This window comes from Nicotiana attenuata, unplaced genomic scaffold (genome assembly GCF_001879085.1).
Source record: "Nicotiana attenuata strain UT unplaced genomic scaffold, NIATTr2, whole genome shotgun sequence".
Taxonomy (NCBI): Eukaryota; Viridiplantae; Streptophyta; class Magnoliopsida; order Solanales; family Solanaceae; genus Nicotiana; species Nicotiana attenuata.
Window position 1 is genome coordinate 121,407 of NW_017670729.1, and position 72,089 is coordinate 193,495.

General features: G+C 41.8%; 1 protein-coding gene across 1 annotated transcript; it reads left to right on the forward strand.

Annotated features, from left to right (window-relative positions):
• Positions 1-10,301: 10,301 nt before the first annotated feature.
• Positions 10,302-17,345, forward strand: LOC109242731 (GATA transcription factor 24-like). Its single transcript, XM_019409581.1, has 7 exons — positions 10,302-10,719; positions 11,675-11,758; positions 11,844-11,977; positions 13,599-13,709; positions 13,923-14,028; positions 16,799-16,870; positions 16,978-17,345. Exons 1-7 carry the CDS (start codon positions 10,375-10,377, stop codon positions 17,065-17,067), a joined length of 942 nt encoding a protein of 313 aa, XP_019265126.1. The 5' UTR covers positions 10,302-10,374; the 3' UTR covers positions 17,068-17,345.
• Positions 17,346-72,089: the final 54,744 nt, after the last annotated feature.

The following is a 72,089-nucleotide window of genomic DNA, read 5'->3' on the forward strand; positions in this document are numbered from 1 at the left end:
CCTCATCTACATTGATTGATTTGCTTAAAAGTATTAAACTACTTTTGGGTCGAACAATTTGGCGCCGTCTGTGGGGATTTCGGTAGTTGAAATCATAGTTCACATCTAGGATATCAGAAACAACCATCGTTGTTCTTCAGATCTCATAGAAACTAACAAATGGCAGACAAAGAGTCAAGGTTGAAGATGATAGCAGACGTCTCAACCAACCTCATAGGCCCACTCAACGAAGCAGGCAGAGAAAATACCGCGAATATAACACCAAGTAACATACCGGAGGGGGAGATCTCACCCTCCTCACTTGAAGATCTAACGATTTTGCATGAAAGAGGGACTTCTACACCTGCAGCAAAGGAAATGCCCCCAGTAGTCAAAAAGCTACTGGAGGAATGGTTGACGAACACTCTAAGTAGCATGCTCGAGAAACCACCTCAGGGAAATATCACAGATCCATCGATGGCAGAAATCACCACCACCATCGGAGAGCCCAGCGTTGCACGAACAGGTAACGCCCACACTGACTCCAATACAAGCAACGATGCGCTCACAGCCATCCTTAAGAAAATGGAGGAGATGGAGAACGAGAATAAAGCACTTCGTGATCAAATGAAGGAGCACCAGGAGAGGGTAGACAAGATACCTGGCGCCCCTAAGCTACTGCCGAAACGCGATATGGGGAGATTCGTCGAGCAACCATATAATGAGGGAGCTGCTCCTCACCCAATCCCCAAAACCTTCAAGATGCCACCATACTTGAAAATATACGACGGGACCACAGATCCAGAAGATCACCTGATTCATTACGTGACCGCCGTAAAAGGCAATGACCTATCGAAAGAACATGTGCCATCTGTGTTGCTGAAAAAGTTTGGGGAGGCTCTGACGGGAGGAGCACTCACATGGTACTCTCAGTTGCCGGCCAGATCGATATCAACGTTCGAAGAGATGGCGGACAAGTTCGCCACCGCCCACGCAGGAGCAAAGAAAGCCGAAGCTAGGGTCAACGACATCTTCGCCATCAGGCAAACAGCGGGTGAGGGACTCAGAGACTTCCTGGCACGATCCAACAGGGTAAGAATGGGACTGCCGAACGTATCGGAGGGAATGGCGGTGGCAGCTTTCCAAAATGGGCTGAACAGAGACGGATCCAAAGCAACCAAAAAGCTGCTCAATCGGCTCATGAAATATCCCCCCACCACGTGGGAAGAGATCCACAATGCCTATTGCGCCGAAGTCAGAGCGGATGAAGACGACCTTAACGGCCCGACCCAACGACTAACGTCCGTACAATCAGAAGTAAGGAGGGACCGACGCAACGACGGGCGACGAGAACCACTTCCACCCAACACACCAGCCTTACGTCAGAACTCCTAACCCGCCTCCTCCAAGACACCCAGATGCCGTACAGCGACATGCCGCCCCGCTTCGAAATGAAAGAGGTATGCCCCCATTATTATCCGCTCATAACTTTTGTGTCTCCCCTTCAGAAATAGTGTACGCACTGGAAAAGCTGGGCACGAAGGTGCAGTGGCCACAAAAAATGAAGTCAGACCCCAGTGCAAGAAGGTCGAACGTCCTATGCGAATTCCATCAGGAAAGAGGACACAAAACCGAAGATTGCATAGGTCTACGGTAGGAGGTGGTCAGAATGCTGAACCAGGGATACCTGAAGGAGCTACTCAGCGATAAAGGAAGGACTAATTTCGCCAGAGGACACGATCAATCCCAAGGACCACCGAAACCACCTTCTCCAGCGCGCACCATACAGATGATCGTCGGCGGCGGCGACGACTCGGCAATCAACCATGTAAAGTTCACTACCACACACAAGTTGAAACGCACGATCGCTCACGAACGGTATGATGACTTCGAAGATGGTATCACCTTCGATAAGTCTGATGCCGACGGTTTGTCTTTCCCTCATTATGATGCTTTAGTTATAACTTTACGCATTGCTGATACCGATGTGAAAAGAATCATGGTAGACGACGGAAGCGGCGCGTGTATTATCCACCCAAGAGTCCTCATGCAAATGAGGCTCGAAGATAAGATAATACCGCGTTGCATAACGCTAACGGGTTTTAACAATGCAGTAGAGAGAACCTCCGGAGAGATATCACTGCCCGTCCTGGCGGGGGGAGTCACGCTGGAAACCACGTTCCACATCATGAACCAGGAAACGACCTACAACGTCATCATGGGACGTCCCTGGGTACACGCCATGCGGGCCATCCCTTCGAGCCTCTATCAAGTAATCAAATTTCCCACCCCATGGGGAATATTCAGCATTCGAGGTGAGCCACGTACCGCCCAGGAATGTTACCGAATTGCCCAAGATTGCGCACATACAAAACAGCTGAAAGGAGCAAGCGCGGAAGCATAGCAATCAGCCATGTCGGGAACCAAAATCAACCCGACGACAGAGGCTATCAGGGACCCGGATGTCGTAGAAGCCTGCAAGGCGACAGTCGAGAATCTCGACCCTGTCCAACTGGACGGTACCGACAGCTCGAAGAAAGCCTACATCGGACACAATCTCTCCGACCCAGGTAAGTACCACGAATTCTTAACTAACCATGCAGATTTATTTGCCTTCTCTCATTCAGATATGCCGGGGATCCCGAGAGACATCACCACTCACAAGCTGAACGTCGACCCACTTTACCCGCCCGTGAGGCAGGTAAGAAGGAAATTCAACGCCGCAATCAACGAGGCGGTCAGTGAAGAGGTAGATAAACTACTAGCCAACGGTTCCATCAGGGAATCAAAGTACCCCCAATGGGTCGCCAACGTGGTCATGGTTAAAAAGAAAAATGGGAAATGGAGAATGTGCGTAGACTTCACCGACCTAAACAAGGCGTGCCCAAAAGACTCCTTCCCGTTGCCCCATATCGACCAGCTGATCGATGCGACAGCAGGGCACGAGCTGTTAAGTTTCTTGGACGCCTACTCTGGCTATAACCAAATCTTAATGGCCGAAGAGGACCAAGAAAAGACAACTTTCATCACCCATCAAGGGACGTACTGCTACAAGGTGATGCCCTTCGGACTGAAAAATGCGGGTGCAACATATCAAAGGTTGGTCACCAAGATGTTCAAGGAACAACTCGGTAAAACAATGGAGGTCTATATCGACGACATGCTAGTGAAGTCGGTTAAGAAGGAAGACCATATCAACCATTTAAAGCAGGCCTTCGAGATACTGAGGCAGTATGGGATGAAGCTGAACCCAGAAAAATGCGCCTTCGGCGTAGCCTCGGGGAAATTTCTAGGTTTCCTCGTATCGCAACGAGGCATCGAAGTCAACCCAGACCAAATTAAGGCTATAGACACAATACCCGAGGTGCTGCGCAGCAAGAAACAGGTACAGAAATTAACGGGGCGAATAGCCGCCTTATCAAGGTTTATCTCGCGGTCCTTGGACAGATGCCATAAATTCTTCAGTGTACTGATGAAAGACCATGGACTACAATGGAACGAAGAATGCATCAAGGCCCTGAAGAAACTAAAAGCATATCTATCTTCGCCACCACTGCTCGTCAAAGCAGACCCAGGTGAGTGCCTGCTTGTGTATCTGGCAGTATCCGAAGTTGCTGTCAGCGCCGTCTTGGTCCGCGAAAACAAAGGTACGCAATCCCCTATTTATTATATCAGCAAAACACTCGTAGATGCCGAAACGAGGTACCCCCACCTCGAAAAATTGGCTCTGGCACTGGTCGTGGCTTCACGAAAGCTCAGACCTTATTTTCAGTGCCATCCCATAAAGGTAATAACAACCTTCCCCCTAAGAGGCATCCTACACAAACCCGAGCTCTCGGGTAGGCTCGCCAAATGGGCCATAGAGCTCAGCGAGCATGACATAACCTACCACCCAAGAACCGCCATCAAGTCGCAGGTACTTGCCGACTTTGTCGCCGATTTCAGTGCAGGGATACTGGCAGAGGTGGAACAAGAAGCCCTTCGTGCTTCTACCCGTACTGACCTCTGGTCCCTCTACACTGACGGTGCTGCGAATGCCTCAGGATCGGGACTGGGACTCGTCCTCGAGGTCCCCACGGGCGAAGTAATTCGCCACTCCATACGATGTCCCGAGATGACTAACAACGAGGCCGAGTATGAGGCTGTGATTGCAGGCATGAAATTAGCCGTCAAATACGGGGCCCGTCGGCTCATCCTCCACTGCGACTCCCAACTTGTCGTAAATCAAGTCACCGGAACTTACCAAATCAAAGAACAACGGCTACAAAAATACCAGTCAGAGATCCGCAAGCTGATACATGAGTTCGACGAATGTCGCTTCGAACAAATTCCCAGGGCACAAAACGTTGAGGCAGATAGCCTAGCTAAACTAGCCGCAGCCACCAAGAATATCAACAAAGAAAATGTGGTGACTCTCCTCCATTCGGCCATCGACCATGTCGAGGTATTCTCTTTAAACCTGACTTGGGACTGGCGCAACCAGTTTGTATCCTATCTGCAGGACGGAACGCTTCCACACGACAAAAAAGAAGCCAAGAAACTCCGGGTACAGGCCGCCCGATACAGCCTGATCAATCACGATCTCTACAAAAGAACATTCGGAGGTCCCCTTGCCAAATGCCTCGGGCCGCATCAAACAAGGCAAGTATTAGACGAGGTGCACGAAGGCCATTTTGGTGCCCATATAGGAAACTGCGCCCTTGTTCGATGCCTCATCCGCGCCGGATATTACTGGCCTACCATGAAGAAAGAAGCAGCAGTTTATGTTCGAAGATGCGAGCAGTGCCAAAAATACGCCCCCATGATACACCAGGCAGGGGAACTCCTCCATTTAGTCACCTCGCCATGGCCCTTCATAAAGTGGGGAATGGACATAATCGGCCCTCTACCGACAGGACGAGGAAAGGTATGCTTTCTTCTAGTTTTGACTGACTATGTTTCTAAATGGATAGAAGCAGGTGCGTACGCACAAATACGTGAGCAAGAGGTCATCGCCTTTATATGGAAAAATATCATTTGCCGCTTCGGCATCCCTAAAGAAATCAGCTGTGACAATGGACCCCAGTTCATCGGAAGAAAAACAACAGAATTCTTCGAGAAATGGCACATCAAACGGATACTCTCCACCCCGTATCATCCCGCCGCCAACGGCCAAGCCGAGTCTTCCAACAAAACAATATTGAACATATTGAAAAAGAAGCTCGAAGACGCTAAAGGGTCATGGCCCGAATTATTACCAGAAGTATTATGGGCCTACCGGACTACGCCCAAATCTAGCACGGGAGAAACACCATATTCACTGGTCTACGGGACCGACGCAGTCATACCCGTCGAGATCGGAGAGCCAAGCCTGAGGTATTCCCATATCAGTGGAGTGGATAACGATGAAGGCAGGTTACAAGACCTGGACGAGTCCAAAAAATGAAGAGACATGGCTCACATAAGGATGATAGCCCAGAAACAGCAAGCGGAAAGATACTACAACAAGAAAGCCAAAGTAAGGTCGCTCAAAGTTGGCGACTATGTCCTCAAAGCCAAAACACTAGCATCAAGAGATCCGAACGAAGGGAAATTGGGAACCAATTGGGACGGACCATACAAAATCATCGCAGCGGCGAAGAAAGGGGCATTCCAACTAGAAACGATGGAAGGAAAACCACTCCAAAACAATTGGAACGTCGCCCACCTCAAATACTTCCACTTCTGAAAGGCATCTCCTGAGTCGTACTCTTTTTCCCTGACCCGAGTTTTGTCCCAATTGGGTTTTCTCGGGAAGGTTTTTAACGAGGCGGCAAAGGGGATACTCGGTGGAACAGGAGCACAGATTCACTATATCGGCCAGTCGACACGAGCCATGGGCCAATATAGTGAAGGGACTACACTAATTATTCTCCATCATAGGGACGTTACTCTCCAGTATAGGCACAATATTCTCCATTGTATACATAGAAATCTCCACTGTATGTACAAAAATCTCCATTGAATGAACAATATTCTCCATTGTATACACAGAAATCTCCACTGTATGTACAAAAATCTCCATTGAATGAACAAAATTCTCCATTGTATGCACAGAAATCTCCACTGTATGAACAGAAATCTCCAATGAATGAACGGGAATTTCCATCTCATGACGGATACTGCTTCGACGACAGTCGAATTAACATAATGGCCAAGGCCATCGAATCCGGTTCGACCTCGTTCGAACTTCGACGAATAACGCTTCGACGACAGTCGAATTAACATAATGGCCAAGGCCATCGACATCGGTTCGACCTCGTTCGAACTTCGACGGATAACGCTTCGACGACAGTCGAATTAACATAATGGCCAAGGCCATCGACATCGGTTCGACCTCGTTCGAACTTCGACGGATAACGCTTCGACGATAGTCGAATTAACATAATGGCCAAGGCCATCGACATCGGTTCGACCTTGTTTCAACTTCGACGGATAACGCTTCGACTACAGTCGAAGCAACACCATAATGGCCAAGGCCATCGCGGTTCGACCTCGATTCAAACTTCGGCAGATACCGCTTCGACGATAGTCGAAGCAACACCATAATGTCCAAGGCCATCGACATCGGTTCGACCTCGATTCAAACTTCGGCAGATACCGCTTCGACGACAGTCGAAGCAACATCTTAATGGCCAAGGCCATCGACATTGGTTCGACCTTGTTTGAACTTTGACGGATACTGCTTCGACGACAGTCACGGCACGACCCTCCGACGAACGATAAGAACAATCTCTACGGAGGTTAAACATTATATTACAAAAGAAATAAAGGGGAAAACACCAAATGGACGAGGCAATAAAAATAAAATCTATATTGCAAAAAAAATATATTTACATCCGTCCCCATGGACAAGCTCCAACACACTATAAAATCAAAAAAATACACTATACAAGTTCACGACTGCCCGTCACCCCCGGGGAAGTAAACGTCATTATACCAGGAGCTGGAGTCGAGCCGGTTGACGTCTTCAGAAGCAGGCCCCTCCCCATCAGGAGAGTCAGGGTAATAACCGCAGGCCTCACGAGCAGCACGAGCCTCGTCTCCTCATGCCCGAACCTCCTCCTCCGTCGCGCGGCCCGCGGCATGAAGCTCCTTATATACATCGAGCCTAGCCTTCGCAAATACCCACATCTCATGCGCATTACGACGCATACCCCGACCAGGTGAAGGACGAGATGAGGAAGGCTGGGAAAGTCCATTATTCTCTGCCATCCTAGCATCGAGCTCGGCGGTTAAGTCCGCCACCCTCCGCTGCAGGTCGACGTTCTCCGCTGCCACCCCGCGGCTCAGCTCAAGCTCATCATCTTTCGTTCTAAGAAGCTCCTCCAACTCGCTGTTGCAGGCTACAGCCTTCATCAGCTCGCTATCCGCCTCCTCCAGCTCGGCCCCTCTACGTTCCAACTGGGACTGCCCTCGTTCAACTACCGCTCTGTGCTTAGAGCGATACCTTCGATACTTTTTCAGCATCTTCTTGTAAAGGGCCGTTCGTTTCTGCTCACGGCGCCCCCTCTCCACCTCCAAAATAAGGGTCTAAAAAGAAAAACAGAAATAAGCACACCTCGAATCAATCTTACAACACACGGAAGGACAAAAGGGAATAAAAAATTACCTGCAAAGCCATGCCAGAAATCTTCCGTGACAGCTCCGCATCCTCCACAGTACTGAGCGCCTTGCTCTCGGAGGCGGCACACAGTAGGGTAAGGGCCAAAGCAGCCTGTTCGCTGTTTAACAGCAAGTTATAAGCCTCCGAAATTGTAATGCGGCGTTCGGACCCATCCGACGTCATCTCCACGTGGGTAAGGCCACCCACAAACTCGTCGACATCCTCCTGAGCAACGTCGGAGTCCGATCTCTCCGTTTCCTCGCCTGGTCCCTCGACGTTGGTCGATGATCCCCCCTCAATGGCAGGTGCGAAACTAGCCCCGGGAGCAGCACCCCTCTGACGAGCCGACATCCCAGACCGAATAGCGTCGGCCATGAATGGTCTGCGCGTCGGCTGGGGCACGTTACTTCCCTCGGCCTCGGTGGCCACTCCCTTACCCTTCTCGAGCCTTCTCCCTTTTCTGTCTGACGATTCCCCGTCATCAGAGGGTCCGTTCACGGGTTGCAGAGTCAGCACCAGCGATGCCGACTCCCACATAACCATAGTCGTAGACGTGACCCCTGTAAAGGAGCTGGAGAAGGATCCTCTCGGACAGACTCAACCAGTATATCGGCCGAGGCAACGTCAAATCGATGCAGAGTGGGAATCAGCGCCCTCTTCCTAGAAGCGCCTCGACTTGTCGCCATAAAAATAAGTAAGCAAAGTTGCAGAATTTACAAAGCAAAAATCGATAATCTACCTGAAGAGACTTTGGGGCCGTAACGCTGCAGGAAGGCAGGCCAAGTGCGTGTCTCTTCCGCGTAAGGAAGCAAGCCCTTAACCCATCCTCTGAGGTTGGCAACAAGCCGGGGCGGGTGAGCTGCAATATAATGGTCAGAATGGTAACAGTCACGAGTAACACAGAAGCTGACAAACTATAAATACTTACGTCTCGAGTTCCACCTCTCTAGGAACCCTGCGGGATTGGAGACCATGTGCTCGATCCTAATAAAAAAATATTTGTGCCAAAACCCACGACTTGCTCGGTCGTCGATTTTGACCACCAACCCTTTCGTACCACGGCCTCTCAGATGCACCATGGTCCCCCTTAGATAGCAGGCATTGAATAAATGAAGGAGGTGATGAACCGTGACTTCGCATCCGGCCAACTCCGCGTACTTGGTCAGCAGCCGGAGCACCTTCATAGTATACGGCGTAAGTTGAGCTGGACACACATTGTAGAACCGACAAAACTCCTTCGCCAATAGGAAAAGAGGGAGGTTATAACCGATCGAGAAGGAGTATTCATAAAAGGAACAATATCCTGGCCGATGAACGTCCACATGATCCCTTCCCGCTGGAACCATCTTTACATAGGCAGGTATGCCGTACTTCGTGCGGAGGTCATCCAAGTGGTTCTGTAACGACTCCGAAAACTCTGGAGTCGGAATTGGGGAGTCTTTGCTAAAATCTCCGGGATAATATATGTTTTGGCAACAATGCCTCCACAGTGAGAGGACTGACGTCTTCTTCCCCCACTTCTCCACCATCAGAAGATGGCGGCACATTCGCAGGAGCAGCCGCCGGGACCCTCTCGTCAGATCGGCAAGGTTGATGCATGGTTTTCAAAGAAGGAAAGAGTTAAGCGCAACCCAACAAAAGAATTAAAAGAAAAGAGGGTTTCGATCAAAGGGGAAACACACTGGAATAGGAAAATATGTATTGGAGGTCAGGAATTCTCTTGCAAATGACCAAAGTTTGAATCAAGTTGAACCCTTCTCCTATTTATAGGGCTGATTGGCGCCAGATTCGAAGAAGCAGACGTCGAATCGGCACGGGAAACCAGGTGCCAAAAGCTTCTGATCCCCTTGCCTCGAGAACACGCACAATGATGACGCATATGAATGCTGACGTCACACGAGGAAAGGCGTTTCGCTTCAACGATCTGAAAATCATGATTACTGTCCCTTGCTTGTCACGTCACAAGTCATTGACAAAGTCAAACTCTCCCGGTACGGAGGAATCGATTCCGCTCATCGAGGACGCATTCGCTGCGACCCCGACGAGCGGAGGGACTAACTGTATGGGGTCGAATTTGACCAACTACGTTCTTCAAGACAGCACGACCGACCAAATATGCGTAAGCCCGGTTAGAAGAGCGACCTATGAGCAACAAGAGGGACGACTCCACGACCACGCCGGCTGCTCCACAATATGTACTTTATTCTTTGCCTTTTTGTATTCGAGTAAGGATCCTTTATTATATAAACAGGATCTAAGCCTTGTAAAAAGGGGATTCGGATTATTGAAAATACAATGTCTCTCTTCTCTCTCTAACATTGTCTCTCTTATCTAATAGAAGTTTATCATTTTCTCTCATCAACTTTGTTTATCTCATTGTTATCTGATTCTATATTCAAGATCATCCTAGAGTTTATTATCTTCCACTACGATTTATCCCTTCATCTACATTGATTGATTTGCTTAAAAAGTATTAAACCATTTTTGAGTCAAACAGTGGTCTTAAAAGCTTAAGGGATAAAGCTTTGTGGGGTCATGATTTTTGTGTAATTATAAAAGCTTCTCATTAAAGGTAAAATGGGTAAAATGAAGAGTTTAAAGTTAAATTATTTCCAAATTTAAAAATATATCATTTATTTTGAAACAGACTACAAAAGAAACTAGCTCAATAGAAAACTATAGAAAACGGAGGGAGTAATACAAATGAAGTACATAGAGCAAGGTTTTTTCAGTTTTCTGGAAGAAGTGACAGAGGCAAATCGTGGAGATCGATGTACAGGAGAGAGACAATGAACGGAACAGTACATCAAGAGAGACATCAACAGACTCATTTTGCTGAAGGGAAAGACGACGATGATGACGTTGACGTCGACGGCGGAGGAGGAGGAGGGGAGTCCATAGACGATCCTTCTCATCACATTCGCTACGACCACAACTACCACCATGCCCTCCACAACGGCGGCGCCGGCGCAACCATGGAGGAGGCTGCTGCGCTGAATGTTGTGGAAGGCGTTGCACATAATGCTCTCTATGTCCCTGGCGTAGGAAGTAGCAATCAGCTTACGCTCTCGTTTCGAGGCCAAGTGTTTGTGTATCCAGACGTTTCACCTGAAAAGGTGCTTCTTTTTATTAGCCCTTTTACTTGGGAATCTTGATCGTTTTTGTGCAATGTGCTATAAAAGTGCATATTTTGCTAATTGAATTATTTTGATATTTAAATTGAGGTTAAATGTGTGTTTCAGGATGAAATTTTTGGCTCACTAACTTATGCATTCTGCTTAGTATATTCATGGATAATATTACTAGTTTCCACATGGATTAAAAAATACTAGGTCGGCATCCAAGGGTGTGACCTGGTGGTCAACGAAGTGGGAGGAGAACCATGAGGTTTTAGGTTCAAATCCTAGCGGAGGCAAAAACCGCTAGGTGAGTTCTTCCCATTTGGCTAAGCCTGGGTGGGTAGGGTTACTCAATACTTGTGCTGATGGTTTGGACACCACCATCATTAAAAAGAAGGATAAAAAAAACTAGGTTTTGCAGGAATCTCTAGGGCATGTTAGTCCAGGCAAACATCTGCTTTTGTGGAATAAACGGGTCCTAATAGAGTGAAATGGATATAGAGGAACCATATAGCTGATTGTAACTAGTTTGGGATTTAGGTGTAGTTGTTGTTGCTTTTGTAACTTAGGTGATTCAGTACTCGGAAATTGGAAATTCATATGATTCAATGTGAAGGATGAGTTGGTATGGATATTGATTAGTCTTTGAAGCAAAGAGGTCGAAGATTTTTGTTATTTGTAAAATCCGAGTGACAGTTAACTTTCAAAACCTTATGGAGATGGATGGACTTTGATTTGTCTTAGTTTGTTGAATTACTTTTTGCTTATCTACATGCATCTTGATGAATCAATCAATTATATCTCAATCGCGAATTGTCTGAGGTCGGCTAAACTAATAATCTGTATTCCGCTGTAGGTAGGTCCTTCTCGTCTGAACACGGAATAATCTTGTCTCATAAGGCAAGCATTGTACGATGGAGTAAAAGTTTCTTTTGTCTTCATTAATTTTCAGGTTCAGGCAGTGATGCTGCTGTTGGATGGATATGAAGTCCCTACTGGCACCGCTGCTGTCAATGTGGCTTCCCAAAGTAATTGGGTATAAACTTTTCTCCCGACATGTAGGGGTTTTCTGTTATTCTGGTTTGCAATCAATTAACCTGCTTCTTCTGCAATTTCCTTAGGCTTCAAGTGAAGGTCCTGGAAGATTGAATCAACCACAACGGGCTGCTTCTTTGAGTCGCTTTAGGGAAAAAAGGAAAGAACGATGTTTTGATAAAAAGATTCGATACACTGTTCGGAAGGAAGTTGCTCTTAGGTAATACAGTTTCATTTATTTCCTTGGAGGACATCATGTTAGATGTGTTGGAGATAAATGAGTTTCTGCCATGATTGGTCTACCATGACTAGTCACTAGTCATCTCCACCAATTTTCATTATGTCGCAAGTTGAGCTTTCCTTCTAACTACTTGTAATTGGAGTAGTAAAGAAATTTATTTAGTGCTTTACATTCATCACTTCTTGTTGCTCTAAGCTCTAGATAGCAATGTAATGGACTGTGTGAGACCAAAGACCTGCTTGAAATGTTAGCAAACTGTTTCTATGGGCTACACACAACATGTTCATCTACTAATATCCACTTCATAGAAGAAAAGTGACACCTTGCCCCTTGTAAAGCGTATTGCTGTGATACTTTTCTGGTGTTTTTGCATTTTACCTAATATTAGAAGATTCCATTATTGCTCTGCTGCTAATTGTACGGCATAAATGAGTTCATGTCTCTGGCTTTTTAGTCGGACGGAATAAGAGATATAAAATAGTTTTATTTTATTTTTATTTTTTTTATCAGGATACATTAGGTACTAATTTATGATTCTCTTGTGTGAAATGGACTGTCCAGTAGCAGTCTTTTTAAAACTTTTTGGGTAATGTAGATATCACTGAGAATATAAACATAATCAGTTATATATAGACATAGCAAAAGGTTAGAGGGCCAAGGAGATATGCCATCTATCCCAAAAAAGGAAAACATTAGAATATGTCACATAGCTCCAGTTGAAAGGGATCAGTGCTGTAGATGGTGATGTTTTAGCCAAACTACTATCCCTAAAGTAAAGGGACAGAGAGTATCATGAGTGGCAGAGCATGGGCAAGGCTCCTATCAGACGAAAAAGAGGAGGTATTTAGCAGAAGCCCACGTGCACTGAAGATTTTAAAGTTGACTGTTACCATAAATAAGGCATTGCTTGACATGCGAATATGACGTTGTTTAATGCCCTGACCTCCTTATAACGGAGTCCCAATTCCATGGTTGGATATACACTTTCAGTGACATGATCATTGGAGGAACCTTGAAGGAGCCTAATGGCATCGCACACTAGTGTGACATAGACCTTGGTAACGTGTTGACTTGTTGGCCAGCCTTCGCTTAGAACCAAACATGACACTTTGGTAGGTTACTCTGAGCGTCAAAAGCTAGTCGTGGTAATATGTACATACAAATACAATATTGGTAGTGAATGCGATCTTCCATTGGCTTATCTCTCATGCAGGCTCTCATGCAGGCATGTTTCAATCTTCAATTTGGGTGCATGTCATTTGGAAACTCTCCTCCAATGGAAGTAAAATGTCTATTGCTAAAAGATGTTTATACTGATATATGGGCATCTAGTTGTGAGCTTGTGACATTGTAAATGACGGCGGCATCTTGAGCGTCAGGCTAGTTGTGGACCAATTATTGTTCCTTTTCTCTTTTTCTTTCCCCAAATTTTATGTAGGGGTTACTCGGTTCTTTTTCTTTTCCTATTTGAATCTCTAAAGTTCAGTCTTTGCCTATTCTTTAACATGCAGATTCTAGTTAGGGTGGTTTACAAAGTATTTTCAGTCAAAATTGATTTCCGTGGTCTATTGCATCTCACAGATCTCTGTTTTGCTGTCAGGATGCAGCGTAAAAAGGGTCAGTTTACATCTTCCAAGTCAATCTCTGATGAAGCGGGTTCTTCTTCTGCGGAGGGGAATGCAGGCTCTAGCCAAGAAGAACCAGAAACATCGTGAGTGTCAGACGTCTGTAGTTGTATGTGTTTCTGTTCTGTGAATAAGTCCCATGGTCATACCTCTCCTTATCCAAAAAGAAAAAGTTCTGATGCTACCTCTGATAAGTTATTGACCGTTATATAGCAGAAGATCAAACTTTATGTGGCGTCTGAGTTGAACTGATAAAATCAAACAAATGCAGCACCTGAGATCTTTTTTTTTTTCAACAGATGTAGACATTGTGGAATTAGTTCGAAATTCACACCTATGATGCGTCGTGGACCAGCTGGCCCAAGGTCGCTCTGCAATGCATGTGGACTTACGTGGGCCAATAAGGTTAGTATTGAATTTGACGACTTTACTCACTTAGGTTTTGTAACTTATCAGTTTAAACAATGATAATTCTGTCCACATTTTGCTCCATGTATATGAGCCTATTTATGTAGAATAGAATTGTGTGCTACGTTGTGTTACCATTCTCTTTTTCTTTGATTATGGGATAAGCAGGGGTCCCTTGATCAAATTTTGGAGGCATTCCTACCTACCTAATGTCAATTATTCCCATTCCCAGCGACAACTCTTATTTCAGTTAGCTCTTTTAGATGGCATTCCTACCTAACTAATGTCACTTATCCCCATTCCTATTAAAGTTTAAAAAAGGATTAATCTTTGAAGAAACAAGTTTATGTGAGAAGGAAATTCAGAAAAGAAGAGGGGGCACTTAGTGAAATGGCAAGAGGTAATGAAGCAGAAAAAGGGAGGTGGATGGGGAGTTAAAAAATTGAGACTCCACAATAAGAGGCTCCTATAAGTGGTTATGGAGACTTAATGATGATTGGGAGGAAACCTGAAGGATGTGATCATCATCACCAAATATGGTAAAGAAGACTGCTGGGAACCTTGTTCAGTTACTACACCGTTCAAAGCTGCAATCTGGAGTAACATAAGTAAATTATGGGGTGGATTGAGAATAAATTGAAGCTGGAAATTTGAAATGGAAGTTGCATGATGTCTGGCCGGGTGAAAGGAGATTAATGCATATGTTTCCTATTTTGTACAGAATAGCTGCAAACAGAAACTGTATGGTTGCTGATTGTTTTTTAGATAATGGTTGGAGATAAGATTTAGTAGAATTTTAATTATTGGGAAGTGGATTAAAATTAGTTAGTTATTAGATTTTTTGAAGCATGTTGTGTTGGATGATAACAAGGGGGTGTTATGAACCAGCACCAGCCCAATCTCACACAAGTAGCTAATGGGCCGAGTACAAGCAATAGGGCCAAGTTAATTTGGGATCCAGGTTGAGTAGTAGTTTGTAGACGTAGGACAGTTCGCTTAAAAAGGGTAGTGGCTGTGAGTTGGAGGTTATGCGAATTGTTGAGAACTCTGTTCCCCTCTCGTCTCCGTTCTTCTGGCTTCTTCCTCTGGACTATCTCTTTCTGTTCTCCCTCGGCTCTCTCTATCCTTCTTCTCTGAATCTCCTTCTTAGTTCTAGTTTCTGTTATTGTAATGATTGACTCTTTGAGTTTATGAATTAAACCTATCATTTCCCTCGTTTACTTTGTGCTGTGAATTCGGGTTCATAACAGAGGGATAAGCAGATCCGGTTGGCTAGTTGTAATGGGGTGTTTATCGTGAGTTGTAACGTGCTGCAAAAGCATCTGGGAAATGAGAAGTGGACTGGCCATGAAAGTTAATTTGGAAGACTAAAGCTCCTACAGTTGCTTGTTTCGGATGGATACCTTGTCAAAAAAAATAAAGCGTGTGTTGGATGGATTGCTGCTAAGAATGCTTGCTTAACACAAGTCACTCTTCAGTAGAGGAGGTTTTCACTATGCGGTGGGTGTTCTTTTCTGAAAAGGGACCTTCAGAAGGTTCTTTATTGACAGGGAGGTTGTTAGAGTGACTGAATTATTCAAATTGCTGGATAGCTTCAAAGAGATTGTAGAGGAAGATACTGTGAAGTCAGCTTATAGGTTTCTAATTGTTCTGGACAACCACACAGTGGGCCGGGAACTGGAAGCACATCTGGAAGGTCAAGATACCTTTTAAAGTGGCATGCTTTTGTTGGCTAGTGGTTAAAGAGGCTGTTCTAACCCATGATAGTTTGATAAAGAGAGGAATGCAACTATGCTCTAAATGTTTTTTGTGTGGCAATGAGATTGAAACAAATAACCACCTCTTTTTACATTGTAAAGTGACCAGCAAGTTGTGGTATTTCTTCATGAGTATGAAAGGATTAAACTGGACAGTACCCAGGACAACTGCAGAAATGATAGCATGCTGGAATGATCCAGGTATCCCACTGAGGCAGAAGAAATGGTGGAGCATTTTCCCAGCTTGTATTTGGTGGACAATATGGATGGAAAGGAACGGTAGATGCTTTGAAGATAGATTTAGTTCTGAACAAATATTCAAGACGAATTGTATATTTTTCTTTCACTTTTGGTGTAAAGAAGCTCGTAGAAGATGTGGAGTCTATAGTGGACATCATTGGGGCCTTGTAACTACCACAAGACTAGGTTTTTGCTCTTTTTGGGGTCTTGTAACTTTCTGTAATCTCTTAACACAATCTTTGTGATAAGGTTACTTTTATCTTATTTAAAAATATGTTACCTTCTTAAAAAAAATAAAAAACAAATGGCTTACTATTACACTCTGCGGGTTCGGACTTTGTTAAACATCTTTGGAGTGCAACGGATGATGCCTATGGATATGAATAGTTTGCTGCTGTGTTGGCTTGGACAGAGAGTTGGAAAAGAGCTAAAGCAGATCTGGAGGATTATTCCTGTCTACATCATGTGGGCTATTTGGCTTGAGAGGAATAAGAGATGTTTTGAGGATAAGCAACTACATCTGTCTATTATAAAGTATTTTTTTTTTTTTTGGTATCCTTTCTATGAAAAGTAACAACTCTTATCCAGTGAGTTCATGAAATGTCTACTTTTGTACTTTTTAACACTCTTTTTCTCTTGACTTCAATTATCAAGTTTTGAGGTAAGTTGGGAGTCAGAATTTAGAAGTTATTTCCATGATTCCAATCAGGAATCTGGTTTTACAATTGATGATATTGCTTTGCCCTCCTTGTGGTAAATTGTGATTGCAGGGGATTTTAAGAGATCTTTCTAAAGTTTCGACTGCAGGAGCTCCGGATCATACTGTGAAATCCAGTGAACAGGTGCAGCTCTCTCTCTCTCTCTCTCTGGTGGGGTTCTCAATATCCTTTGATTGTAGTTTGTCCGGGCCCTCAAATTAACTGTCTTTGTATGATATTCTCACTGCTAGAGCAATGATGAAGCGAATGGATCAGATGCTATGGCTGCTTCTGGTATCATTACTTCAGATGATGAAAATACAGTGCTACCGCGTGAATGATAAAGAGCTCTATTTTGCGGTCACCTCTGGTGGCACTTAATCTTTCTTTAAGGTGAAAGACCTGAAATTTATATGGTGTCTAATATCTGCCAAACTTTTGCATACTTTTGTACATTAGAAACTACAACTTAGGCAAAATACGTAGATAGAGGACCTTTGTTGCATAGATTTAGGTCATATCATCTAGAGTTTTATTCTGCTATTCAAATGTAATTTATTTTGAATCTGTATCCCAGATATATACAACTCACTAAGCACGTAAGTGTTTTAAAATAGTCCTCCTTCGATCCATGATATTCGTGTGTGCAGAGGTAAGAATTACAAATCTGAAGAATCAGAGTATGCACGCAAGAGGGACTAAAGTTATTGTGATACTACGGAAAATTGATCTCATGCATGTCATTTAAATTCCTAAAGTTTATGTACCAGAGAATTAATGTACTATTGGTCCAATTAATTCAGTTCCTGAAAATTATTATTTTTTCTCCGATTAAAATTGGCTGAAAATGATTACTTAGAGAAGAAACGTGTGAACCTCCCAAATGTTAGAAATTCTGTTTCTGTTCTTTGCGTAGGAAGAAGCCAAAGGTCAATCATCAAGTTGCAAGAAAAAAAGAGAAAAGGTTAATGGTACATTACATGTAAAATTAAATGGAGAATCGAGTGAAAAGTCTGATATATTCGACGGGCTTCACATCCAATCTATTATTTGCAGAGGTTTTTGTTTTGTACCTTTTGTCCCGGGGAAAAGACATAATTACCTATAAAAGTTAAAATATTTATCCTGTTCTATCCATTAAAAATTCTATCCATGAAATAATTTCAATTGCTACCAATTTAAGCTAAAAGACACTGAAACCCAAAATAACGACCAAACACCTAATGCCATAACTATAAAAACGGAAGAGCAGCTCAAATTTTGACAGAATTTCACAAAAACTAGCGCATAAAAACTGAGATTACAACAACAAAAATTTTAGATCACAGAATCGTTGTTGAAGATTTGAAGATCGCGATGCAAAGGCCGAAAAAAAAAAAAAGAACGATAGTAGCTGAAAATCCGACATTTTTTCTACTCAAATTCTGTTGAATCAAAAATATTTTCAATCTGCAGATACGAATCATAGCAACTGATTTGAGTTCGAAGATGTTGAAACTTTTGCTGCTCAAATTCGCATCCCGTTGTTCAGATTTTGATTTTGGAGATTAAAGACGTTTAGCGCACAAACTGTGTAAAAGCATCAAAAACAAAATTTTAACTCTATTCTCAATATGATGATCTGTAGATCTGAATCATAATAGCTGACACTGTGTAAAAGTATCGAAAAAACTAATTTTTAATTGAAATTCTATTCTCAATATGGAGATCTGGAGGTCTAAATCATAGCAGCTGATTTGAGTTGGAAAATTTTGCTGCTCAAATTCACTTGTCACGACCCAAAATCTAACCATGGTTGTGATGACGCCTATCGTGTTACAAGGCAAGCCTACTTCCCAAAATATTACTACTAATTTAATTATAAGAATTTAATAAAATATTTCCAATAATTTAATTCCTGATAAACTAAACCAACTCTAAATATAATTAATATAAAATACGGAAACGAGTCCCAAACATCGGGGTGTCACTAAGTCATGAGCGTCTAAAACCATGAACTCAGATATATAAACTGTCGCAGCAACAGCAAAAGTAAATGCAACCTCATAGCAATGTCACTCCATCACTCAACGCTCACACTCAGCACTCCACACTCAACACTCTGCGCTTACTGGAGGTGTGTACAGACTCCGGAGGGGCTCCCAAAGCCCAAGCGCTAAGCACGGACAACTCATGTGCGACCATGTCAATACCTGGATCCGCACGGTCAACTCACGTGCTACGCGGACAACTTACGCGCTATGGTATAAATACCTGGACCCGCACGGTCAACCTCACGTGCTACGCGGACAACTCACGCGCTATGGTATTAATATCCTCACAATCAGGCTATCATATCAATACCTGGATCCGCACGGTCAACTCACGTGCTACGCGCACACCTCACGCGCTATGGTATCATTACCCGGACCCACACGGTCAACTCACGTGCTACGCGGATAACTCACGCGCTATGGTATTAATATCCTCACAATCAGGCCATCGGTCTCACTCAATCATGTACCTCACTAGCATCACCATCATTAACAAATAAGGGGACACAACCCACATCAAGTATCACAGCATATTAGCAAATAATAAAGACGGAAGTAAACATGTACAATAATTTCTATGACTGAGTATAATTAATGTGAGCATGAATAAAGCCTAAGCATGATCCCTAACATGAAGGCAGACAAGTTCAACAACAAGTAAATGCATAAACACAGATAATGGCCATGAGGACTCACGGGTCGGACCAAGTCTCAATCCCTCGAGATATACACCCACACGCCCGTCACCTAGCGTGGGTATCACCTCCAAACAATCACATGATATCAAATTCTCCGGGTTTATACCCTCAAAGCCAGAGTTAAACTGTTACTTACCTCAATAGTGTAAAATTCTACTCCGGGATGTCTTCATCCCTAGATTCGGTCTCCAAAAGCTCAGAGTCTAACCAAAATCAGAATAGTACTATCAACATGGGCTAAAGAATCGAATTCCAACAGAAAAACTACATAAATAGGCCAAAAATCCGAAATCGGCCAAAACCCGACCCCCGGGCCCACGTCTCAAAACCAGTCAAAAATGGCAGAATAATAAACCTCGTCCTCTCCCGAGGCTAACCATATAAAACTTGTAAAAATCAGACTCCGTTTGGTCCCTCAAATCCTCACTTAAAACTCTCCAAAACTCAAACCCTAACTCCCTCAATTTTACTTTGAAATCATCAATCAAATTTCAAAAGCGAAGATAGATTCATGAAATATAACCAAAACCGAGTAGAGAACACTTACTCCAATCCATATGATAAAAATCGCCTCCAAAATCGCCCAAATCCGAGCTCCCCAACTCAAAATATGACCGAATGAGCAAACCCTAGTTTTATATATTTTTCTGCCAGCTATTCTGCCTCGTTTCTCATGCCAAACGATCCCAAAACTCGTATTTTATGCCTCCGATGGATTCCTTGTGAAATTCTAGTCAAGTTAGGCTTTTGAATTACTCAATTTGACCTTATAATGAATGAGATATGTAGGTGTTAATATTTGCAAATAGTGCAAATTTTTAATTACATCGTCAGTGGCAATTCCGTAACTAATCTAAAAAAATCTGGCAATCTAATTCTTAGTAAAATGACCCTAAAATCCTCATACGATGTCCAAATTCGACGATTCTTTTTTTTTACGGGTCCGTAATTATGATACGGATCTAATGCTTCAATCAAAAAAGAAATTGGAGCTCATTTGTTCAATATGATATTATTTATGCTTGAAGAAACGTCATCGAAACATAAGAAAAACGAGCGCAACACAATCCAAACCTATCCGAAACTCACCCGAGGCCCTCGGGACCTCAACCAATAATTCCAACAAGTCATATATCACTACCCGAACTTAGTCGAACCTTCGGAACACCCAAAACATTATCAAAACACCAAATCAACCTCGAATTCAAGCCTAAGGACTTCTAAACCTCAAACTTTCGCCAATTCAAGCCTAATTCTACCACGGACCTCCAAATTACATTCTGGACACACTCTTAAGTCTAAAATCACCCAACGAAGCTAACCGAATCATAAAAGTCCAAATCCGAATTCGTTTACTCATAAGTCAACTTCCGGTTGACTTTTCTAACTTAGCTTTCTAACTAAGAGACCAAGTGTTTATTTCACTCCAAAACTACTCCGAACCCAAACCTACCAACTTGATACAACTCAACACAGCTGAACAACACACAAAGAAGCATAAATGGGGGAAACGGGGCTATAACTCTCAGAGCGAACGACCGGGTCGTTACACCACTATTTCATGCAACCTGATCCATTTCATCAAAAAGTTAAAAATGGAAAAATTTACAAAGACAAGAACTTGCTGGTTCTCGTTATGAAATAGTATGCAGTCGGAGAAAAGTGTCTATATCGGGTTAATAAATCATACCCAAAAAGGTTCGTCTGCATTTTTGGAAGTAAAGACTAAATGCTTATTTCCATTGCTTGCTTATTATGTCATATTAAATTTGTATACACTCACATTAAACCCTGTTCTGATAGTGCTTTTATTTTCTGTAAAAAAAAAATATTATCAGTAAAATATGATACTAATACAGTATATCAATATGCTATATCAATATACTATATGAGTGTAGAACTGTACTAGTTTGTCTGTGTTTTTACTGACATCCTTATATTTATTTTCATTAATGTATAATTATTTTGATCATTGTAGTTTGAATATTACAATGAATTTGTAGCACCATATTATAGATATTTAGCATATCAGTATACTATTTGGATATACCATTATTTTGATCACTCTTCTCTGCACATAATTGTATTTGTATTATAAATAGGTATACCCTTAATTGCGTGGAAGAAAGATGCACTTGTAGCCTTAAAGTATCAAGTCTACGAGCATCAAAACTTTTCAAAGTGACGGATTTCGATTCTGTCCACAATTGTTTAAATGATAAGAGATTTTTTCCCACAAAATCAAGTTGTCTCAGCTTTTATTGCAGTTATGGCACAAGATAAGCTTGTTGACCCAAAAACTATATGTACACCAACATATATCCAGAGAGACATCCAAAAACATATGGTATAGACTTAAACTACATGCAAGCATAAAGATTAAAAGAAAAAGCAATACAATTATTGAGAGGAACACCAAGTGAGTCATACAAGAAAATACCAACATATCTTTACATGTTAGAGTACGCTAACCTAGGATCAATGATACAACTAGACACTGAAGTAGATGGAAGCTTCTTGTATGCATTCATAGCGATATATGCATCGATTAGAAGCTGGACCTATTGTAGGCCAACATTTGTAGTTGGTGGAAATTTTTTAAAGTCAACATATAGAGGGACCATACTCACAGCTTCCACGCAAGATGCAGAGGGTAAGAAAAAAAGTTTCAGAATCAGTAATGAATAATTCATGTATTTTCGTATTTCAAAAATGCAATCCAATTACATTAAGTTAAGCAACAAAAAAGATCCTCAGTACCATATGATACCAACGTGGTATACAAGTATAACAATAGAGTATATAATTATTTTGCTACATACTTGCACCAACCTATGACTATACTACTATATGAAATAATATATTAATATTATGTCTTGTAATTAATATTTTTATTTGGTTTTACAGGACAAATTCTACCCTCGCATAAGCAATTGTTGATTCAGAGAACGATGAATTGTGCGAGTGGTTCTTCGAGAAGTTTAGAGAAACCTATGGACAAAGAGAGGGCATGTGCATTGTATCAGACAATCATGATGGTATATGGATAGCAACTTCAATTATTATCCAGAAGTCCCTCATTGTGCATGTATGTTCTATCTGTGGAACAACATAAAGACGAAGTTCAGGAAGAGCCAAAAACAAATTAAATAAGTATACTTTGCGTTATCAAGAGCATACAAAGTTGAAGAATTCAATAGTCATATAGCAGAGTTAGAAGCTATTGATAGTAGAGTGAAAACATATCTGATGGATATTGGATATGATAGATAGTCCTGGGCACGTTCCAAGGCAAATAGAACCATGACCATGCCAACAAATATTGCATCATCACTAATTGCGACAAACAAACACGCAAGAGACCTACCAGTTGTGAATTTGCTTGACTTTATGACGAGTTTGATACAGAAACGGAATTACATGAATCTGAAGAATGCCGTGAAATCATTTATGAAGATCAGCAAAAAGTAAAAAAATATATTGGCAGATAATATTATCTCATCACAAGCAATGACGGTATGCATTTTCAAAATCATAAAAATACTACATGTATTGTAGTTTACTTCTGCACCTTAGACATATCACTAAACAACTACATATTGTTATTTAAAAAACTATTACTTCACACATCTAATGATTTTTCTTAATTAAAATTATATTAGGTGCTACCATCAACGTAGTTCTTACATTTAGTAATTGATGGCCAAACAAGAAATACGATGCGCCTACATGAAAAAAGTGCACTTATGGAATGTTTCAGCTACATAATATTTCCTATCCACATGAAATGATAGTTATACAAAAATTTCATATGGATGCATAGAAGTATTGCTCGGCTTACTACATCAAAGACTACTTTCTAAAAACATATGAGATACCAGTATACCCTTTGCCGGATGAGATTACATGGCAAATTTCAGAACATGTATCTTCGCATGTGGTAATACCACCAAAAAAAATATCAAACCAGAAAGACCTAAAAAGAAGATAGGCATAGGAGTTGGGAATGACATACAATTACATGTGTACTAGGCGGGAAAAAAGGACACAATCGGAGAACGTGTAGAAATATTCCAAAGAGAGATTTATATAATGCTTCAATTTTTTTTATAGAACTCATATATGGTAGAGTCATATTATTTGAATTGCAAAGAAATAAAATGCAAGTCTTGCACTTGACATATAGTTGGTATAGTGATTGTTTGCCAAGTTACTTTTTCAGGAAAGTACCTATATTTTCAATAAGAATTTGCTTATTTGGTATTTTAGTATATAAAAGTGGAAGCCATTTACATGCAGTTGCTACATGAGAAAAGGCACTCAAATTCAATGTAATACACAAATGATATATATGTATACCTTATTGGTATATAATTGTATTGCGCTAATGTGTCTAATCTCAAAATTTTTGCTGAAATATAAGTGGTGCACCAAATGCAATATCTGTACATCATTCCTTAATAAAAGGGGAACACTTTGTAGCTCATGTCAGTATTTTAGTATAACAAATTTGAAGCCATTTACATGCAGTTACTGTAGGAAAAAAGGTATTCAAATACAATGTTGTTACACCCCATGTTTTCGTACGTAAGAGTACGTCGTAAGTCAATTGATGTAAGCTCAGTAATGAAATAATATTTGAAAATTCTATTAAGTTAGTTAATCAAGTTAACGTGGAGGTTACAAATATTTAAGATCATGAATACCAAATACCAAGAGGGTTTGAAGGCTTAGAAGCTAAACGAATTGAAGAAAATAAGTTCCGTCGAAAGTCGACAAGTTGGGAATGTTATAACATGTACTTTTGGGGTGAGACTAGGGAGCTTAACATCATAAGAAGATTATGTTATGAGTTATTTTAGTCTTATGATAGTCGTGTGTTATGTTTTGAAGTCAAATGAGTTGTGGAACAAAAGTTGGAAAAGGTCATCACAAGTTACATTCATAAATGTGCTGAAAATTAGGTCAAATGTAGCTGAGTTTTTATCACAATATACTTGGAATTACGGGATTATCCACCTACCAAATTGTATATCTACGATTCTAGTTTCTAACTCATTAAACCATTTGTCGATACGACATTGGAGTAGAGAGATATGTGCAGTTTCACGAGACTGTATAGACTGCATAGGTGACTAGCATGTCACTGAAGCTTTTTAAACAATATATTTCGTGTGTTATATGAGGTATTTTTGGGAAATATTATATACCAAATTGAAGTTATTGGAATTCAGTTTCTACAGATCGTTCGTTCATACGACATCCGGATAAAAAAATATAAGCGTCGGAATAAGGGCCAATGCTAGGGTGCCAAGCTAGCACCTCTTTCTCTACATTTTTCATAGAACACGAACAGAGAACCCCCAAAATCTTAACCTTATGCTCTCTACAAGGGTTTCAAAGAAGATTAACATCCCGGGTACGAAATTAAGAAGCGATAACATTAGAACGATCCCTACGACGTAAGTATCGCTATATCGCCTCTCTTTTTCTTTGTACTTTGAGTTTTGGAAGGTACTTAATTGTTAATAAAATGCCTACTTTCTGTATTTAAGCTTGTAAATATCAAGGAAGGTTGATAAATTCGTTTCCTAATAGTTAGAACTCACGGGACGGTGATCGGAAGCCGTGAGTTCGATTTATTTCACGTTTGGTCGACTGTTTAGCAGTCCACTCGTGTTGGCCTCTTGTGCTGATGTTTCATGGAGTTTTGGATGAGAAAGGGTGTGGAGATACACCACATAATGGCAGAATGGTGGGTTGGTCGTTCGTCGTTACTTTTTTATGTTGTTAGGCACTACTTTGGTTGTCGTTTTATGTATGAAGTGATATGGGTGTGTAGGCTGTTTTGTGGTATATTATGATGGATATAAGGTTGGATAATGATGCATACATATTGTTATTGTTGTTTTCTTGTTGTTGTTGTTGGTATAGGTATCAGAGGAGGGCCTTGTTACAGGGGAGATGCTGCCCAAATTTATGTAAACGAGCTACTACTTTAAGTTACGTACTTAGTCTTTACCCAGCACTGATTTTGAATCTCCTTATGCTTTGGTAGATTGAGTTGAGTTGTTTCAAGAATCGTTTGGAAGGTATTAAGGACTCAATGGAGTTAAGGTATATTAAGGCTAAACCTTTTCTTCCTTTTGGCATGATCCTGTAACTACATACATTTGATAACAAGGCATAAAGAAAAGTTCTTATTCCTGAATTTATGTACATTATCCTAGTCTCAAAAGATATAGTATTCTCCCTTATCGGGACTTCATATTCAGTTTAGTTTTGTCTTCTTTCAGCCAAGAGAGCATAGACTCTCTCTCTCTCTCTCTCTATATATATATATATACACATTATTATAGTATTTTTACCACCAGCGAGCTATAATCGGTTTGCAGGCCCCTATTGGGTAACCTCAGATCAGATGCTAAGTTATATACTAAGCCTATTGCGGCCGAACGGCTAAGAGTGAGCCCATAATGGCCGAGATATAGAGCCTAGTATCGTCGAACGCCTATGAGCGAGCCTATTACCGCAGAGCAGTTACACATACCAAGCCTTATAGGGTCGGACAACTATTTTACTTACTATATTGAGAGAGATGAGTCAGTATGTAACGACCCGACCGGTCGTTTTGAGAGATAGAGCCCCTATCCCCTATTAACTACTTCCCCCGTACCTATTCTGCTATTGTGACTTACCGGGAGGTTCATTTTTGTTTTTTGAAGTGTTTGGGACACTTAGTCCCTAAATGGAAGCTTAAGTCTTAAAATTTGGACCGTAGTCAGAATAGTGTGAAGATAGTTCCAGAATGGAATTCTGTCGATTCCGTTAGCTCCGTTGGATGATTTATGGCATAGGGGCGTGTCCATATTATGTTTTGAAGGTCCGTAGCTCATTTAGGCTTAAAATGGCAAAAGTCAAATTTTGGAGTTTTGGATCGCTACTGGAATTTTTGATATCAAGGTCGGATTCTGATTTCGGAAGCTAGAGTAGGTCCGTAATGTTGATTTGGATTTGTGTGCAAAATTTGGGATCAATCGGAGGTGTTTGGTTGGTTTTGGCATCGGTTGTCAAATTTGGAAGTTTCAAGTTCTTTAAGTTTGAATCGGAGGATGATTTGTATTTTTAGCGTTGTTTGATGTGATTTAATGGCTCGACTAAATTCGTATCATGTTTTAAGATTGGTTGGTATGTTCGGTTGAGGTCCCGGGGCCTCGGGTGAGTTTCAGGTGCTTAACGGATTGGTTTGAGACTTATGCAAATTACTGAAGCTGCTGCACCTGTTGTTTTCGCAGCTGCGCACTTTGGGCCACAGGTGTGGTGCAGTAGAAGGGGTGATGAAGCCGCAGAAGCAAATTTGGCATTATTCAGCTGGGATCACAGATGCGGCGATTGTTCCGCAGAAGCGGATGCGCAAAAGCAGTAGTCTCGCAGGTGTTGGATTTCAGCTCAGTCCAGTTGGACAAGGATCTATCTTATGTGTAGGAGCAAGTGGCTATTTTTGACAAGCAGGTTTGAAAGCTGAGGTCAAAGAGCATTGCATAAGTAAAGGTTCAGTGGAGGGGTTAGGCGTTCGAGGAGGCAACTTGGGAGACCGAGCAGGATATGCTCAGCCGTTATCATCATCTTTCAACCACTTCAAGTATGTCTGTATGCTCGTTCGAGGACGAACCATTATTTTAAGAGGGGGAGGATGTAACGACTCGACCGGTCATTTTGAGAGATAGAGCCCCGATCCCCTATTCAGTGCTTCCCCCGCACCTATTTCTTCTATTGTGACTTGCTGGGAGGTTCATTTTGGTTTTTGGAAGTGTTTGGGAGACTTAGTCCCTAAATGGAAGCTTATGTCTTAGAATTTGGACCGTAGTCAGAACAGTGTGAAGACAATTCCGGAATGGAATTCCATTGATTCCGTTAGCTTTGTTGGGTGATTTTGGGCTTAGGGGCGTGTCCGGATTATGTGTTTGAGGTCCGTAGCTCATTTAGGCTTAAAATAGCGAAAGTCGAGTTTTTGGAGTTTTGGACCGGTAGTGGAATTTTTGATATCGGGGTCGGATTCTTATTTCAAAAGTTGGAGTAGGTCCGTAATGTTGATTTGGACTTGGGTGCAAAATTTGGGGTCAATTGGAGGTGGTTTGGTTGGTTTTGGCATCAGTTATCGAATTTGGAAGTTTCAAGTTCTTTAAGTTTGAATCGGAGGATGATTTGTGTTTTTAGCATTGTTTGATGTGATTTGAGGGTCCGACTAAGTTCCTATGATTAGGATTGGTTGGTATGTTCGGTTGAGGTCCCGGGGGCCTCGGTGGAGTTTCGGGTGCTTAACGGATTGGTTTGAGACTTATGGAAATTGTTGAAGCTGCTGCACCTGGTGTTTTCGCACCTGCGCACTTTGGGCCGCAGGTGCGGTGCCGCAGAAGCGGATTTGGCCTTGTTCAATTGGGGTCGCAGGTGCGGTGATTGTTCTGCAGAAGAGGGCTCGCTAGTGCGGCCCAGTGCTCGCAGATGCAGTCCCAGCCCATTTAAGTTCTCTTCGCACCTGCAATGGTTTTCCTGCAGGTACGGGGGCGCAGATGCGTGTAAGTTACAGCAGGTGCGGTTTAACTGGGCAAAAAAGGGCTAAACGCGAGGGTTTGATTTTATTCCCCATTTTTGGATCTAGAGAGCTCGGACTGAGGTGAAATTTTGAGGGATTTTCAGAGAGAGCTTTGGGGTAACGAATCCTAACTCGAATTTGGTTATATTTCATTAATCTATTGTTGTTTTCTTCATTTAATTAAGGAATTTGAGAGAGAAAGTTGCGAAAATGGGGGAAAAGTTCCCCAATCGAATTTCTGAGTTTTGAGTGGGATTTAGACCTCGGATTTGGATAATTTTGGTACGAGTGAACTTATGAGTAAATGGGTGTTCAAAATTTATGACTTTAACCCGATTCCAAGCGTGGGCTCGGGGAGGCTTTTTGGGCATTTTTCTAATTTCTTGCCTTAGCTTTGATTTCGTTAGCTAGATTATTTTATTGTAGCTATATTTATGTTATGTAATTGATTTTGCTAGATTTGGGTCATCTGGAGCCGGTTATTCGTGGAAAGAGCATTGTTTCGAATTGATTTGAGCTTCGTCCGAGGTAAGTGGCTTGCCTAACCTTGTGTGGTGGAACTCCTCTTAGGATTTGGTACTGTTTGATATATGAGTGTCGTGTACGTAAGGTGACGAGTACGTACACGGGCTATTTGTTGTAAATCTTCGTTTTTTTCACTAAGTCATAAACCTGTTTTTCTCCTTGTTGGAATTACATTAGCATATGTACTATCTTGTTTAGATTAGAAAAGCATGCCTACGTGTTTTAACTGCCTATTTGTACTCTGTGCAGCATGTTTAGTGAAATTACCTAGTCTTCTTGATTTGAACTTAATCCAAACTGTAGATTTTCTTGCTGTGACTATTAATTATATTGGTTGAGTTGCATATTTACTTTGGGACTACGGAACGGTATTCCGGGAGATCCCCTATATTGCATATTTACTTTGGGACTACCGAACGGTATTTCGGGAGATCCCCCAACACCACATATTTACTTTGGGACTACGAAACGGTATTCCGGGAGATCCCTTTGCACATTTACGTTTGGGACTACGGGACGGTATCCCGGGAGATCCCCTATTGCTATTACTATGTTCTGAGCTGCTGGTTTTCACTGAATTCCATTCCTGTTAGATTTTTGTATTTATTTTACTGTATTATTTCTTTCTGTCTTATTTCATTATATTTATACCAGTAGGGCCCTGACCTGATCTCGTCACTACTCAACCAGGTTAGGCTTGGCACTTACTGGGTACTGTTGTGGTGTACTCATGCCTTTTCCTACACAGTTTTTTCCGTGTGCAGATCCAGGTACTAGCCATCATCCTCGAGTCTAGCTGTGTGGTTGCCGCTGTAGAGACTTCAAGGTATATCTACCACGTTCGCAGACCTCGGAGTCCCTATCTACTTTTCCTAGAGTTAAACACTTCTTGTATTTTATTCTTTGTTAGATTCTGGAGTTTAGAAGCACTGTTTTCTTTCTGTAGCTTGTGACTTATGACATTTCAGATTTTGGGAGAGTTTAAGTACTTTTGGAAAGTGATTATTGTAAATTCCGAGCAGCATCTCATTTCCTTGTTTAAATTCACTGTAATTAGTTGATAGCTTTTATGTTTTTCGTTCCTTTTTCCGCAAAGGTTAGGCTTACGTGTCGTAGAGACTAGATGCTGTCATGACGATTTACGAAGGGAGAACTTGGGTCGTGACAAGTTGGTATCAGAGCTCTAGGTTCATAGGAGTCGTGAGTCACAAGCCGGTTTATTAGAGTCTCGCGGATCGGAACGGAGACGTCAGTACTTATCTTCGGGAGGCTATGGAACTGTTCGGAAAAAAATTCCACTTCATTTGATTGCTTGTCGTGCAAGATTATTAACTTCGAAATTCTAAACTTCTGTCTTATATTCTCTCACAGATGGTGAGCACACGTGCTACTGGAGATGACCAGGCACCCGCACTCCCTGCTAGAGCCGCCAGAGGTCGGAGTCGGGGTAGAGGCCGAGGACGCACACGTGGTGCAGCCAGAGCACCCGAGCGAGCTGCTATGGAGGAGCCACCAGCAGCTCCAGTCGGAGCCCAGGCACCTAATACGCCTACTACTACTCCAGCTCTTCAGGAGACCCTTGCACAGTTCATGAGCATGTATAATACTCTAGCTCAGGCAGGGTTGATTCCCCTTGCTGCAGCCACATATCAGGCCGGGGGAGAAGAACAAACTCCCACTGCCCGCACCCCAGAGCAGCGGTTTTAGGTTGATCAGATTCCAGAGGTTATACTAGTACAACCTGTAGCCCCAGTTCAGCCCGGGGATAGGGCGGCAGTTTCAGAGGAGGAGCAGCGGAGGCTCGAGAGGTGCAAGAAGTACGACGCTCTTACATTCAGTGGTCTTGCATCAGAGGATGCTCAGGGATTCCTGGAGGAGTGCCACCATCCGCATTATGGTATAGCAGAGTCGAGTAGGGTTTCTTTCACTGCCTTTCAGCTTCGAGGAGCAGCCTATCTGTGGTGGCGTACTTATGAGTTGGATAGTTCGGCTGAGGCAGCTTCCCTTACATGGCAGACATATTTTTGAGAGAGTATGTCCCTTAGAGCCTCAAGGACTCATGGCGTGCGGAGTTTGAGCAGTTGCGCCAGGGTGCTATGACGGTTTCAAAGTATGCAGTCCGTTTTAGTGACTTGGATAGACATGCACCGGCCTTGGTTTCTACAGTTCGAGAGAGGGTTTGCCGGTTTATTGAGGGACTCATTCCTAGCATCAGGACTAACATGGCCCGGGAGTTAGAGATGGGTATCCCGTATCAGCAGGTAGTGAGTATCGGTAGGAGAGTGGAGGGCATGCTTGCTCGGGATAGGGAGGAGAGAGAGGCCAAGAGGTCTTGGGAGTCGGGCTATTATTCTGGTGCCCGTGCCCCAGTTGCAGTTTGTTATCGTAGGGGTTATGTGAGTCGTCCCGTTCATTTAGCTCTTCCAACTGCAAGTGGTATTCCAGCTCCTTCTAGACCTCAGGAGCCTTATTATGCACCTCCAGTATCTAGTGTGCCTCCTACATGGGGTGCCATCAACGGTCAGTCCAGCGACCTGACCCGAGCCAGTCAAAGCTGCCATGTCCACCAAGAGCTTGTTTTGAGTGTGGCGACACTCTCTATATGGTGAGGGATTGCCCTAGACATAGTAGGGGTGCACCTCCACAAACTTCTCAGCCACAACGTGCTCCACCAGGTCCTCAGGCTATTATTACAACACCAGCTGCCACCCCACCTGCTCAGCCAGCTCGAGGTAGAGGTCGGGGAGGTAAAGGTCTCCCTAGAGGGGGAGGCCAGGCCAGATACTATGCCCTTCCTGCTCGTACAGAGACTATTGCTTCCGATTTTGTCATTATAGGTATTGTTCCAGTCTGTCATGGAGACGCATCGGTTCTATTCGATCCAAGCTCCACCTACTCATAAGTGTCCTCTTATTTTGCCCCGCATTTGGGCATATCTCGGAATTCTTTGAGTTCCCCTATTTATGTGTCTACTCCTGAGGGAGATTCTCTTGTTGTGGACCGCGTTTATCGGTCGTGTTTGATTGCTCTTAGTGGTTTTGAGACCGGAGCCAATTTATTATTGCTCAACATGGTAGATTTTGATGTTATCTTGGGGATAGATTGGTTGCCGCCCAATTATGCTATTCTTGATTGTCACGTCAAGACTATGACGCTGGCTATGCCAGGTTTACCTCGACTAGAGTGGAGGGGTACCTTAGATTACACTCACAGCAAAGTTATTTCATTTCTTAATGCTCAACGAATGGTTGAGAAGGGGTGACGCGTATCTAGCCTATGCGAGAGATGTCAGTATTGATACCCCTACAGTTGATTCAGTCCCAGTAGTGAGGGATTTCCTTGATGTGTTTCCAGCTGCTCTTCCGAGCATGCCGTTCGACAGAGATATTGATTTTGGCATTGATTTGTTGCCGGGCACTCAGCCCATCTCTATTCCTCCTTATCGTATGGCCCCTCCTGAGTTGAAGGAGTTGATGGAACAGTTACAAGAATTGCTTGATAAGGGCTTCATTCGGCCCAGTGTGTCACCGTAGGGTGCTCCTATCTTGTTTGTGAAGAAAAAAGATGGTTCTATGCATATGTGCATTGATTATCTCCAGTTGAACAAAGTTACAGCGAAGAACCGGTATCCTTTACCCCGTATTGATGACCTATTTGATCAGTTATAGGGTGCCCAAGTGTTTTTCAAGATTGATTTGCGCTCAGGTTATCATCAGTTGAAGATTCGGGAGCCAGATATCTCGAAGACTGCTTTCAGGACTCGGTATGGTCATTACGAGTTCCTTGTTATGTCATTTCGGCTGACCAACACCCCAACATCATTTATGCATTTGATGCATAGTGTATTTCGGCCTTATCTTGACTCGTTCATCATTGTCTTTATAGATGACATTCTGGTGTACTCCCGGAGTCGGGAAGATCATGAGCATCATTTGAGGACTATGCTTCTGACCTTGAGAGAGAAGAAATTTTATGCGAAGTTCTCAAAATGTGAGTTATGGTTGGATTCAGTGGCATTTTTCGTCACGTAGTATCGAGTTAAGGGATCAAGGTGGATCAGAAGAAGGTGGAAGCAGTGCAGAGTTGGCCCAGGCCGTCCTCAGCTACAGAGATCTGGAGATTTCTTAGTTTGGCGGGCTATTACCGTCGATTTGTTGAGGGATTTTCATCTATTGCAGCACCCATGACCAGGCTGACCCAGAAGGTGCTCCATTTAGGTGGACGGAAGAGTGTGAGGAAAGCTTTCAGAATCTCAAGACAACTTTGACTATAGCCCCAGTACTGGCATTGCGTTCAGGTTCGGGATCTTATATAGTTTATTATGATGCGTCGCGAGTTAGCCTCAGCGCGGTGTTGATGCAGGACCGTAGGGTCATTGCCTATGCATCCAGACAGCTGAAGGTACATGAAAAGAACTATCCTGTCCACGACCTTGAGTTAGCTGCTATTGTTCATGCCTTGATGATTTGGAGGCAATATTTGTACGGTGTCCCTTGTGAGATCTACACTGATCACCAGAGCTTGCAACATCTATTCAAGAAGAAGGATCTTAATTTTCGGTAGAAGAGGTGGTTAGAGCTGCTTAAGGATTATGATATCATTATTCTATACCACCCGAGAAAGGCCAATATGGTGGCATGCTTTGAGTCGCCGGGCAGAGAGTTTGGGGAGTTTAGCTTATCTACCAGCAACGGAGAGGCCCATGGCATTAGATGTTCAGGCCATAGCCAGCCAGTTTGTGAGATTGGATATTTCTAAGCCTAGTCGAGTATTGGCTTGTGTGGTCTTTCGGTCTTCTCTTTATGATTGCATCAGGGAGCGTCAGTATGATGACTCCAATTTGCTTGTCATTAAGGACACGATCCAACACGGTGATGCTAATGAGGTCACTATTGGGGATGATGGTGCATTAAGGATGCATATCAGGCTATCTGTGCCTAATGTAGATGGTTTGCGTGAGTTAATTCTTCAACAGGTTCATAGCTCGCGGTACTTTATTCATCCGGGTGCCACGAAGATGTATCAAGACTAGAGGCAGCATTATTGGTGGAGGAGGATGAAAAAAGATATAGTGGAGGTTGCTCAGTGCCTAAATTGCTAGCAGGTGAAATACGAGCATTAGCGACCGGGTGGGTTGCTTCAGAAGTTAGAAATTTTGAAGTGGAAATCGGAGTGGATCAATATGGATTTTGTTGTTGGACTCCCAAACTCAGAGAAAGTTTGATGCAGTTTGGGTGATTGTGGATAGGCTGAACAAGTCATCTCACTTCCTTCGTATAATGACTACCTTTTCTTCCGAGCATCTGACTCGAGTTTATATCCGTGAGATTGTTAGACTTCATGGTGTGTCGGTATCTATCATCTCTGACTAGGGTACGCAGTTTACACCACGGTTCTCGTGAGCCGTACAACAGGAGTTGGGTACTTGGGTGGAGTTGAGCGCAACATTTCACCCTGAGATGGGTGGGCAGTTCGAGCACACTATTAGATTGTTGAGGATATGCTTCGTCCGTGTGTGATGGAGTTTGGAGGTTCTTGGGATCAGTTCTTGCAACTTGCGGAGTTTGCCTACAACAACAGTTATCAGTCTAGCATTCAGATGGAACCGTATGAGGCTCTGTATGGTAGGCGGTGTCGGTCCCTAGTGGGTTGGTTCGAGCCAGGTGAGGCTAGATTATTTGGCACAGACTTGGTTCAGGACGCTTTGGAGAAGGTTAAGGCGATTCAGGATAGACATCGCACAGCCCAGTCCAGGCAAAAGAGTTATAGGGACCGAAAGGTTCACGATGTTTCATTTATGGTTGGAGAGCGGGTCTTACTTTGGGTTTCGCCTATGAAGGGCGTTATGAGGTTCGGAAAGAGGGGCAAGCTAAGCCCAAGGTTTGTTGGTCCCTTAGAGGTGTTGCGGCGTGTTGGGGATGTTGCTTATGAGCTTGCCTTACCTCCCAGCCTAGCAGTAGTTCATCCGGTATTTCATGTTTCGATGCTCCGGAGATATCACGGAGAACCATCTCACGTGTTGGATTTCAGCTCAGTTCAGTTGGACAAGGATCTATCTTATGTTGAGGAGCCAGTGGCTATTTTGGACAGGCAAGTTCAAAAGCTGAGGTCAAAGAGCATTGCATCAGTAAAGGGTCAATGGCGGGGTCAGGCATTCGAGAAAGTGACTTGGGAGACCGAGCAGGATATCCGCAACCGTTATCATCATCTTTTCACCACTTCAAGTATGTCTGTACGCTCGTTCGAGGACGAATGATTGTTTTAAGAGGGGGAGGATGTAACGACCCGACCGACCATTTTGAGAGATAGAGCCTTGATCCCCTATTAAGTGCTTACCCCGTACATATTTCTGCTAGTGTGACTTGTCAGGAGATTCATTTTGGTTTTTGGAAGTGTTTGGGACACTTAGTCCCTAAATGCAAGCTTATGTCTTAGAATTTGGACCGTAGTCGGAACAGTGTGAAGACGGTTCCAGAATAGAATTCCGTTGATTCCGTTTGCTTCGCTGGGTGATTTTCGGCTTAGTGGTGTGTCCGCATTATGTTTTTGGGGTCTGTAGCTCATTTAGGCTTAAAATGGCAAAAGTCGAATTTTTGGAGTTTTGGACCGGTAGTGAATTTTTGATATCAGGGTCGGATTCCGATTCCGAAAGTTAGAGTAGGTCCGTAGTGCTGATTTGGACTTGTGTGCATAATTTGGGGTCAATCGGAGGTGGTTTGGTTGGTTTTGGCATCGGTTGTCGAATTTGGATGTTTTATGTTCTTTAAGTTTGAATCGGAGGATGATTTGTGTTTTCAGCGTTGTTTGATGTGATTTGAGGGCTCGACTAAATTTGTATGATGTTTTAGGATTGGTTGGTATGTTCGGCTGAGGTCCTGGGGCCTCGGGTGAGTTTCAGGTGCTTAACAGATTGGTTTGAGACTTATGCAAATTGCTGAAGCTGCTGCACTTGTTGTTTTCGCACCTGCGCACTTTGGGCCACAGGTGTGGTGCAGCAGAAGCGGAATTGGCATTATTCAGTTGGGATCACAGGTGCGGCGATTCGGATGCGCAGCAGCGGTAGGGTACCGTAAGAGCGGGCTCGCAGGTGCGTCCCAAAGCTCGCAGATGCGATCCCACCTTATTTAAGTTCTCTTCGCACATGCGATGGTTTTCCCGCAGGTGCGGGGCAGCATATGCGTGTAAGTAACCGCAGGTGAAGTTTAACTGGGTAGAAAAGGGCTAAACGCGAGGGTCTGATTTCATTCTCCTTTTGTGGATCAAGAGAGCTCGGATTGAGGCGAAATTTGGAGGGATTTTTAGAGAGAGCTTTGGGGCAACGAATCCTAACTCAAATTTGGTTATGTTTCGTTAATCTATAGTTGTTTTCTTCATTTAATTAAGGAATATGAGTGAGAAAGTTGTGAAAATGGGGGAAAAGTTCCCCAATCAAATTTCTGAGTTTTGAGTGGAATTTAGACCTCGGATTTGGATAATTTTTGTACGAGTGAACTCGTGAGTGAATGGATGTTCATAATTTGTGACTTTTACCCGATTCTGAGACGTGGTCCCGGGGAGGCTTTTTGGGCATTTTTCTAATTTCTTGCATTAGCTTTGATTTCGTTAGCTAGATTAGTTTCTTGTAGCTATATTTATGTTATGTAATTGATTTGGCTAGATTTGGGCCATCCGGAGCTGGATATTCGTGGAAAGAGCATTGTTTTGGATTGATTTGAGCTTGGTTCGAGGTAAGTGGCTTGCCTAACCTTGCGTGGGGGAACTCCCCTTAGGATTTGGTACTATTTGATATATGAGTGCCGTGTACGTGAGGTGACAAGTACGTACACGGGCTATTTGTTGTAAAACTCCATTTTTTCACTATGTCATAAACCTGTTTTTCTCGTTGTTTGAATTACATTAGCATATGTACTATCCTGTTTAGATTAGAAAAGCATGCCTACTTGTTTTAACTGCCTATTTGAACTCTGTGCAACATGTTTAGTGAAATTACCTGGTTTCTTAATTTGAACTTAATCCAAACTGTAGATTTTCTTCTGTGACTGTTAATTATATTGGTTGAATTGCATATTTACTTTGTGACTACGAAACGGTTTTCCGGGAGATCCTCCAGTACTGCATTTACTTTGGAACTACGGAACGGTATTCCGGGAGATCCCCCATCAATGCATATTTACTTTGGGACTACAAAACGATATTCCGGGAGATCCCCTTGCACGTTTATGTTTGGGACTACGGGACGGTATCCCTGGAGATCCCCTGTTGCTATTACTGTTTTCTGAGCTGCTGGGTTTCACTGAATTCAATTCCTGTTAGATTTTCGTATTTATTTTACTGTATTATTTCTTTCTGTCTTATTTCATTATATTTATACCAGTAGGGACCTTACCTGATTTCTTCACTACTCGACCGAGGTTAGGCTTCGCACTTATTGGGTACCGTTGTGGTGTACTTATGCCCTATCCTGCACATGTTTTTCCATGTGCAGATCCATGTACTAGCTATCAGCCTCGAGTCTAGCTGTGTAGTTGCGGCTGAAGAGACTTCAAGGTATATCTGCCGCGTCCGTAGACCTCGTAGTCCCTATCTACTCTTCCTTAAGTTAATCACTTCTTGTAATTTCTTCTTTGTTAGATTCTGGAGTTTAGAAACACTGTTTACTTTCTGTAGCTTGTGACTTATGACATTCCGAGTTTTGGGAGAGTTTAAGTACTTTTTGAAAGTGATTATTTTAATGCCGAGCGGTATCTCATTTCCTTGTTTAAATTTACCTGTTAGTTGATAGCATTTATTTTTTTCGTTCCTTTTTCCGCGAATGTTAGGCTTACCTAGTCGTAAAGACTAGGTGCCGTCACGACGGTTCACGGAGGGAGAACTCTGGTCGTGACACACTATCAGCAGGTAAGCATATTTTTAAATTGTATATGACTTCCAAGTACTTCCACTTATTATATTATCTGTTCAATTTCGGCTTTTAGTTATTCTGTTGCCTTACATACTCGGTACATTATTTCGTACTAACTTCCCTTTTGCTGGGGATGCCGTATTTCATTACTGCAGATCCTGATAGACAACTGGATAGACCTTCCTAGTAGACAAAGTCAAACATCATCTTGGTTGGTAAGCTCCATACAGTTCAGTTATCCCTAGAGGCTTGTAGACAAGTCCTGTACATTTTTTATATCAGTATTGTGGCTTTACCAGTCCTATGTAGATGTTTAGTTTGGTATTGCTGGTTGTAGACGTTATTTTCAGATGATTTAGAATATGGCCTCATCGGCCTAAGTTGAGGGTTACCCCTCCATAGTTCACAGTTACAGAGTGGTATGCTCGGGCCGAGTACGACACCAGGTGCCAGCCACGCCTATTCATATTTGGGGCGTGACAAAATTGGTATCAGAGCAGTTCTATCCTAGGGACTCTACAAGCCGTGTCTAGTAGAGTCTTTTTTATGGTGTGTTGTGCACCACACTTATAAGCAGGAGGCTACAGGGCATTTTGGATTGTCAATCTTTCTTCTTACTATAGATCGTGTGGTAGAGCTTAATTGTAAGAATTCAAACTCCTATATTTTATTTTATTCATAATACAACGATACCTACATCTAGAAAGACAGCTGGTAAGAGATTGAATGTGGCTGTAGAAGATTTGAGTCAGAAGAACTCGATTTTGCATCATGCTTATGATTAGTAAATGTGAGGTCTTTAACAGATCATGTGTGTACTAAGATGTGTAAGCTTCTTGGTAAGGATCCCTAAGCCACGAATATTTATCCACCCATATAGTAAAAAGAAACGAGAGAATCAAAAGGTAGATTCAAGTTTCAATAAGTAAAAGAAGCAAGGTGGAGAAGGGTACGAGGTACCCAGTTAGTGAAGATTATCAGCATTTAAAATTCATGCATAGAAATATAAGTATTTGAGTTACCGTCAAGAGTAACAGAAGTATGTACAAATGGCCACACCCATCTTAGTTATGCCCTGTGGGAGCTAACATATACTAATTAAGAGAAGGATGGCATATAATGATCTAGCTAGGCTCAGAGTAACCCAAAATGGTGGATGGATTGTTAGCATTAGCTGACATTCCAAAGGATATTGCAAACGTGGTAATAGTTCTTCGTGTGAGACACCCCGATGGTGCACTCTAGAATAGTACATTTAGATGTAAATACTAGAATGTCCAAAATTTTTTAGAAGATAGGCAATGCAATCCTAGAAGGGATAAATATTTACCTTTGTATGGCTCCCGCCCCTAGTAAAGAGAGAATGCTAGGCGACCCAAAGAGCCTGTGGATAGAGCAAGGGGAGCTAAGAGCGAAATAATATTTTGTTGAAGTTTTCAGAATAAGGTAATAGATGAAAATATTAGTAGGAGAATAAGAAGAGAGTAAATCAAGTATTATGAGTAAGATGTGATAAATAGGTGATAACGGTGAATCAAATATGATATGATGACAGAGTCTATAGTCAAGTGAAGGAAAAGACCAAAGGTGACATGCCTTGAGACAATAAAAGAGTATTGGCCAAAAGTCATATCCTTATTTCGAGAAATGAGTTGGTGAGTCCAATGTGATTACCGGAACAAAAATTAGACCCCCGGAGTAAGAGAAATCAGCATGGGCTAGTCAACAAGATAATCTGCACATCAATTAGGGATCAAATGAGGTGATAATAGTCGATATCAAGAGAATTTCAAAGATCGCATTCCAGCAATAATAGAATGGACAATAGAAGAATAACCTTTAAAGGTAATTCAGGAAGACGCTCTGCCAAAGCAAAAATTTTGAGCAAAGTTAAGCTTAAGGGACTAAGTGTGCCAGTTACACTAGGTGTCACGTCATGCGTAAGATATTCAATTATCCTTGGTACAGAAGGGTTACCGCAAGGCGACTAAGAGTTAATGAAGACGTGAAAAGACGTCGAAGATGAAGAGGTAAAATATTTATAAGTAAGTCTTCATAGCATTAAATGTTAACACTCCCCTAAAGGGGTGAAGATGGTGTTTTATGGTATTAAGTCGGAGTTAAGTGGTTGAAGTAACTATGGAATAATAAAGGAAGAATGTGGTAAAATGGCCAAAGGAATGATATTGTATTTATTCAGATCCTACAGATATGCTATGACTCCAGAACATTATGCAAGCACGACGCCGGGGAGAGGCAGTAAGGGTTCCCACACTAGATGTTATTGATAAAAAAGTGCGAAAGAACACTTGATACATTAGGAGCCAGTGCAAAAGGTAAGTTAAGACAAAAGACATAACCCAAGAGAGGTTACGCAGAATATAAATATGAGCATGGACTGACGAGTAGTTAGTAGTTGATTCAGGAAGAGCTTAGTTATGGCTAGACAAGAGGTCTCAGATAAATCAGTAGATCATGCAAAATAAACGTAGTGAAACACAACATAGGAAATTCAATCTCGCAAATACGACATCGTAATCCTTGAGAAATATTCAGATAGGAGTTGGGGTAGTAGAAGGTACATTATAAGTGTTATGGAAATAAAAGAAAGTGCCACTAGGGAGACAATCGAAATGTCAATTTAGAAGCAACCCTACGAGCACAAGGGCGTGGAGGTAAGTAACTAAGGATAATGATAGGCGAGTAAGAACATCAAAAATTTTGTGGGTTATACAATGTAATAAGCTTGAAGCTTTACAAGAGTCAGAGGGTCTTCCCTAAGCACTGCAATGAAAGACTAGCTAAGAGAATAAGGAAGAAGGCTTCAAGCTAAGCATAGTGATATAAAGAGAAAATGATCTTATAACAACAGTCTCACTACAATATTGTATACACTCCATAAGAAAGTGACACCTATCGTGGCTAATGAATGTGGAAACAAAAGTAATATTCGAGATCATGTGATTTACACGAAATCCCAATAGGTATAGGCACTAAGATAAGCCAAGTTCTCATGCAACAAGTGGCAGAACAATCAGGAAAAGTAAGTGCTTACTTTTAAATAAAGCTGAGAAAGCACGAAAGGAATTATTTGATCAATGACCTAGAGTTAGTTACGTTATGACCGCACTTAACATTTCAGAGTATTATCCATGCAGCATATACGTTGACATTCCTAGAGCTATAGTAGACTCCAGTATAAGTTAAAAGAAAGAATTGAGTCCACCTCACAAACAAAGGCTTTAATTGTTAGAAGATTATATTATGGATGTTCCATAGCATCCACCAAAGGCGAAAGTAATATCTAATACCACGAATCGCAGATCAGAAGAAAGCTTAAGACTACTTAAAGGTTGAGAGAGAAGAGGAAACTAATGAGTTACATCAGGTAAGTGAATCAGGAGTCTAATTATTAGACCAAGATAATTATAGAAATCATGATTCAGAATACTGCAAAATCACCCTTAATATCAGAGGTATAAGAGAGATAGTACAACAGCCATATTCTATAACGGCTCTACGATAAAGCCAGTTAAAAGAGTACATCCTCATAAGAAGTCAGTGTGAAGCTCCCGTCGGATTGTGTATGCACCAGAGGTGGAAGGGAGATTATGAAAGCAACAGAAGATACGATGCAAGATTTAAAGGTAAGTAAGGTAAATGTGAAGAAGGTACGATATACTCGAGTGCAGAAGGTTGTGAATAGTCTAGGCTTCAAATAGAGGGTTAGAAGCACTTTGATTCAGTATTCACAGATGATAGTTGTGTCTTCAGTGGCATATCTTCTAGCCTATGGTTTCTAGGTACCGAGAGGTCTAGTTAAGAGAGTAAAGAAGATTTACAGACGATGTGATGTCTCGCTTGAGGTTCCAGAATAACATAAGGAAATCTGTGGTGCTATCAAGTTAAACGAAGGTTACGAGTAGTATAAATATATATATGTAGGTTGCAGGCTCAAGTTTTAAAGAGCGACAAGGTTTTAGGTAAACGAGAGTAAGGATAAGAAAAGGTAAGTGAAAAGGTGACGAGAATAGGTAGGTTCTCGGGATTAAACCCATAGAAACAACAGAGTTTATATTTTCTGTAAGTTATAAAAAACACAGTACAGCCTGAATGAACCCGAGAAGTTTAAGACCAAGAGCATTTAGAAAAGAGGGAATGCTACCCTGGTAGTAGAATAAGGGTGTAATTGTGATAAATGATAAGTGCATGACATTTAGGCCTTCGATTGAGTAATGATTTAGAGAAAAAAGGATTTCATGAATTGCACAGGATTAGAATACCCCCATAAGATGAACCACGTTGGGATACTATGAAATACGGTTAATGAAGTATTGTATCGTCCCTTGGTGGATCAGGCAAATGACTTCAGATGTTCTCCGATGAGATGTGAGCCCTAACGATAATGTATTATGTTAGAGGTTTCAAGTTATCAGTGGTAGATTATAGATCAACATTAACGTGAATCAACAATAGGCGGATAAAAGTTCCAAAATATGAGATAAGATTAGGTCGTCATTCTTAAGATGAACAGTAATGGGGAAGAACTAAAGGACATAGATTTATACATATAGGATAAGCAGCGAGAGGGTAACCTGGTGTTGGGTATCAAACCTCGGTAATAATGAACTGAAGTAAGTGTTATGGTATAGTATAACCTACCTAGATGTAGTAAAGCCATAATGATAGATTTACAAGGCTACGAAACAAGATATAGCAACCGTAGTAAGTTCAACAAAGTATCGAGCGAAGAACTTCAGTACACCTATATATACCAGGAGGAACAACTTGTCATAGTTCTATATATGTTCCCAATGTGAGGCCTGGAGATTGGCTAAAAGCTGGAGGAAAAAGGACAGAAGATTCGTATAGGCGCACATACAAGGACAAAGTCGTAGAGGCTACATGACAGAAGGTCGCAACAGTTACGAGATTGGAAGAATTCCGACAACAAGTTGTGGTGTGACAAACAAGCCTAAGGGGGGAATGCCCTGGCCTTCGGATTTATTCACAGAACAGTTGCCTAGATAGCAAGGATAGTATTAAAATATTCATAACAACTATGGGTTATGAGACTTATAAGCGCATCAGCCAACATTCGAGGACAAATGCTCCAAAGGGGGGAATGTTATTACACCCCATGTTTTCGTATGTAAGAGTACGTCGTAAGTCAATTGATGTAAGATCAGAAATGAAATCATCTTTGAAAAGTCTACAAAGTTAGTTAATCAAGTTAGCGTGGAGGTTACAAATATTTATGATCATGAATACCAAATACCAAGAGGGTTTGAAGGCTTAGAAGCTAGGCGAATTGAAGAAAATAAGTTTCGTCGAAAGTCGACAAGTTGGGAATGTTGTAACATGTACTTTTAGGGTGAGACTAGGGAGCTTAAAATAATAAGGAGATTATGTTATGAGATATTTTAGTCGTATGATAGTCGTGTGTTATGTTTCGAAGTCAAGTGAGTTGTGGAACAAAAGTTGGAAAAGGTCATCATAAGTTACATTCATAAATGCGCTAAAAATTAGGTCAAATGTAGCTGAGCTTTTCTCCAAATATTCTTGGAATTATGGGATTATACACCTACCAAATTATATATATATGAGTCTAGTTTCTAACTCATTAAATCATTCTTTGATACAACATCGGAGTAGAGAGATATGTACAATTTCGCGAAACTGCGTAGACTGCATAGGTGACAAGCAGGTGTGTCACTGATGCTTTTTTGAGCAATTCATTTCGTGTGTTATATGAGGACTTTTTGGAATATATTATATACCAAATTGAATTATTTGAATTTAGTTTTTAAATCTCTTAACCTTTCATTCATACGACATCCGGATAAAAAGATATAAGCGTCGGAAAAGGGACAATGCTAGGGTGCCAAGCTAGTACCTCTTTGACTTTTCAAAAGTTGATATATATAGGGCTTTAAATCGTCTTTCTCTTCATTTTTCCTAGAACACGACCAGAGAACCCCCAAAAACATAACTTAAGCTCTCTACAAGGGTTTCAAAGAAGATTAACATCCCTGGTACGAAATAAAGAAGCGATAACATTAGAACGATCCCTACGACGTAAGTATCGCTATATCGCCTCTCTTTTTCTTTGTAGTTTGAGTTTTGGAAGGTACTTAGTAGTTTATAAAAGGCCTACTTTCTGTATTTAAGCTTTTAAATGTCAAGGAAGGTTGATAAATTCGTTTCATAATAGTTAGAACTCACGGGACGGTGATCGGAAGCCGTGAGTTCGATTTATTTCACTTTTAGTAGACTGTTTAGTAGTCCATTCGTGTTGGCCTCTTGTGCTTATGTTTTATGGAATTTTGGAGGAGAAAAGGTGGAGAAACACCACATAATGACAGAATGGTGGGCTTGTCGTTCGACGTTACATTTTTTAGGCTGTTTGGCACTACTTTGGTTGTCGTTTTATGTATGAAGTGATTAGGGTGTGTGGGCTGTTTTGTGGTATATTGTGATGGAGATAAGGTTGGAAAATGATGCATACATATTTTTATCGTTGTGTTCTTGTGTTTTTTGGTATATGGTATTGGAGGATGGTCTTGTTACAGGGAAGATGCTGCCTAAATTTACGTAAATGAGCTACTAGTTTAAGTTGTGTACTTAGCCTTTACTTAGCACTGATTTTGAATCTCCTTATGCCGTGGTAGATTGAGTTGAGTTGTTTGAAGAATTGCTTGGAAGGTATTAAGTACTCAATGGAGTTAAGTTATGTTAAGGCAAAACTTTTCCTTCATTTTGGCATGATCCCGTAATTCCATGCATTTGATAACGAGGCATAAAGAGAAGTTCTTATTCTTGAATTTATGAACATTATCCTAGTGTCATAAGATACAGTATTCTCCCTTATCGGGACTTCATGTTCAGCTTATTTTTGTCATCTTTCAGCCAAGAAAGTAGAGACTATATATATATATATATGTATGTATGTATGTATGTATGTATATATTAATACAGTATTACTTCACCACCATCGAGCTATAGTATATGGGCAGGCCCTTATTGGGCAACCTCTGATCAGATGGTAAGTTATATACTGAGCCTACTATGGCCGAGCACCTTTGAGCGAGCCCAGAATGGCCGAGATACAGAGGCTAGTATGGCCGAGCGCCTATGAGCGAGCCTACTACGGCAGAGCAGTTACATATACCGAGCCTTATAGGGCCGGACAACTATTTTACTTTCTATATTGAGAGAGATGAGTCAGTATGAGCAGGTAAGCATATTTTCAAACTGTATTTGACTCCCAGGTACTTTCAGTTATTATATTATCAGTTCAGTTTCAGCTTTCAATTATTCTATTGCTTTACATACTCGATACATTATTTCGTACTGACGTCCCTTTTGTTGGGGACGCTGCATTTCATGCCTGCATGTCCTAATTGACAGCTGGATAGACCTTCCCAGTAGACAAAGCCAAACATCATCTTGGTTGGTAAGATCCACTTCCTCGGAGTTACCAAGTTTATACCTTGGAGTCCATATTATATATACAGGTTTGATGGTTAGATCGAGGCCCTGTCCCGACCATGATACTGTTCAGTTATCCCTAGAGGCTTGTAGATGAGTCATGCATATTTTTATATTAGTATTGTGGCTTTAGTAGCCCTATGTAGATGTTTAGTTTGGTATTAATGGTTGTAGACGTTATTTTCAGATGATCTAGAATATGGCCTCATTAGCCTAAGTTGAGGGTTACCTCTCCATAGTTCATAGTTACAGAGTGGTACACCCGGGCCGAGTATGGCACTGGGTGCTGGCCACGCCTCTTCAGGTTTGGGGCGTGACAAATATGATACCAAAATAGTATATCTGTATACCTTATTAGTATATTGCTGTATTGTACTAATATGGCTAAACAAAATTCTGTTCAGAAATACAAGTGGTGCACCAAAATATAATATTTCTATAAAATTCCTTAACAAAATGGGCACACTTTTTTCCATGGGTCACTTTTGTTACACCTGGAACTTTAGACTCCCTTGATTCACCATGAAATTGCTTGTTCCTCCCATAATTCCACAGTAGTATACCAAACCTGGCTCGAAGACCGTCCACATCAAAATTGTCAACATGCATTGGAAGAGCTTCAATAATGTACTCAGCAAAGCTTGCAACATACACCCTACAATCTTTGAAATAAAATAAATGAATAGAAAACAAAATTAATTTGTATTGAAAATGTTAATATGAATGAAGAAAACAGTAAAAAAGTAACTATTCTTAAGAATTTTGCTCTGTTGGTAGATTTGTAAGCAATTCAATCTCAAAGGGGTCAGTTATGTTTCTACTACAATGTCACTTTTTTGATTTCAAGAGTCATCGCTAACCAAAAACATGGGGATCAACACAACATATACCTCTTCCACATTTTGAATAACGTTTTGTGCTTTTGACTACATAGGGAGTCATATACATAGAAACATCTTTTATAGAATGATACGCATCCTAATATCCAATTCCATTTGTCTGCCAAATTAATTAGAAAGAGGAAATGATCAATTCGGTTCCACGGAGTGTTGCAATACATCGGAAATCCTGTCATGTACTCCATGATATCGTTGTCACGCCCCAAAACCGAGGGGTGCGACCGACGCTCAACCAAACAAGCCCGACTGAGCAAGCCTATTAGGTTTCATTCTATCCAAAATTAATTCATGCATAACAAGGAGATGAACTACATAAATCCTACTTCATGAGCATTATATTAACAATTTTTATCTTTGTCTTTCATTAACAATTCAATCATACTAACCAAATTATTACAACTAATAGATACGAAGGTAACATTCTACCGAATAACAACATATCTAGTTCAAATTTTTAATACCCGAGACCACCCACAATCTGTCTACGGAGCCTCTAAATACAACTGAAGAGTAATATGGAAATGCCGGCAACAAGGCTATGGCTATACCTCAAAATACAAAGTACATGATAAACAGATGAAATAGGACCCCGAAATGAAGTGGGGCTCACCAAGTCAACTGAAAGGAAGATGCGGCACTAGCTGAGACCAACACTGACTGCTATAGAAACACCTACATCCATTTAAAGATGTAGCGCCCCCGGCAAAAGGGACGTTAGTGCCGTCGAATAGCATTAGTATGTATAACTAAACACCATCTCATTAGAAAGAACAACCATACAAGAATAAAGAAATCGTAAGGATCAACAAAGCCTTAAACAATCACCACATCATCAAATACAAATAAGGGATCACATAGCTTTCACGCAATTTCCATAACTTTAGTTTGGGGCATTCCATATTGTTGCATCATTATCCATATAACCACCGCTTCCTTGTGCGGAGTTCGATCACGGCCCGTTCGGCTTAGCCGTCTCCCCGAGACGTTACCATTATTTCACTCTCACTTTCCAGTTTCAATTATCAATTACATTACCACCATGTGTGTATAACATGGCGTCCGATCACGGCCCGATCGGCTAAGCCGTCTTACCAAGACGTTACCTCAATCACAATTTCATCCTCACATTCCAATTTCAATATCAGCACAATACCACCATGTGTGTAGCATGGCGTCCGATCACGGCCTGATCGTCTAAGCCGTCTTACCAAGACGTTAGCCTTTTCCATTAATCATCTCACTTCAATTTTTGTTTCACATATATTAGTTCATAGGCACTTAGGGCCACAATTTCCACATCATGTCCACTTTCAATACAAACATTGCAATTTAGGATAACAGGTACAAACAGGAGCAATTCAAGTGTAAACATAGATAAGATTTCACATAGTTGGCATGACAATCTCAATTTAAATCCTAACATTGAGGTCTAGGAATTCCGGCCACAATTACCACATTCCATAACTCACAATTCACATTGTTCCCATTTTCAATATTTACTTTGCCACTTAAGACCATAGGCACATACAAATGCAATTTAAGTCATAAGCATAGAGAGGAATTCATCTAGTTTGGCATATTAGAAAGTAACCTTGGCATGACATTTAGGCATTTAGCACATAGATCATGTTCTCCACACATCCTCCATTTACAAAGAAAACACATTAAACACATGAAGAAGTACCTTCCACATACATTTTCACAACACCAATTCATGTGAAATAACAATCAATTCAACAATCCAATTTCAGTCTTACCACATTTGCATAGACACCAACGGAGCTCGATTTCTAATAAAAGGGGGTTTTAGCCATACATACCTCAAAGAGCTTCCCCTTAATACACCAACACCTCTAGCAATAACAATCTCTAAGGAGATAGCGGAAATCGATTAATAATTAGGAAGATTACTCATGGTGTAACTCTCTTAGGAATTTCATCAAACACCTAACATGTGAAGTAGACTACAAGGTTTAGAAATGGCAATTCCTTCCTCCCTCAACCAATTTTAACATGAACTACCCATATTAGTTCTTTAACATCACATACTACAACTTAGTCCCACATGCATGGCCTATTTCTAACCCCCACAACATATTTGAACCTTTAACCTCTTGCATGAAATTTTGGAAGTAGGACTTACCCGGATGGAGGACAATCTACGGTTATCTTCCTTGATTCTTGAAGACTTGAGCAAGATTTGGATGATTATGAAGCTAGGCCCCTCCTTTCTCTCTCTATATGCTCTCATCTCTCTCTAAAATCAGTAGGAAATAACCCCAAGTGAAGCCCCTCAACCTATTTATGAAAATGGGGCCGGGTTATAAAAATAGGAAGATTAACCCTCCTAATTCGGGTCTGCGATCGCAGAATTGACTGTAAAACAAGAATGTGGGCCGCAGAATGCATCGCGAAATAGGTGCCCAAAACTCGGCAACACTGGCCCAATTTGCGACAGATCTGCGATCGCAGAGTCAAAAATGCGACATATTTGCGGTCGCAGATTAGACACAAGATCGCATTTTCCAGCATTTGGTAATTTGATCATAACATTGTGTAGGAATGTCCAAATGACGAACGGTTTGAAGCGTTTGAAACTAGACTTGAAGACCTTTCATCTGATAGGTTGTTCATCACATAAGACCTTATATATATAGATATGCTCGTTAAAAGTAGGGACTTGTGCAAACTCATTTGGAATTTTAGCCCATTAAGGAATTTTCTAACGTGACTTACACTTAGGCCTCCCATTAGACCCCACATTACTTATTATATGACTCATACACTTATTTACCAAATCCAATTGATGCCCATAATGTTAATAGCACATAAGACATTATAATTAGCCTACATGGCACCACGAAATCCTAATTTACTTAGCGAAATTTTCCGGGACCTTACATTCTCCCCCCCTTAGGATCATTCGTCCTCGAATGAGGAGTAGAGTCCACCCCAAACACTTTAACATAACATGTCTCTTTTCTAACCTACCTCAAGTCCCTAAATTTTGATTAACTCCCAAATTTTTCAGAAATTTCGGTAGAGTCTCCTTTGTAACTAGGACTATCCACCTGCCAGAGAACCACCAAAACCATACTAAAAATACGTCCACAACTCGATAAAGCACCACAATATATATATATCAATAACACGAACCTCAGCATTACAAGCACTACATTATCACAATGATACCTGGACAAGGATAACAACTACATACCTCGCATAAGCTAACTATCCATTAACTTCACCTTCAATAATTTCCACCGGAATGATACACAAAGGATCTCCAACTACCTTCGTAGACATACACATGTGAATACACAAAATATATCGAGGACAACTATGGGGAAACTTCATACTCCTAGTGGGCTTAATGTGAACTACACTTATTCCACCTTCATTATCAATTCACATAACATCTTTAGAGGGAAAATATTGAGAATAACCCATTCACATTCCTAAACTCTAAATCTCTACGCGAACACCCACGCTAAACTTTTGATGACCTTCCACAATTACTCTAAGATATGCTATCATACACTGACCATAAAATTACCTATCTAATATATGTGATCACACGGGGATGATCCCCATTTGACATGTTTGGACCTTCAATACCCAATGGATTTAATACAATGAGGGACAACAGAGTTCAAGATCAGGTTGGAGTTATCCAGGAATTCATTAATGCGCTGAGCAGAATACTTTCTGAGGTTATATGCTAAGGGACATGAAAATTACTGCTAACAATACTGACATGGTTAATCGTTGTGACGACATTAATTATTAGACAAATGAGGCATATGGGTAACTAGTACATTGGCAATAGGAATCATTAAGGAGGAATATTCAAGTACGTGACCTAGTCATCTCCTGGAGTGTAGGGAAAATCCGTTTATCAAGAATGAGAATACTCTAGCACCTTGAATGCGATATGGGTTTCAAAATACATGAAGTTGAATTACACTCCTAACATTAACTGACACAAGAAATCTACGCCACAAGCCTATGAGGATGAAAAGAAGTGGAACACCTATAAGATTATCATATTGCAAACAGCCTAACCTTTCCTGATAATTGACTCTATATGAGAGAACTAAAGATACGACAACTGGTCTTCCAAATCAATATGCTCATGATATGTGCAAAAATCTGAAGGCATCTAAGCTCAACCTTTCACGAGTGAAACCACATAGCTAGGAACTCCTACCATATGGGTGATATCATGTATTGGTTAGAGGGGTTCTAATGGTTGACGTAACGCTCCGGGAAGAAGGACAATTAAAACTCCTATCCTCCTTAAGGAGGTTGAATGCCAGGCGTAGCAAAATTTCCTGCACATGACAATGACGTTGTCAATAATCCTAGAAGCTGATTTAGCAGAAGGCCACGTAACCCATCCAATCCAACCCATTTAAGACTTTTGAAAAGGGGACGCACTTTGGTTTGAAATCATGGAAATATAAGTTTGAACTTAGGGGAAGTCGTTACTTTTGGAACCCATGAGACAAGCCCACGTAGCCCTAGAAAATTGTTAACAATGGCAAGAAAGTACTTAAAACCATTACGAGTTGGTATAAAACAAGGCCCCAAAGTGCCCACATGGATAAGTTTGAAAGAATGAGACGTCTTAATGCATTTATCGGGGAAAAGTAACCTAAGTTATCTAGTCACAGGGACAAGCAGAGCAGATAAATGAAAAGAAAGTGAGAGAGCCTCTGGAAGTAATCTTTACATTGTAACCACTAGGAAGGGTGGTAATATAAAGGGATTACGAGAAGCTACATTTCTGAGAGAAGATCTCTGTATGTAGTCACGTGATGTATAGCTCCAGAATTCAAAAATCCAATTACGTTTAGCAACTCTACTTCATAATGAAGCACTACAACACACTTCTACACAACCAGCTATTACAAGCCACATTGGGAGATGCTATAAGACTTGACTGAGAGAAAAGCTTTGACATATGANGTGAGGATCTAAAATTTTTCAGAGAGACTTTATGCACACGATGACCATCTCGATTGACATGCACTCATGTGATAGGTGTTATGTTATGCTCTTATGTTACTAGATATTGAGAAGCTTTCATGATGATACTCGCAAGAGAGTAGAGTGATTGTTCAAACCATATAAGCCATATACACAAGTGAGTAAAAGAGTGACTCAAGAAGGATCGCAACACTGGGATGCTTTACATGGAACTTGACACCACATAGGTAAACTTTACGACGGTGCATGCATAGGCACAAATGAGCAGACGTTGTCCATAAAAAGATTTTGTAACAAATTCATCGGATGTAGTCCCCAGTTGAAAATTTAGGAAAGAAAGTGGACAGTATTAATCCTAGAGTTATAACTCCATTCAAGGACTTATTTATAGAACTTAATTCCACAAGAGGATGTAAATAAGAGAATTGTGATAGAGTGGATTCACGAACAATACGTCTCCTTCAAGGAGTAGGTACACACAAGTTTTTGTGACTCACCTCTTATTAAGACCATGTTTATTAGAACCCTTTAATAAGGATGTAGACGTGCAATGAGTAAAATTTTTGTGTTGTTCATAATGATGTACTAGGGAGTGACTTACTTGGTGACTTTAGGTTGATAGGGCAATAACTTAATCGATGCCCCTCGACTCCACATCCCTAACACACGTTGGTAACATACAAATATACTACATTAGCCGGTGGTGCCGTGACATTAATAGGAACAAGGGTACTCCCCTTAGCAACAAGTTCTACCAATCACTCCATGGCTCGATACATTCTCATAACAAACGCTTGGGCAATCTCCCTCAGATTCAATGGTGGGGTCATTCCCTTCTTAATGCTTCAAACTCGGGGATTATTGTATCGAGATTACTCATCTGGAGAATAAGACATAGCTAGGAAATTAGCTCCCTATCTTGGGTTCTACCGCACGATCTGGAGTATCAAAGAATGGTGAAATTCCTAAATGTCCGAATAGCCTCCAACTTATAGATATGGTCGACAACACACCGATAAGAAGGACTCTACTAGACACGGCTCCGAGACATCCTAGGACACTTTAAAACCTTAGGCTCTGATACCAAGTTTGTCATGCCCCAAAAATCGAGGAGCGCGACCGGCGCTCAACCGAGTAAACCCGACTGAGCAAGCCTATTAGGTTTCATTCTACCCCAAACTAATTCATGAATAAAGAGGAGATGAGCTCCATTAATCATACTTTATACATATATCATTAACGATATCCATTTCATTTCCATTAGCAACTTCATTCATAATTTTCAAAAATATTACAAGTTTTCTACATCTTTGCCAAATATTAATATTTCTAATTCAATTCCCCATTATCAAACTCCACCCACGACCTATCTACGGAGCCTCTAAATACAACTGAAGAATAATATGGAAATGCCGAAACCAAGGCTCTGGCTATACCTCAAAATACAAAAGTACGTGATAAACAGATGAAACAGGACCCCGAAATGAAGTGGGGCTCACCAAGTCAGCTGAAAGGAAGATGCGTCACTAGCTGCGACCAACACTGCCTGCTATGGAAATACCTACATCCATTTAAAGACGTAGCGCCCCTGGCGAAAGGGACGTTAGTGCCGTCGAATAGCACTAGTATGTATAACTAAAAACCATCTCACTAGAAAGAACTATCATACAAGAACAAAAAGACATCATAAGGAAAACAAAGCTTCACATAAGCACCACGTCAACAATATGAGAGGTTCACATAGTTTTTAAAAAATTTCTGAAACTTTAGATTGGGGCATTCCATATTGTTGCATCATTATCCACATTACAACCGCTTCCTTGAGCGGAGTCCGATCACTGCCCGATCGGCTAAGCCGTCTCCCCGAGACGTTACCATTATTTCACTCTCACTTTCCAGTTTCAATTNCAACACTGCCTGCTATGGAAACACCTACATCCATTTAAAGATGTAGCGCCCCTGGCAAAAGGGACGGCCGTCGAATAGAACTAGTATGTATAACTAAACACCATCTCATCAAAAAGAACAACCATACAAGAATAAAGAAATCATAAGAATCAATAAAGCTTTAAACAATCACCACATCATCAAATACAAATAAGGGATCACAAAGCTTTCATGCAATTTCCATAACTTTAGTTTGGGGCATTCCATATAGTTGCATCATTATCCACATTACCACCGCTTCCTTGAGCGGAGTCCGATCACGGCCCGATTGGCTATGCCGTCTCCCCGAGATGTTACCATTATTTCACTCTCACTTTCCAGTTTCAATTATCAATACATTACCACCACGTGTGTATAACATGGCGTTCGATCACGGCCCGATCGGCTAAGCCGTCTTACCAAGATGTTACCTCAATCACAATTTCATCCTCACTTTCCAATTTCAATATCAGCATAATACCACCACGTGTGTAGCATGGCGTCCATCACGGCCCGATCGGCTAAGACGTCTTACCAAGACGTTACCCTTTTCCATTAATCATCTCACTTCAATTTTTGTTTCACATATATTAGTTCATAGGCACTTAGGGCCACAATTTCCACATCATGTCCACTTTCAATACAAACATTGCAATTTAGGATAACAGGTAAAAATAGGAGCAATTCAAGTGTAAACATAGATAAGATTTCACATAGTTGGCATGACAATCTCAATTTAAATCCTGACATTGAGGTCTAGGCATTCCGGCCACAATTACCACATTCCATAACTCACGTTTCACATTTTTCCCATTTTTAATATTTACTTTGCCAGTTAAGACCATAGGCACATACAAATGCAATTTAAGTCATAAGCATAGAGAGGAATTCATCTAGTTTGGCATATTAGTCCTAATGTAACCTTGGCATGACATTTAGGCATTTAGCACATAGATCATGTTCTTCACACATCCTCCATTTACAAAGGAAACACAATAAACACATGAAGAAGTACCTTCCACATACATTTTCACAACACCAACTCATGTGAAATAACAATCAATTCATCAATCCAATTTCAGTCTTACCACATTTGCATATACACCAACGGAGCTCGATTTCTAATAAAAGGGGTTTTAGCCATACATACCTCAAAGAGCTTCCCCTTAAGTTTCTACAATACACCACACCTCTAGCAATAATAATCTATAAGGAGATAGCGGAAATCGATTAATAATTAGGAAGATTACTCATGGTGTAACTCTCTTAGGAATTTCATCAAACACCTAACATGTAAAGTAGACTACAAGGTTTAGAAATGACAATTCCTTCCTCCCTCAACCAATTTTAACATGAACTACCCATATTAGTTCTTTAACATCACATACTACAACTTAGTCCTATATGCATGGCCTATTTCTAACCTCCACAACATATTTGAAGCTTTAACCTCCTGCATGAAATTTTGGAAGTAGGACTTACCCGGATGGAGGATAATCTATGGTTATCTTCCTTGATTCTTGAAGACTTGAGCAAGATTTGGATGATTATGAAGCTAGTCCCCTCCTTTCTCTCTCTATATGCTCTCATCTCTCTCTAAAATCAGTAGGAAATAACCCCAAATGAAGCCCCTCAACCTATTTATGAAAATAGGGTTGGGTTATAAAAATAGGAAGATTAACCCTCCGAATTCGGGTGTGCGATCGCAGAATGGACCGCAAAACACGAATGTGGGCCGCAAAATGCATTGTGAAATAGGTGCCCAAAACTGGGCAACACTGGCCCAATCTGCAACAAATCTGCGATCGCAGAGACCAAAATGTGGCATATTTGCGATCGCAGATTCGACACAGGATTGCATTTTTCCAGACTTTGGTAATTTGATCATAACATTGTGTAGGAATATCCAAATGATGAACGGTTTGAAGAGTTGGAACTTAGACTCGAAGACCTTTCATTTGATAGGTTGTTCATCACATAAGACCTTGTATATATATAGATATGCTCGTTCAAAGTAGGGACTTGTGCAAACTCATTTGGAATTTTAGCCCATTAAGGAATTTTCTAACGTGACTTAGACTTAGGCCTCCCATTAGACCCCAAATTACTTATTATGTGACTCATATACTTATTTACCAAATCCAATTGATGCCCATCATGTTAATAGCACATAAAACATTATAATTAGCCTACATGACACCACGAAATCCTAATTTACTTAGCGAAATTTTCCGGGGCCTTTCAATCGTGTGATTTATTAATCAAATGATCTTTTTTTCCCATCTTTTACAGATTCTGCATAAACCCTTTGAAATATATTATTAAAAAGAGTACTTGTAGTTGTGACCTTGATTGGCATATTAATTATATATTTTGCCTTCTTTCTAAGATAGTAGAATATAATATTGATGTGCTGCAAAAAAAGGACAAAATTATATACATATATTGTTAAAGTATACTATATACTCTGATAGTATAGTACTGAATTGAATAACAAAAAAAAAATACAACAGAATAAAAAGAAAGAAACACGACTAACACTAACAATATGCTTGAACTAATACAAAAATAACATAAAGCTGTACACATACCGAACTAGACAGTTGTAACGACCCGGTCGATTGTTTTAAGTATTATATCCTCGTTCCCCCATTTATTGCTTATTCCATGCTCATTTGTTCTTATGTGACTTTCCGGGGTGGTTGGTTTCATTCCGGGGATGTTTCGGAATGGGTTAGTACACTTAATACGAAGGTTGGAAGCCTCAGTTGAAAGAGTTGACCGGGTGTTGACTTTTGCATAATTTACTCAAAAATAGAGATTTGATGGTTCCGATAGCTCCGTAGGGTGATTTTGGATTTTAAAGTTTGTCCGGATATTGATTTGGAGGTCCGTAGACGATTTTGGCTTGAATTGGCGAAAATGGGAAAAGTTGAAGTTTAGAGAGTTGAGAGGTTTGACCAACAATCGACTTTGTGGTTTCCAGGATCAAATTTTGGTTCCAAAAGTTGAAATAGATCCGTTGTGTCATTTATGACTTGTGTGCAAAATTTGAGGTCAATCGGAGTTGGTTTGGCATGTTTCTAAATTAGTTTTGGAAGTTAGAAGTTCATAAGTTCATTAGGCTTGAATCGATGTGTGATTCGTGGTTTAAGATTGTTTGATGTGATTTGAGGCTTTTAGCGAGTTAGTATGATGTTCTAGGACTTGTTGGTATATTTGGTTGAGGTCTTGGGAGCCTTGGGTGAGTTACGGTTTGATTGCAGATTGAACCTGGCCTTGTAAAGTTGCAGATTTCTCGTGTCTGGTTTCCTTATACGCGTTCGCAAGAGGAGTCTCGCGTTCACAAAGGTTATCTGGGAGGCTGGAGAAGTTTTTCCTTTGTGTTCGCAAGTAGAGGGATGCGTTCGCGAAGTCTTGATGAGGTTGTGCACTGCGATCGCGAGTAGGGAGTCGCGTCTGCGAAGAAGAGAGGAAAGCTACGGGACTTCATGCATTAGACCTATGCGTTCACGATTGAGGATTCGCGTTCGCGAAGTATGGGGTCGTTTGATCATCGCATTTGGAACTGGGCGCTCGCCTTTGCGTAAGAGAAACTTTTGGCAGAAGATGATTTGTGCTTCGCGAAGGCGAGGCACATTCCGCGTTCGCGGAAGAAAGGCATTTCGGCAGTAGTGTTAAATATCAAAATCGAGGGTTTGAACCCATTTCTCATATTTTGAGCTAGAGACCTCGGATTTGGGCGATTCATGGAGGGATTTTCAAGGAATTGATTAGGGTGAGTGATTCTAACTCGGATTTGGTTAATATACATGAAACTACCATTGTTTTTATCATTTAATTAGTGTTTTGGGTTGTAAAAATTAGGAAAAATTGTAGAAACTTCATGGGCTTTAATTTGGGGATTTGAAGGTTGAGTTGAGATCAGAATTGAGTAATTTTGGTATGGTTGGACTCGTGGTTGAATGGGTGTTCGGATTTTGTTAATTTGATTGGATTCCAATGCGTGGGAGCGGGTTTGACTTTTGAATTTTGTTTAAGAACTTTGCTTATTCATATGGAATTGATTCCTATAGCTCGTGTTGATTGTATTGAGTTGTTTGTGGCTAGATTCGAGTTGTTCGGAAGCCGATTCGTGAGGAAAGGGCTTGTTGGAGTAGAGATTTGCAAGGGTTGAGGTAAGTAGCACTTCTAAACATGGTTCTGAGTGTATGAATCCCTGAAATATGTATTATGTGGTTGGTGTTGAGGTGAAACTGCGTAGCCACTTAATCTTGTTATTATTCATGTTTACTCCATGTGTTAGATAATTTGAGCTGTGATTTATGTTAGAAAACATGTTTAGGTTATATGCGGTACTGTTGGGACACACAACAATCGTTCTTTTGCTGTTGAGTTATTTGCTTAAATAGCAGTTATATACTCAGTCACATTTATCATTTGCATATGATATCTCAGTCTCTGTTGCCATTTACTGTTACATCATGTATCATTGATTTGGGATTATTGACATGCGTGTTATGAGCCCGAGAGACTGGAGAGATTGATGACTGAGTGAGGCCGAGGGCCTGTTTGTGAGTGATATTGATGGGATCGGGCTGCGTGCCGCAGCGAGTATGATAGATTCATGATTGGATCGGGCTGCATACCACAACAGGTATTATTGATTCATGATGGGATCAGGCTGCACGCCGCAACAGGTTTTATTGACTCATGATGGAATCAGGCTGCACGCCGCAACAGGTTTTATTAGCGCATGGGCATCATCCGCCCCTCCGGAGTGTGACATACCAGCAGTGAGTGCAGATACCGCATAGTATTGAGTGACTGAGTGTGATGAGTTAGAGTTGAGACAGAATGATTGAGTACTCTGAGAGTGGGAGTACGTGAGACCATCATTGTGATGCATTATTGACATGTAGATATAGAGATATAGCATTCCTCATGTTAGTCAGACTTGGCATATTTCATCCGTATTTCATTAGTATTATGACCTTCCTTCATTTTGACATGATCTCATAATTACATGAGTTTGATAACGAGACATAAAAGAGAAATTCATATTCCTGAATTTATGTACATTTCCTAGTCTCATAAGTTACAATATTCTCCCTTATCGGGACTTTATATTCAATTGAGTATTGTCTTCTTCCAGTTAAGAGAGTAGAGAGTCTATATATATAGTATTACAGTATTTTCACTACCATCGAGCTATAATCGATGGGCAGGCCCCTGTTGGGCCACCTCTGATTAGATGGTAATTATATACCGAGCCTACTGTGGCCGAGCACCTATGAGCGAGCCTAGTTGGTCGAGATACAGAGCCTAGTCTGGCCGAGTGCCTATGAGCGAGTCTACTACGGCAGAGCAGTTATATATATACCGAGCCTTATAAGACTGAACATTTATTTTACTTACTAAATTGAGAGAGTTGAGTCAGTATCAGCAGGTAAGTATACCTCCAGATCATCTTTGACTCCCAGTTACTTCCAATTATTATATTACTAGTTCAGTTGCAGCTTTTAGTTATTTTATTGCCTTGCATACTCGGTACATTATTTTGTACTGACGTCTCTTTTTCTGGAGACACTGCATTTCATGCGTGCAGGTTCAGATGGACAGATGGGAAGACCTCCTCAGTAGGTGTTGCCCGAATGCAGCTTTACCGGTAAGCTCCACATCCTCCGGAGTTGCCGGTTCTAGAAGTTTTGTGTACATCTAGTGTATATATGTATATAGGCTTTGGGTAGGTCGGGGCCCTGTTCTGATCACAGTACAACCATCAGTAGAGGTTTGCAGACATATCCGTCAGTTAGTGCAGTATGTTGGGCTTGTAGGCCCTGTATGTATATTTTGTTGGCTTGTCAGTTGTAGTAGTTATGACGGCCTTGCCGGCCCAACTTTATATTGACATTTAGTCAGCGTTAGTTTCCATTCAATTTTATATTTTGCTTCGCAAATTGTCTTGCAATGTGGTCCCCGACCAAAGTATGATATTATATGTCCAGAGTCTCTTAGTCGCAAGTTAGTACGCAAGGATAAATGAGGCACCGGGTGCCGGTCTCATCCCCAGGCTCGGGGCGTAACAAAAGTGGTATCAGAGCAGTTCTATCCTAGGGAGTCTACAAGCCATGTCTAGTAGGGTCCTTTTTATAGATGTGTGGTGCACCACATTATATAAGTAGGGGACTACAGGGAATTTAGGAGTTGATAACCCTTTTTTCAAATCTAAATCATGCTGTAGAACTGAGTTATAGGAAATTTGAGTTGAACTTACGTGTTGGCGTTCGCATGCACAGATGACGGTGACTAGGAAGACTATGGCTAGCCAGAGGAGAGATACAACAGTAGGAGAGGGGACTAGCAGGGTACCCCCAGTAGATGGGCCCGATATGAGGCCCAGGGAGAGACCCCAACTCAGCCATTACCGGCTCCTCCACCACCTGAGGAGATTCCTAGGGAGACCGCACATCTAGTTCCCCCTCCGCTTCCATCAGATCAGGACATAGAGTGCGGTGCACTTTGTTTACCTTGAAAATGGTATTTACAATTATATTTGATTTTGTGGTTCTAAAAATATGTGATTTATTTTAATACTAGTTGTTAGGCAATAAATGCTAAGTGTAAATAAAGAAAATAAGGAAAGCAAACCAAATTTGTCACAAAACCGAGCCTCGAGCTGTGGTTAAAAATGAGCAATAAATGAAGAACAATAAATGAACAGTGAATGAACAATGAAAGAATAAGCAATAAATGTGTAGAACAATTGTTAAAGTGAAAAGAGCAGAGAATGTTGTATTAGTGATAATCCGAATCCTCTTACAAGATGACAAGGGTCCCCTTTATATAGGAGGGGGGATCGTAACATAGTACATGTCTAATAATGATGAGGAAATTCTATTGGCAGAGCTGTGCGATGGCTCAGTACGGATTTGTACTATTCTTGCAGACCTGGTCAGGTCTAATCATATGGCCTTGGGAGCTTTCCCGCCTTTCCATGACGATCATCGATTTCATGCTGCCTCGAGGCACGCCATGATGAGCCTTCGATATAACCTCTCGAGGTGACTGCTTCGGGGCCGAGCCTCAGGCTATGCTTCGAGCCCATCGAGGTCGGGCTTGGAATGCCGTAAAGGCCTTAAAATCGATCTTTCCTGATTTTGACCGTATATAGACAGTCCCCGCGTTTCTTAGAATGAAATGATAAGTAACGATATTGACTCTGATTTTCTTGAACCTCTCGTGATGACGCCACGTTCGTGACGTAGGCACTCGAAATGATTGAAATGTGGTCCCCGAGGAAACGGTTCTCGAAGATGTCGCTCCCGAGGATATACCCTCGAAAGTAGATTAGGCTTTTTAGCTGTTGTTTTTTGCTTCTTTGTTTCTGTGTAAAGACCCCTCATGGGCTTTTGTAATCGTCTTTTATTAATATAAGAGTTTCTTCATTTTGCCTCCGACTTGTGTTGAACTCCATTTTGCCTTCGCTTGTGAAAAATCCAAGTGTATGACTCTATTGATCGGTCCGAATACTGGACCCGAACATAATAATCCCTTAGGTTTTTGATTGGTTAATATGATATTCCTTGAAGCTCTTTGTTATCCCTTGGACTAAGCCTGGATTGATTTGACACGAATTTAGGTCGCCGGGACTTCCAGGTCCGACTTGAGTGAGAGCAGGATCTCAATTTTTGAAATAAAGCTTAGCCTTTTTAGGCCTCGTTGATAGTCCTCGAGTGGTAAGCTTCTCGAACTAAAGCAGCTTTTAGATTTCGCAATCGGGTGGGCGTTTGCTCGATCATCCGAAAATGAAGATAGCCCTTAGGCTTTTACAAATAATCCCCAACCGAGAGTTTGCTCAAACACGGGCAACCCGTAATTGAGCGAAAATTTGTTCGAACTTGAAATAAAGATAGCCCCGAGGCCTTATAAATAGTCTCCGAGTGAGGACCTGCTCGAACTCGGGTAGCCCTTGGGCTAAATAATCGAGCGAGCGGTCGCTCGAACTCGAGAGAAAGATAGCCCTGAGGATTAATAAATAGTCAATGAGTGAGAACCTGCTCAAACTCGGGTAGCCCTTGGGCTAAAAAATTGAGTGAGAGTTCGCTCGAACTCAAGAGAAAGATAGCCCTGAGGCTTTATAAATAGTCCCCAAGTGAGAACCTGCTCGAACTCGAGTAGCCCTTGGGATAAATAATCGAGTGAGCGTTCGCTCGAACTCGAGAGAAAGATAGCCTTGAGGCTTTATAAATAGTCCCCGAGTGAAAACCTGCTCGAACTCGAGTAGCCCTTAGGCTAAAAAATCGAGTGAGCATTCGCTCGAACTCGAGAGAAAGATATCCCTGAGGCTTTATAAATAGTCCCTGAGTGAGAACCTGCTCGAACTCGGGTAGCCCTTGGGCTAAATAATCGAGTGAGAGTTCGCTCGAACTCGAGAGAAAGATAGCCTTGAGGCTTTATAAATAGTCCCCGAGTGAGAACCTGCTCGAACTCGGGTAGCCCTTGGGCTAAATAATTGTGTGAGCGTTCGCTCGAACTTGAGAGAAAGATAGCCTTGAGGCTTTATAAATAGTCCCTGAGTGAGAACCTGCTCGAACTCGGGTAGCCCTTGGGCTAAATAACCGAATGAGTATCTATTCGAACCCGACTCGTAGATTGTCCTTAGTACTTTCTGACAAAACTGGTTCCTGATGTTTGGGTCCTGACGTCAACATCACGACATAAGTGGTTGAGGTGACTAATGGGTTGCTTTTTGTACGATTCCCAAAAATCATTAATTGTAGGCGGCCGACGATTGGCCTTTTGGCTTCCCCAGCACGCTTAAACGAACTTTATAAATAGACAGGCCTCATAACCTCGCAGATTCTACTCTCTCAGTGCTTCCAAAATTTCATTTAACCCCTTTTAATTTCCCTGAACTCTCCCTTCTCTTTTCTAACAACATTTTCCATTTTCTCGGATCTTTCGCTTTAGAGATGGCTAAAACTTCTAAATCCGTTCCACAAAAGGAAAGAGCTTCATCATCTTCTCGAACGACCAAAGGAAAAATGGTAGTTCCTCCTAGCAACGAGGAAAGTACCCCCGGGCCCTGTGATACATCTTCCGATTTCCAGATCCAAAACGCTTACTCTGTTCTGGGACGATGTGAACCCATGTCTCGATACATCAGCCTAATAACTGAAATTGAGAAAGTGAAGGTTGACTGTCGTTGGGAGGAGGCGGTGCAAGTAGAGATCCCTTTACATGGAGAAGACATCACCAAGCACAAAGCCGATTTCCTCAGCGTATACACATATCCTTTCACCTTAGGACTGGTAGGAGCCTCTTCGCCACCGATAGACCCAGTGATCCTCGATTTCTGCCTAAAATATCAGGTGATGCTTGGGCAAATCTATCCATCATTCTGGCGCCTTGTTTATCTGATTAGGCATTTCTCGAACATGGTCGAGGGGATGCAGACTGTATAGCCCTCGACTTTATCGAGATGGCCTGATTAAGTTAAAACGTCGATCCCCGAAGGCCTTTTTTGCTAGCATCGACGAAGGCAAGGACCGAGGACGGATGAGCCACTTCGTCCGAGACCCAGGACTTGATCCCTGCTGAGAGAATGCCATTCCCTGAGGAATGGAATATGAATCGTAAGTAAACATGTTTCGGCAATCGGATATCTTATCATGCTTTCGAATCAACTCGCTTTGATAAATTAACTCCTTTCGATGATACAGCTGCCGAGTGGTACCCCGGTGCCGCCAAGAATCTCCCGAGCTAGGTCCGATGACTCGATTCGACCTCCCCATATGCTAAGCGTGTATGGCGTGATCTGGCCAAGACCCGTTGGGAGGACAAAAACCACGATGAGTTTTTATTTTTGCCATACTTGATCCCCTTAGAGAAGATATCTCTCGATAGTACTCTCATCCTCTGTGCCTGTGCAGGCCTTGGAGAGGCTGTTTTGATGAGGGAACCCTCGCTCGGGGAAGCAGATACCCCGAAGCCTGCTAAGAAAAAAAAGAGAAAGAAGAAAACACCAAATGAGTCCCCGAATCCAAAAAAGGCTAAAGTTCAAAAGCTCGAGGCCGATTCAGTGGCCTCAACTCGGGAAGCGGCTGAAAGTCTTTGTGCCGAGGGCGAAGAGAGTGATGACTGCCCGCTGGCACTTAGGTGGAGAAGAAGTGTTGTTGCCTCAAAGTCTACTGAGCCGGAGGCTACTAGAACGAAGGCTGCCGAGGTGGTCCCGACCCGAGCTGAGGGGACTGTTAAAGGGGCCTCAGACGAAGTCCCCAGGCCATCCAACGACCAAAACACATCGGGTGCCGAGGGGCACCTGGTTGATGAACTCGAAGAAATCAATAATTAAGCCTCTCGAAGGGGGGAGAGGGCCCCTGTCGAACCAATCGAGGTGATCAATGTAGATGAGCCTCTACCGGGCCCATCATTCTCTCCTGGGCAAATACGGGATGCCCAAGATATGAAAATTCCCGTCGTGGGGGCATCCCCAGGAGAAAATTGTATATTTGAAGGATATTTTGCTGGGGTTGAGGAAAGCCCCCATATCGACGCCTCATTGATCTTTGAAGAAGCCGAGAAGCTTCGAAAATAGGTAATCTTGACTTGACCACTGTATTTTGAGTTTCATTTCTTACTTTTCCGACTCCCTTCTTCTGTGTTTTCAGGCCTTGATGCTCTCCAACCAAGCTTTTTCCAAGTCACAAGCTGTGTTGGCTCATTGTGAGGACGAATTTAGGAAGCTCGTTTCTGAATTGGGTGAACTTAAGGCCCTTAACGCCCAAAAGGAGGGGGAGCTAGGTGACCTTCGAGCTCATTTAGAGAGGATGTCTCGAGAGAGGGCCGATCTCGATGAGCAGGTAATATGACCTTCGTGGGCTTATTTTTATGCCTGAGTCAATTGAGCGTTTGATACCTTAATTAGATTTTTTCAGCTCAAGCAAAAAGATGATACCGAAATCCTTGGGCTGAAGCAGCGCATGGATGAGGCATCCTCCGATAAAGAAACTCTTCAAAAGAAGCTGACCTCGGTTGAGCGCCAGTTCCAGGGGGCGAGGGGAGAAAGCTGAAAGTACAGAGATCTCCACGCCAAATCAGTTGCTGAGCTATCTACAGCTTAGTCCGAAGCCTCTGCGCTCATATACTCGTACCAAAAAGATGCTGCTGCTGCAAATGCTCGAGCTAGGAAGGTGTCCAAATATGCCGATCATAAACTATCCCGAGCCTTGGAGCATGCCCGATTAAAATCTCGGAAATAGGCTCTCGAGGATGTATATGCAGGGGGCATCGATTTGTCTGCCGAGATCGAGAGGGTGAAGGCCCTAGAGGAAGAATCGACAACTCTGCTTTCTTCCGATGATGGTTCAGCCAGTGGTTCGACCAGCGGCTCGGAGGATGATGAAGACGAAGGTGAAGTCCTCGAGGGGGAGGAGGCCGTCTATGTTCCGGAGGCCGAGGGCCAGGCCGTTGAAGGCACAACTTCTGAGGGAGCTCCGTCAGCTCAAGTAACCCCGGTTGTAGGTTATGTTTTCATTTGGTCCTTTTTTGTGTAAGGCCTCAAGGCGTGAGCCTTGTAAATATGTCTTCGTGAAACTTTATCATATATATATGGATTTTTGCTTTTCGTCATTTCTTGTGTTTCCTTTGCCTTTTTGTAATAAATTTCGATGCTTGTCGATAACCAGTTCGGTGTGTCGGACTTATGATATAAACCCCTCAGGTTTTTATGCTCGATGAGTGATTGATAATAGTTGACCGTTCGATGTTCGATCCTCAAGTCAAATTTTGACTCGGGCTCACTGACCCTTAGCTTTTCAATGTATTGGCCCTTAGGCTCTTTAGGCTGGCCCTTAGGCTCTTACGCATTAGCCCTTAGGCTCTTTAGGCTGGCTCTTAGGCTCTTACGCATTGGCCCTTAGGCTCTTTAGGCTGGCCCTTAGGCTCTTACGTATTGGCCCTTAGGCTCTTACGCATTGGCCCTTAGACTCTTTTTAGATTGGGCCGATGCGACCTCTAATATGGCTATAGTTTTCCCTCATTTTGGTTAAAGACTTTTGGAGTTTTGATTATGCCTTGGCATGTTTTATGTTCGTCAGGCTCTTCGACGGCTCAAATGAGATCCTTGATTATGAGTCGATATGTGACAATAGCTTAGTACCTCGGGAGGTTCGCTCGAAGGTTGAGTTTTTGAAACCTTTTCATTGAAGGCTGATTATTTTTGAAGCCTTTTTTATTGTTCGTAGCTGATATTATCGAAGCTCCTTTTGCTTATGCCGAGGGTAGCCTGATTAACCGGTTCTTTTCGAAGTATTTTTGAAGTATTTGGAGGCCTTTAGTTTTATAGCGGCAGTCGGACGTCTCCGAGTTGCGTTAATTTGGCCGTAGCCTTTTAGTTCGACCGTAATCTTTATGTTTGGCCGTAGCCTTTGGTCCTCATGTGTGGTAACCTTGGCGTCTATATTGAGGGTATGCCTTTTTAGGGGTCTTATAAGTTCGATATATAGCCTTGGCCTTAATATCGGGGTTATGCCTTTTTATGGTCTTATAAATTTGAGTATGCCTTATTAAGGTCTTATTAGCTCAGTATTGCCTCATTGAGGTCTTATGAGTTCGGTATTGCCTCATTGAGGTCCTATGAGCTCGCTCATGCCTTGCTGAGGTCTTACAAATTTGATGTTGCCTCACTGAGGGCTTATAAGCTCGAAGTTGCCTGATCGTGGTCTTACAAATCCGAGTCGTGTTAATTCAGCCGTAGCCTTTTAGTTCGACCGTAGTCTTTATGTTTGGCCGTAGCCTTTAGTCCCCTTGTGTGATGACCTTGGCGTCTATATTGAGGGTATGCCTTTTTAAGGGTCTTATAAGTTTGATATATAGCCTTGGCCTTAATATCGGGGTTATGCCTTTTTAAGGTCTTATAAATTTGAGTATGCCTTGTTGAGGTCTTATAAGCTCGGTATTGCCTTGCTGAGATCTTACAGATTTGATGTTGCCTCACTGAGGGCTTATTAGCTCGAAATTGCCTGATCGAGGTCTTACGAATTCAAGTTTTCGATGATCCGATGAACTGACTGTTGACGACAGTCCCTGAGTGTTCGAGAGTTTCTGGCCTTTAAACCGTCTTATGAGAAAGTAGTGAACTTTGTTGAGGCACAAAGTGTTTTGATAAGCAAAGGGGGCTTCCTCAATTACTTGATATATGCATATATGTTTTTTGCCTTTGGAGGCTCGATTATTCTACATGGACACGATTCATTTGACCGTTTGGCCCAATACAACATTCTCCTACCGAGGTCCTCCTAGGCGTAGCTCGGTTTCTTACAAGGGGTGATCTCCTGGGTGATGCCCCCCCCCCAGTATTTGAGGTTGATTGAATAGGAGACTTGAATACTTGATGAGTTCTCCGTAGGTAGCATATGGATGTTGCCTCGTTAAAAACAATGCTGGTAAAACCGTTCGGGATAAAATCCGGTCTAAGGGAAAAAGAGCTCAACGCATGCTTTAAAACCCAGGGTCTTTGAGCTGGAGGGCGGTTCGATTCCTCTCAATCGAACACCTGCAATAAGTTAGTATAAAACATGAATAAAAAGGGAGAGGGTTGTACCTTAATGATGGCGTTCGATCCTCGATAAATCTCAATTGCTTGTTCTGGGGATGCGACACAGTCATTTACTCACTCGTTTGGATGTAGCCGAGAATGTAGGTTGTGGTTGCTACCTGATTGTTTACTTGCCTTTTGGCTTCTTTGATGTAGAGGGCGTCGATGCCAGTGCCATGTATTGCACCGCGAACATCTCTCTTGTTGCATGCTGCTCCCCGTATACTACTTTTACTCCATCATTGGTTGGAAATTTCATCGTTTGATGAAGGGTCGATGGTACTGCCCTCATACTGTGTATCCACGGCCTTCCAAGTAAGGCATTGTATCTGATGTCACCTTCGATGACATGAAACTTGGTATCTTGGATTGTACCGGCTATGTTGACCGGGAGGATGATCTCCTCTTTTGTTGTCTCGCTCGCCATGTTGAATCCATTGAGGACTCGAGAGGCGGGCACATTCTGGTCGAGCAGTCTGAGCTGCTCCACCACTCTCGACCTGATTATGTTGGCTGAGCTACCTAGATCCACGAGCGCACGTTTAATTCAAATTTTATTCAAAAGAAAAGAAATTACCAATGCGCATTATGAGGCTGAGATAAGGTCTCGATGTCCTTTTCGCTGAACGTAAGAGCATCCTCTGGTATGTAACTCCGAGTTCGCTTTTCCCTGGTGATGGATATTTTTGTCCGTTTGAAAACACGTCCTTATGGGGCGTCAACCCCTCCAACGATCATGTGGATGATGTGCTGTGGTTCTTCTGGTTCGTTTTTCTTGTTCGCCTCTCTTTCCCGAAATTGGTTTTCAGCTCGATCGCTGAGGAATTCTCGAAGGTGCCCTTCACTGATCAGTCGGGCTACCTCTTCCCGAAGCTGCCTGCACTCCTCGGTCCTATGATCATGAGTGCCGTGATGTTTACACATCAGGTTAGGGTTCCTCTACGAAGGGTCTGATAGTACTGGTTTTGGCCACCTGGCATTTTTGATTTTACCAATGGCCGATACGATGCCCGAGACGTCGACGTTGAAGTTGTACTCAGATAGCCGGGGTGCCTTTTTCGGCCCAGTGTGCCTATCAAAACTGGCTTTACTCATGAGTTCCCGGGAATTTCGACCTCGATCTATCCTTCGATCTCCGCGAGGCATGTTACGCCTTGGTGCGTTTCTTCGATCTTCTACATACGGCTGGTATCTTTTCCTTGTTTGATCTTGACTCCCTTTCTGTAAACCTTTGTTCCTTTGTTAAGAGCCTGCTAGGATATACTGAGTGAGAGGGGGCTCCTAATTGGTCATCTTCGACCCTGAGCTTCGACTGATACCTGTTGTGCACATCCGCCCAGGCCACGACGGGATATTCGATCAAATTTTTTTTTTAGTTGCCTCGAAGCTACCGAGCTTCGTTCATTCAAGCCTTGAGTGAAGGCATGTACTGCCTAGTCATCAGAGACTGGTGGTAATTCCATTCGCTCCATCTAAAAACGAGATACGAATTCCCTTAGCATCTCGTTTTCTCTCTGTTTAATTTTGAAGACACCGAACTTCCTGGTGGCAAACTTGATGGCACCAGCGTGTGCCCTCACAAAAGAATCTACCAACATGGCAAACGAATTTATTGAATTCAGGGGCAGGTTATGATACCACATCATAGCCCCCTTCGACAACGTTTAAACTTCAACAGGACAGACTCAATTTCGTCATCTTTTAAGTCGTTCCCTTTTTCATCACAAGTATAAGAGATAATGTGCTCATTGGGGTTCGTGGTCCCGTTACACTTTGGGACTGAATTTCCTCGGGATGGGCTTCGGAGCCGCGCTTGGTGGGAATGGTTTTTGATTGATCCTCGAGTATAATTCTCCTCCTTTTTATCGTTAGCCTCTATCTTTTTTTTCTCCTGATTCAATCCTTTTAGTGAGTTCCTCAAGCATCTTCATAATAGCGGGGTCTGTTGCTGACCCGTTGTTACTCGATCTCTCCGGTGCCTGCTCGACTCGAGGAGCTGTTTCCGGTGCTACTGTGCTTGGAGTTTTTTGGCGACTTTGTAGCTGAGCAATATCCACTTGTTGTGCTTGCAACATCTCAAAAATGATTTGAAGACTAACGTCTCTTTCCTCCCCGCGCACACTTTCGTTGGTATGAGAGCACACATCGACATGCACAGCGTTGCGTAAGTTTACATCGACAGGGATTTGTGCTAGTGCCACCCCTGGGTTTTGCGGAGGTACACCGGCATCTGCCAGAGCCACCCCTGGGTTTTGCGGTGGTACACCGACGTCTGCACCGTTTTCTCCCTGAAGCCCAATACCGTTGTTTTCGCATGCATTTGCTGAGTTAGACATTTTGACCTGAAATCAGAGATTGTTGGACAACAAAAAGTGTGAAGAATAACTTGTGTTTTTAGAAAAATAGCACCAAAACAATCACTTTTATTTTTAGCCCCACGGTGGGCGCCAAACTGTTTACCTTGAAAACGGTATTTATAATTATATTTGATTTTGTGGTTCTAAAAATACGTGATTTATTTTAATACTAGTTGTTAGGCAATAGATGCTAAGTGTAAATAAAGAAAATAAGGAAAGCAAACCAAATTTGTCACAAAACCGAGCCTCGAGCTGGCCGGAGCAAGGGCTTCGAGGCTTGCTTAGGGCAATTGATAGTGAGCTTATTAATGAAGAAACAATGATAATGAGGCCTCAAAGATGGCCTTCTGTGGTTGAAAAGGAGCAATAAATGAAGAACAATAAATGAACAGTGAATGAACAATGAAAGAATAAGCAATAAATGTGTAGAACAATTGTTAAAGTGAAAAGAGCAGAGAATGTTGTATTTAATGATAATCCGAATCCTCTTACAAGACGACAAGGTTCCCCTTTATATAGGAGGGGGGATCGTAACATAGTACATGTCTAATAACGATGGGGAAATGCTATTGGCACGGCTGTGCGATGGCTCAGTACGGATTTGTACTATTCTTGCAGACCTAGTCAGGTCTAATCACATGGTCTTGTGAGCTTTCCCTCCTTTCCATGACGATCGTCGATTTCATGCTTCCTTGAGGCACGGCATGATGAACCTTCGATATACCCTCTCGAGGTGACTGCTTCGGGGCCGAGCCTTAGGCTATGCTTTGAGCCCGTCGAGGTAGGGCTTGGAACACCGTAGAAGCCTTAAAATTGGTCTTCCCTGATTTTGACCGTATCCACAATTGTTGACACAGTTGGTAGCTACCTAGCAACAGGCTAGGGCATCTACTAGTGCAGTATCTTCTGAGGGGTATGGGAGTTCAAGGGTCCGGGTGTTTATTGCTTTGAGTGCCCAGAGTTCACAGGGATAGATCACAGGGAGGACCCGCAGGATTTCATATATCAGCTTCACAAGATATTTCGGGTTATGCATGCCACGGAGAAAGAGGCAGTTGACTTAGTGTTGATACCCAATTTTTCCCTGTATAATTTTAATATGTAAAATACTTTCAAAATAGCATATTTACGCATATATAAGCATGTCCAAATATTTTATTATTTTTCCTTAATTTTTAATGATTTTTAAACCAATTTATTCCCCTATTTTTATTCATAAAAAACCCAATAATAATTCCCAAAATTATCATTTTGGTGATTCATTTATAGGATTCTCATATTTATACTAAAATATAGCCAATATATTTTTTACATATTTTGACGAATTTATTTAGTATTTTTAAAGCTAAATTGCATATAATTGCAATATTAGCCCCTTTTAAAATTTAATTGCGTTAATATTTATAAAAATTAAGTCCAGTATTTTCAAATTGATAATTATATGCTATTAATCATTTTGGTGCCTTTAATTTACTTCCATAGATTATTTATTGTTTTTTATAAAATAAATGAGGGAAAAATGGTTATTTAAATGATAGCCCATTTGCATTTCAATTTTAGCCGGATTTGGACCTCTAATTAAACCCAATTCCTAAACCCAATAACCCAACCGAATTACCTAATCTACCCAACCCACGACCCTTCTAAACAACCCGCCCGGATTCCCTATTCAATCCAGGCCGTTGATCAAAATGATCAACGGCCACCTTGTAATCTTTCCTTTTTTAATTTCCCCTTACCCCCAAACCCTAGTCATTTTGCATCCCCAGCCGCCTTTGAAACCCCTCTTTCTCTCAACTCTCTCTCAAAGCTTCTCAAACCCTAGCCGCCTCCCTCCACTTTCATCCTAAAATCACCGGAATCCATGGTTTCCAAGGCCATTGAAGTCCTATACCGGCCTCCCATAACTCCTATACGCTTGGTTACTGTGGTTTCAAGGCCTGACCATGAGGAAGCTTGGCCCAGACATTGTTTGATTCGAGTTCTATGGCCGTCTCCGACCTTGTGTCGACGCCCCCTTTTTCTCGCAAAATCGGGTTTACGACATTCGGGAAGACAACTCTATTCCCGTTTGGGAATTGGGTTTTTGGAATTGAAGAGTCTCCACCTAATGATTGAGTGCATTAGGACACTAAGAAGGGTTTTGAATTGGAAAACCAGAGTTCGGGTAAGGGCTAGAAATTATCTCGAGGGGAAGGTGTTAGGCACCCCTCTAGATCCACTAGTGTGGTTCCCGGCCATGCTATGTTGTGACTTTAATGTAAACAAGTATGCAAATAAATTTACACATAAGGGTTGCTAACAAGCATGTGGAACTTATAAACAAAGAAGAAAAAGGGATAATGCAGTAAAAAAAAATAAAGGGGAGTTTAGGGTGATTGAAAAGACAGAATTTGTTGATATTAAACAAAGTAACATAGGGCAAGGGGTCCTAGATTTATAAATCACATGGATCATCCACACAACACCGGTAACCAATCGTACGCGTAGTGTTATCGTGTGATCATCATCTCCATGTCTACCCTTTCCACCCTGATAAGGTATTAAGCGCGAAATGGTGTCGTTACCTACAACGTGCTATTACCCGTCCCACCTATCAGTCCTGGAGGCTTTAAGACCACTAATCCTAAAGGGAGGGAGCTTGGCTTTTCAAAGGTTCAAAAGGTTAAAATACTAAGGCGTCAGGAAAAACACATAAGACAGTTATGGGAGCACAAAAGTAATTAAGGCTCAGACAAACCTCCTTTAATCACAGAAATCATGTAGTTTAGCACGTCTTACACATACTGATTAGGTCCAAGTTATGCTTAACGTTAGGCGGGTTGGTTCATTACATATTTTTAGATAAGAAGTTCGCATTAGGCTCGCCTGGCTGCAACTTATCGAAGACTGGTGCAATTAATTAACTACTTACTTGTTTCCCTAAGTGATGGTATCTACTGGTTTCAGGAATAAGGAAGTGAACTGATTATTGAAAGTTGCCGGTATTAATAGAATGATACGAGTTCTGCATCTGGTTACTACTGATGGACTAATCTTAAAGCGAGTGATTCAGATTGGCTTAATAGTTCCTATAGGCATGCTTTCTAGCGTTGTTAATTTTGAACACTTTTTACAGGCATAGCAAGAGTGCAGAAAATCCTACGAGCATGGTATCTAGGATGCAGTTGATTATTATTTTGACCTACAACTGTTTGCCTAATGATGGATGCAAAAATGCAGAATCTTAAAGACACGGTTCCTACATGCGGAGTTCTTATGAGCAGGATATCTATATGATATGCAGAGTTCTTGTGAGCATGAATCTATAGATGAAAGTGCAGAGATAAGCATGATTTCTATATGTG

What these genes read in the sequence shown, in the direction of transcription:
- LOC109242731 (XM_019409581.1), top strand. Translation starts at nt 10,375, where the DNA reads ATGTACAGGAGAGAGACAATGAACGGAACAGTACATCAAGAGAGACAT. An exon ending in CAAGAAGAACCAGAAACATC is followed by an intron (nt 13,710 to 13,922) that starts GTGAGTGTCAGA and finishes TTTTTTCAACAG; the next exon opens with ATGTAGACATTGTGGAATTA. An exon ending in GACTTACGTGGGCCAATAAG is followed by an intron (nt 14,029 to 16,798) that starts GTTAGTATTGAA and finishes TTGTGATTGCAG; the next exon opens with GGGATTTTAAGAGATCTTTC.